Raw genomic sequence first — 52,763 nt, 5'->3', positions numbered from 1 at the left:
TTGGGAACTAAGTTAACTCTTAGCACTGCTTATTATCCTCAAACCGATGGACAGTTAGAATGAACCATTCAGATTTTGGAGGACATGCTTAGAGCTTGTGTCCTTGATTTTAAGGGGCCTTGGGAAAGGCACTTACCATTGATTGAGTTTGCTTACAACAATAGTTATCAAACTAGTATTGGGATGGCACTATTTGAGGCCTTGAATGGCTGACCTTGTAGATCACCGGTTTGTTGGGCCAAAGTAGGTGATGCACTGTTATTGGGTCCGGAAATTATTAGAAAGACAATCGAGAAAGTTGTTCTCATTCGGAAGAGGTTAGCTATGGCCCAAAGCCGACAAAAGAGTTATGTCGATAAGAGGAGATGACCTTTATCTTTTGAAGTTGGTGACCATGTGTTTCTAAAAATCTCACCGAAGTGGGGTTTGATGAGATTTGGTATGAGCGGTAAATTATCTCCAAGGTTCATTGGGCCTTTTGAGATCTTAGAGCGAATTGGGAAAGTAGCATACCGGTTAGCTTTACCGTCACAACTTTCGGGAGTTCACAACGTATTTCATGTATCTATGCTTAGGAAGTATGAACCCGACCCTTCTCATGTTCTTGATTGCGTTGACTTGGAAATAGATGAGGATGCCTCTTACGAAGAAAGACCGGTTTAAATATTAGATACCCGGGAGCAAGTGTTACGGGAAAAAACTATACCGTTGGTAAAGGTGTTGTGGAGACACCATGGGGTTGAAGAAGCGACGTGGGAACGGGAGGCGGAAGTCCGTTCCAAATATCCGAACTTGTTTGAAAATGCCTAAGTTTCTTTTCTTTGTAATATTCCCTAGTGTTGAGGGAAACGTATTTAAAGTTGTTAACCACACGTTGATATGTGCATTGTTGTTTTAAACATAAGGTTGTTGAGAGTTGTTATTACTTTTTAGGAAATTTCATGTTTATGCATATTTGGAAGGTTATTGTTAATGATATAATCATGGTGGAAATGGTGGAATTTGGTTGAAAGTTAGTATTGTGATTTGAAAATGAAATAGCATGGCTTTGATCGCTAGAAACCCCTTTGTTTGGGTAGTTTGATTTGAAATTTCGGGGACGAAATTCTTTAAGGGGGGAAGGTTGTAGCGATCCCGGTTTCAATCCTTCTTTCATGTTTTGCCACTTCGACTGGATAGGTTGGGGATCGAGTTGTCCAGTCATCTCGCGGGGGTCCAGGGGGCAACGCCCCTTGGCGGGTCTGAGGGCTGCGCCCTGGCAGGGTCGAGGGGCAGCGCTCCCGAAGCAAAAATACAAAATGCATTCGAAGTTGCTTGAGCCACACATGCGGAAAACATAGGAGGGCTTGTTTGGCTATTGCAATAAATGCAAGTGTGGGAGTGCAAGCGCGGGAGAAGCGCCGCACGTGCGGTGGTAGGTGTAACGACCCCAAAGTGCGTATAGAAAGTTATCCTTATTTAATTAGGGGTTAATGTGTTTGCTATTGGAATTAAAGAACTATCCGTTGAGTTATGTCTTTGAAACTGGAATTGGTGACCTTACCAAACAATCTGAAATTTTTCCCTCCGCTCGAGCGAAGTAGTTGGCTCTCGAGCGTACTTTTGGGGTCTCCAGTAATTTTGCAGGCAAACTGAAATTCTGGGAGAGGTGATTTTCCGCTCGAGCGTATAAGTGGGCGCTCGAGCGGGTCGCCTGGTTAAGTCTGATTCTGAAACACGTGGACTCATTTTTGATGTTCTTCTTAGTGTGTTTGGAATGTTCTTACCTTATTTTGGGTTATTGATTGAGATGTTAATATGATGGTAAAGTAAGATTGGATCAAAAACTTTAATTTGAATAATTCGTTTACGACCAATCGTCACTCTTTTGACCTTTTCTTTTTCCACACTTGGAATTTGGATGTGAGGTTAGAACCATTGGAAAGTTTATTTTCGGGGCTTCAATTTGGACACAAGAACGACCTAAAACGGAGTCCGGATGGGAGAGTTACACCTGTTTGAAGTTTTGGAATCTGTGCTGAGAGCAGGTCCGCTCGAGCAGGAATAGGGACGCTCGAGCGGGTTTTTCGGGGCAGTAGCTTTAAAAACGGGATTTTAGATCATTTCTTATATCTTTCTTCCTCCCTCTTCCTTCCTCTTTGCCTAAGTCCGAAACCCTAACTCTCAAACCTTTGATTTCATCTATTTTTACCAACAATCCACCATGGATCGTGCATCAAGGGTGAAGAAGAAGTGAAGATCAACTTTTCCAACCGATTAGATTTTGGGATTTCGAGAGGATGCATTCAACCTAGCTTCTTTGCTTTCAATTTCAAGGTAGGGGGTTCTCTTAGCCTTGAATGTTTATGATTCAAAGTGATTTTGTTGGTACTTTGGGATTTTATTGACATTTTGGAATCTTGAGTTGATTATGGGATAGGGACACTTATGGCTTTATGTTTATGCACAATTGGGGCTTCCACTCTACTTCACAAAGGATGTTGAATGTTTTTAGCATATTGGCATATAGTAATTGTTGATTCGGCGATTTCACTAAGAAAAGAGGAAAACCCCCAATTTTCTTGGAAACCTAGGTTGATTAATGATGATAACTAATGAATTGGCCCAAATTGAAAGTAGAGTAATGAAATTGAGATATTGAATTAAATGTGTTCAAGTTTAATTGGAATTTGGAAATATTTGGAAATTATGTTTAAAATTTGTGAATGAACTTTGTTATAAATGTTGGAATTCATGCTATCATGGAAAGGAAAAATTAGGGGAATAATTTAGTAAGGATATGGATGACATGAACTCGGTTTTGGAATGTTAAAATGAAATTCAAGGGTTTATTTTGTATTATGTTGAATTGCAAATGGTGTTAATGAACTAAATGATGTTGTACTATGATGAATTATGTTTGAATTACGTGACTTGTGTAGGATTAGCTACATGGACGGACCATGCACCTGAACACTATGAATAGTAGTACGCTTTACCACCGCTAATGCTTGCCATTAGTATTTTGTTAATTCCGTTACTTAGGTATGTAAATGATTCAAGGAAGATAAATGTTATATGTATGTAAATGATTCAAGGAAGATAAATGTTATATGTATATAAATGATTCAAGGAAGATAAATGTTATATGTATGTAAATGATTCAAGGAAGATAAATGTTATATGTATATAAATGATTCAAGGAAGATAAATGTTATATGTTTGTGTAAATGATTCAAGGAAGGTACATAAGTAAGAGAAAGAATGAAATAACCCTCCTATGATTCTGGAATTCTGTAAGACTCTGAAATAAGTTTGCTATGATAATGTTTGGGCTAAATGCCAACAAGTTTAATGCCAATACATGTAAGAGCTAAAGGCCAACAAGTCTAAATAATCAAGAAATGCTCTAGTTATGATATGTTACGTTCGAATTAATGAATTCATGATATCGTTAGCACATGGCCTTTACCCGGGGGTAATAATACTGTGGTTTAAATAATTAAGTTACAAGTTTAAGTATATTACAAGTATAAGCATGTTACAAGTTCACATATGTTATAAATTTAAGTATGTTACAAGTTTGAGTGCGATACAAGCTTAAGTATGTTACAAGCTACGTTACAAGTTTACGTATGTACAAGTTCAAGTTGTTTCGAGTATTTATTTACAAGGGCTTTATGCCATTTTCAAGGGCTTCATGCCATTTACAAGGGCTTCATGCCATTTTCAAGGGCTTCATGCCACTTTCAAGGGCTTCATGCCATTTTCAAGGGCTTAAATGCCAACATGTTTCAAGGGCTTAAATGCCAATATGTTTCAAGGGCTTTAATGCCAATATGTTTCAAGGGCTTTATGCCATTCTTATAAGGGCTTTATGCCATTCTGATAAGGGTTTTATGTCATTCTGATAAGGGCTTCGTGCCATGTATACAAGGGCTATATGCCATTATGTTTAAAAGCTTAATGTTAATGTGTTCAAGGGCTTAAAACCATTATGACTCACGATTGGGGCCTAAGGCCATTTGAAATAAAAATAGGAACAGATTAACTACATGATCTTCGCATTTATTTATGCATTGTTATGTATTATGTTTAAATTGTGCATTTATGTATCATACTATTCACTGAGCTTGGCTCACCCTATGTTATGTCTGTTTCTGTAGGTAACCAACCAAGTGGTCAGTCCTAAGCCATGACGCTTGTTCTCTTTGGTCAACCTTTCCATGTCCAAGCCTAAGAGAAGCTGCTCTTATTTTCATGAAGTTTTGACGAACTTTGGTTTTGCACTCTAGTTGTTGGCGTAAAGTTGACATGTGTGCAACACTTCGTTCTCTAATGTTTTTGGTATATGCCCAATTACAGGGCTGGGCCTGTATATATGTATGTATATAACCGATGTTCAGGTGTATGTTTTAGATTTTATTTGTCTCTTAAAAGTTTATGATCCTAGCATGATAATGGTAGCTCAATGGAGTTTGTTTCTATTGTCAAATTTTGATATTTAATGCTTCCGTTCAGGCCCCATATGATATATATATAACAGGTTAAGTGTCCGTTACTGAAGTGGTCATGCCCAAACTTCTAGGGGCGAGTTCAGGGCGTGACAAGTGGTATCAGAGCACGAGTTGCTATCTCACACATGGATCCATTGAGCTTTAGGATGTTTAGAAAAGACTTAGGCATCATGCATGACATCCTTAGTGCATATGAAAGGAATTGATAGCAACGATAATGGTATATGTAATGACGCTAACCGCAATGGTTATTATTCATGTCTGTTATACATTTCCTGTATGTATTGTGATTGATTGCTATGCAGAACATGGTAAGACCTGCAGATGGGATTAAATCAATAAAGTTATGCAGCGGAAGCGTGGTAAGAATTCACGTTGAACGGTAAGACAAGTTATATGCCTAGGACTAAGTGAAATGTGTGTTATTAATTGTGACTGTAGAATTGATAGATATCTGCGAAGCATCTGTTTAAATGACTTACATGATTTAGTGCGTACATAAGATAAAATGTGTGATGTGTACTTTCTGTAACATAGCCACATCCTCCTTATTATAACAATGTTTAAACCTGCAAGTTCGAGAGGTTATTGTGAGTTGATAGTTGCTAAAATAAGTTTCGCATGATACTTTGTAATGTGTTGAAAAGGACTGGCTGTGATAAAAAGTTATACATATAGTGATTCTCTTTGGAATTGTGCACGGAAGTATTTGATGGTCGAATAATAAGTTATACATATGGTGATTCTGTTTTGTTCATGCGTAATCTGTGATCTGTAATCAGGATTTCTTATAAGGAATGGTCGAATAATATAAAGAACCCCACCTATATGATGAGTCTGCCCATATGATACCGGTAAAAAAAAAAAAAAAAAAAAAAAAACTGATAAGTTACAACAAAAATTGGAAGTTTGTTTATGTATTTTAATGCAAATTGTTAAACTAATCCCTATTCTGTATTTAAAAAGGGGTTACGTAAAGTTTATGACTAACTAGTCAATTTGAACTTATGACGACATAACCAAGTGTCTAATATGTTACGAGAAGTTACGAAACTATATGTTCTTTGTTTTGATATTATAAGGATGATTTGTGATCACATGTTTTTAAATAGTAAGTATTTTCCGAAGTGATCAAAATGTTATGAGCTTCCGACATGTTTATGACATGATAAGCTTTCTGGATAATTTTCCAAAATGACTAGATACGCTACGAAGCTCCGAATGTTCAAGATATGACAAGATTTCTGAAAGAAATATTTTGCTATGCATGAATGAGTTCTTCATTTGATAATTTATTGTTGCATATTTGATGAAAGCTCTATGTTGAGCTTCAAGCTATTCTGCCCTATCTGTTATAAGTTGAATCGAAGATTGTTCTGTCAAAGTTTAAATGAGTTTAATGCTATTGAGAATTATTCCATCATCTGATATCTTTGAAAGGCCTGATAAGTTTCCGAGTAATATCTCTGAACAACGTATTGTATGTACGTATGAAGGGTTTGAAGAACTTTATGTATTACATATTTTTGGAAAATGTTTTTGTCCATGTTAGAAACATTTTAATACCTATGGGACAAGAATATAAGAATTTCATGGCAAATGTATTATGTGCTTGATGTCATGATGTTGACTTTGAGATCTTCTAAGCCAGCATGGATTTTAAATGAGTACTACTTTACTGTAATGTGGGAAGTATGACCATTAAGGTTTGATCTGTATTTGATGTTACGAATCCTCTACTCTGAACATGTAATTTCTTGATATGAGATTTAAGTTGGCATTTGGAGTCTGTTAGAGATTTAATTTGAACTGATAAGTTTAATTCAGATAATGAACAAAGAGCCATGAAGTCGTTGATTTAGAACTTAATTGCTACGATGGGTCTAATTATTGTGTGAAGTATATACCTTTGAAACGCGATTATGTCGTGAATGTTTCCTTAACCTTTAAGGAATTATGATAATGGGGGTTATTTGTGAGTTTGAATTATGTTTGATAGTTTATGAGCTGCATGCAAATGAATACTTGAAATGAATTCATTTCTGAATACCCTTAAGTTGTTATATTATGTGAAAGATATGATTTGTGGAGTAATAAATTAAAATGTACAAGGTTATGAATAATGAGACGATTCTTTGATGTTAGTAAGTATTATTATCAATTGGGTTACCAAGTAGTTAGTAGAGATGAATTACTTGTGATTTTGGGAGCAAATTCCATCGGAGTTGACAGTATAGAATTGTGAATGGCCAAATGATTGAGAAATGTTATATGTCCAGGACGGAACTAAACTTATAACAAGGTGAATCAAGTTTGGAGGACCAAACTTCTTAAGGTGGGGAGAATGTAACGACCCCAAAGTGCGTATAGAAAGTTATCCTTATTTAATTAGGGGTTAATGTGTTTGCTATTGGAATTAAAGAACTATCCGTTGAGTTATGTCTTTGAAACTGGAATTGGTGACCTTACCAAACAATCTGAAAATTTTCCCTCCGCTCGAGCGAAGTAGTTGGCGCTCGAGCGTACTTTTGGGGTCTCCAGTAATTTTGCAGGCAGACTGAAATTCTGGGAGAGGTGATTTTCCGCTTGAGCGTATAAGTGGGCGCTCGAGCGGGTCGCCTGGTTAAGTTTGATTCTGAAACACGTGGAATCATTTTTGATGTTCTTCTTAGTGTGTTTGGAATGTTCTTACCTTATTTTGGGTTATTGATTGAGATGTTAATATGATGGTAAAGTAAGATTGGATCAAAAACTTTAATTTGAATAATTCGTTTACGACCAACCGTCACTCTTTTGGCCTTTTCTTTTTCCACACTTGGAATTTGGATGTGAGGTTAGAACCATTGGAAAGTTTATTTTCGGGGCTTCAATTTGGACACAAGAACGACCTAAAACGAAGTCTGGATGGGAGAGTTACATCTGTTTGAAGTTTTGGAATCTGTGCTGAGAGCAGGTCCGCTCGAGCAGGAATAGGGACGCTCGAGCGGGTTTTTCGGGGCAGCAGCTTTAAAAACGGGATTTTAGACCATTTCTTATATCTTTCTTCCTCCCTCTTCCTTTCTCTTTGCCTAAGTCTGAAACCCTAACTCTCAAACCTTTGATTTCATCTATTTTTACCAACAATCCACCATGGATCGTGCATCAAGGGTGAAGAAGAAGTGAAGATCAACTTTTCCAACCGATTAGATTTTGGGATTTCGAGAGGATGCATTCAACCTAGCTTCTTTGCTTTCAATTTCGAGGTAGGGGGTTCTCTTAGCCTTGAATGTTTATGATTCAAAGTGATTTTGTTGGTACTTTGGGATTTTATTGACATTTTGGAATCTTGAGTTGATTATGGGATAGGGACACTTATGGCTTTATGTTTATGCACAATTGGGGCTTCCACTCTACTTCACAAAGGATGTTGAATGTTTTTAGCATATTGGCATATAGTAATTGTTGATTCGGCGATTTCACTAAGAAAAGAGGAAAACCCCCAATTTTCTTGGAAACCTAGGTTGATTAATGATGATAACTAATGAATTGGCCCAAATTGAAAGTAGAGTAATGAAATTGAGATATTGAATTAAATGTGTTCAAGTTTAATTGGAATTTGGAAATATTTGGAAATTATGTTTAAAATTTGCGAATGAACTTTGTTATAAATGTTGGAATTCATGCTATCATGGAAAGGAAAAATTAGGGGAATAATTTAGTAAGGATATGGATGACATGAACTCGGTTTTGGAATGTTAAAATGAAATTCAAGGGTTTATTTTGTATTATGTTGAATTGCAAATGGTGTTAATGAACTAAATGATGTTGTACTATGATGAATTATGTTTGAATTACGTGACTTGTGTAGGATTAGCTACAAGGATGGACCATGCACCTGAACACTGTGAGTAGTAGTACGCTTTACCACCGCTAATGCTTGCCATTAGTATTTTGTTAATTTCGTTACTTAGGTATGTAAATGATTCAAGGAAGATAAATGTTATATGTATGTAAATGATTCAAGGAAGATAAATGTTATATATATATAAATGATTCAAGGAAGATAAATGTTATATGTATGTAAATGATTCAAGGAAGATAAATGTTATATATATATATATATAAATGATTCAAGGAAGATAAATGTTATATGTATGTAAATGATTCAAGGAAGATAAATGTTATATGTATATAAATGATTCAAGGAGGATAAATGTTATATGTTTATGTAAATGATTCAAGGAAGGTACATAAGTAAGAGAAAGAATGAAACAACCCTCCTATGATTCTGGAATTCTGTAAGACTCTGAAATAAGTTTGCTATGATAATGTTTGGGCTAAATGCCAACAAGTTTAATGCCAATACATGTAAGAGCTAAAGGCCAACAAGTTTAAATAATCAAGAAATGCTCTTGTTATGATATGTTATGTTTGAATTAATGAATTCATGATATCGTTAGCACATGGCCCTTACCCGGGGGTAATAATACTGTGGTTTAAATAATTAAGTTACAAGTTTAAGTATATTACAAGTATAAGCATGTTACAAGTTCACGTATGTTATAAATTTAAGTATGTTACAAGTTTGAGTACGATACAAGCTTAAGTATGTTACAAGCTATGTTACAAGTTTACGTATGTACAAGTTCAAGTATGTTTCGAGTATTTATTTACAAGGGCTTTATGCCATTTACAAGGGCTTCATGCCATTTTCAAGGGCTTCATGCCACTTTCAAGGGCTTCATGCCATTTTCAAAGGCTTTAATGCCAACATGTTTCAAGGGTTTAAATGCCAATATGTTTCAAGGGCTTTAATGCCAATATGTTTCAAGGCCTTAAATGCCAATATGTTTCAAGGGCTTTATGCCATTCTTATAAGGGCTTTATGCCATTCTGATAAGGGCTTTATGTCATTCTGATAAGGGCTTCGTGCCATGTATACAAGGGCTATATGCCATTATGTTTAAAAGCTTAATGTTAATGTGTTAAAGGGCTTAAAACCATTATGACTCACGATTGGGGCCTAAGGCCATTTGAAATGAAAACAGGAACAGATTAACTACATGATCTTCGCATTTATTTATGCATTGTTATGTATTATGTTTAAATTGTGCATTTATGTATCATACTATTCACTGAGCTTGGCTCACCCTATGTTATGTCTGTTTCTGTAGGTAACCAACCAAGTGGTCAGTCCTAAGCCATGACGCTTGTCCTTTTTGGTCAACCTTCCCATGTCCAAGCCTAAGAGAAGCTGCTCTTATTTTCATGAAGTTTTGACGAACTTTGGTTTTGCACTCTAGTTGTTGGCGTAAAGTTGACATGTGTGCAACACTTCGTTCTCTAATGTTTTTGTTATATGCCCAATTACAGGGCTGGGCCTGTATATATGTATGTATATAACCGATGTTCAGGTGTATGTTTTAGATTTTATTTGTCTCTTAAAAGTTTATGATCCTAGCATGATAATGGTAGCTCAATGGAGTTTGTTTCTATTGTCAAATTTTGATATTTAATGCTTCCGTTCAAGCCCCATATGATATATATATAACAGGTTAAGTGTCCGTTACTGAAGTGGTCATGCCCAAACTTCTAGGGACGAGTTCAGGGCGTGACAGCAGGTGAGTCTGAAATTTTAGTCTTTTCTTCTCTTTAGGCTGAGTGTATCTCACTCTTGTTTGGTCTCTCTCTCTCTCTAAAAACCATTTCCTCTCCCTTCTCTCTACATTTCCCTACGCCAAATTGGATCAAAACCTTGATTTCTTAAGATCCATTAGAGTTCTATCATAGTTTCTTCATCAAAGTTGGTTAACTACTCGAGGGCTTCATTGTGTGTGGTGAAGATCGAGTTTCGACACCGTTGATTTTGGGGGTTTCATCTTATTTCTTCTTCAAAACTTGAGGTAGGGATTTTCTTAAAGTTATATATATGTTTTTGTAAGATCTATATGATTTTCGAAATCATTTTTCGATAGCTCTGAAAATTGATTGTTGATTCAAGAAGTTGAGCGATTTTGAAAGTGGGTTTGACACTTGTTCTTTTAAAATGATTTGATGGGTTTTGACCTTCGTTGATTGAAGAAAAGATGATTTTTGGAAAGTTTTCTTTCAAAAGATTTGAGTTGTATAGTTTTAGTGAGAAAACCTAGAATTTGGGGATTTTTTTTAAGAGACTGAAAATCCATAAATGATATTGTTATATTTATTTTGTGTGTCAAAATAAATGGATGTTTGGAAATTTTCTTATTTATATTTATATAAATGATGAATTTCAGGGAATATGAGAATTATTGTTCATTTTGAAAATTATTGTTCAAAACGTTGAAATAGTCTTGAAATGACTAATTGTTGAGGATACTTAAGAATGAGGAATTATGTTATTCCTTGGATGATGAATTGGAATAAAAGTATTTATATTCATCTTGTGTTATTGTCATATCAATTCATTTGATTATATTAAATTTTGAAAGTTGATTTGAAAACTTGCATTGAGAAAAGAATGTTGAAAAACAAGTTTTCATGGAATGGTTTTGGGGTAAATATGTTGGTAAGTCTTGATAGGTGGTGTAGATGATATTAAATAAGTTGGCTTGAGAGTCCGGGGTGAAAAACCAAAAACCCGCGCGGATAGGTGTCGAGCCTTCCGGTTAATGCCGGTAAAAATGACAAATTGGTAGTACTTGTATAGTCTATTTGCAGACATCGACCTAGGGATTACCAGAGTCGTATTTATCGCTCTTGAAATAAATTGTTAAGTTTTGAAGAATTGAAATTGCATGACATCATTGAACCTGAGAGTTTTCAAAGATGAAAATGTGATTTTCTTTCAAAAGAGCACATCATGGCATGTGCATTTCATCTCTTGAGACTTGTATAAAATGTGTATACTTTGTTAAGGATTTCCTACTGGGCTTTATGCCCACCCTACGGGATTTTTGTGCAGGAAAAGATGTGGTGATGCCACCTAACTAAAGGTGAGGAAATGTGTGTTGAGAGTACGAGACTCTCATTTTGTTGTGACTCTGTATGTAAGCAAAGAGCCATATGTGTGTGGGTTTGAATAACCGTTTTGTGTAACCAAACTCAAGCCTTGGAAACTTGTAAACCCTTGGGGGTATTTATTTATTTATTTACTTGTTGTCAGATTAATGTATTGTTGCATGAAGAACTATTGATCATGTAATGTAAGTTTGGAGATTTATATTCGGTTTTCCTTGAAAGAGCCATGATTGTTGTATTATCATTTGGGTTAGAAATTTGGAGCGTTACATCTACAGTTTTCCAAAAAAATTCTAGAGGTTGTTTACTCATATTTTCAATTATTTTTTAGATTATTTCTTCTAATCCTTTTTGAAGTTCATCTCCTGATAATCCTTTTTCTATCAATTGCTTATTTATAGTAGGGTCAAATTCATTTTACTCCCTTGCGATTTGAGGCTAAAGCATTTTATCCCCAGTGGTTCAAATATAGCTATCAAGTCCCCATGTAATTTTGGATTGAAGTACAACCGTTAATGATATATGTGAAATAACTATAATAAATCCTATATTTTTGTTGTTATTTACTTTCTCTCTCTTCTCTCATACACATAATTTATAATATCTACTATTAATTCAATTAAATTGCAATTAGTTATAAATTCCAAATTATTTATTTTAATTCTTATCTTTTTATTCTAATTTTAATTTAATTATATTTTGATCACAATTAATCCTAAATATTTACTTATTTACTTTAATTCTTACTTTTGAATCTAATTTTAATTTAATTATAATTTAGATCACAATTAATTATAAATTATTAATTATTTTTAGATTATTTCTATAGTTTTCTAAAAAATTCTAGAGATTGTTTACTCATATTTTCAATTATTTTTTAGATTATTTCTTCTAATCTTTTTGGAAGTTCATCACCCGATAATCCTCTTTCTATCAATTGCTTATTTATAGTAGGGCAAAATTCATTTTACTCCCTTGTCACTTAAGGTTAAAGCATTTTATCCCCCAATAGTTCAAATATAGCCATCAAGTCCCCATGTTGTTTTGGACCACAGTACAACCGTTAACATTGTTAACTATAGATGTCAAAATGACGGTAATAAATCCTATATATATTTTTTTTGTTATTTTCTTTCTCTCTCTTCTCTCATACACATAATTTATAATATCTAATATTAATTAAATCACAATTAGTTATAAATTCTTAATTATTTATTTTAATTCTTATCTTTTTATTCTAATTTTAATTTAATTTTATTTTGATCACAATTAATCTAAATATTTAATTATTTACTTTAATTCTTACTTTTTAATCTAATTTTAATTTAGATCACAATTAATTATAAATTGTTAATTATTTATTGTAATTACTAACATGTTAATATACTTTTAATTTAATTATATTTTAGATCAATTCTTAATTATTACTTATTTTATATTTTTATTTAATATCTTAATTATATTTTATATTTTAAATCAATCCTTAATTATATTTTAATTTATTTTATTTTAATTAACTTATTAATATAAATTTAGGTTTTGAAAAATTGGGGTAAAATTGTCTTTCTATTGTATTCATTTCACTTTATTTTTTCAAAAAATCAAAGGAAATTCTATTTTTATACACTTAATTATCACAGTCACATCTTCTCCCAGTACATACACTTATTAATTTAATTATTAATTAATTTTCTCAATCCACACACTAAAAGTTACAATTATATCTTTTACTCATAATTATTGTATACACACCACTCAACCCTTATTTCCACACACTTGTTAAGTGACCCTGCTTCCAGATTTATAGACTCATTGTAGACTCATGTAATGACCATTCAAGATCACAGTGTGAAGTGAAGTGAAATGAGGACAAAGTCCTCCATTGAAAACCCTATTGAACCTCTATTAAAAACACTAAACCCTCCAAAATATTGTTGAAGATGAGGTATCTTTCTATTTTGTTATTGCATTTATCATTTCTAAATCTTTGTGCACTTCATAGCCATAAAACCGCCATTTTTTTTTGTTTTTTCTTAATTTTTTTTAATATGTTTTTCGGTTTGGAGATTTCCGCTTTGGTTTTCTGAAATTATACATTTAATTCGAAACTTAACTTCCGAATAAAAGTGATTAGTTCAACAAATTTGTTCCGAAAAAATATTTAAAAAAAAATCAACAGTTGATGTCCGAATATAATAAAATAATTCGGCAGTCAATATTCAAATGTAATGAAATAATTCGGCACTAGTTGTCCGACTGAAAACCGTGAAAGGAAAAATAGAAAGTTCTGCACGAAAAAACTAAGGTTGCATTTGGTTTAGTTTTGGAATTGTGATTATCTTTTTAGAGTTGTGATTTGAGTGTGAAATTGTGAGTTGAATTTTAAAAGAGAAAATTTGTTTAGTTATGAGTTTTTAAAGGTGTTTTTGAATTTTGAATTTTGAAAAGAGCGGATTGGGTCTACCCGATTGTTTGCCCGAACATCCTCGCGGACGTTCGGCTGGTTGACCGGAATAGTGAATTTTTATTTATTTATTTATTATTATTTTTTTTGCAACCTTTTATTTGAAAAAAAAAATTATATTTGTTTTAGATATTTTTTAAATATAGAAATTATTTTTTTTAGATTTTTTATAAAAATATTTAACAATCCATTTACTAACCATCTGCACACCATATCATCAAAAGAGTTATGAATTGAGTTTTGTGTTGCGTGTTTAGTTATAAGTTTTGAAATTAATTTTTGAATTGAGTTTTGTATAATTTTGAGTTGTGTGTTTGGTTATGAGTTTTGAAAAGTGTGCCTTTGGAATCATAATTCCAAAGGTAAACCAAACGGAGCCTAACATTTTCATCACTAATAGAGTATAAATCTAAAGATTAAAGCAATATGAGAGTTGTTATGAGAGTATTGCTTTGGAAGCAATAGATGAGTATAGAGTGTCTAGCAAGTAAAGTAACAACAATGGAAAAATTAGGATTTGTTTTTTTTACTCAAAATGTGTACATTGAGATTTTTTTTTTTTTTTTTTCAAGTTGTGTACAGAGAATATTTTCATATAATATTATGGGTGCTAGTGGATGTCTATTATGGTTATTTTAGTTTAGGATATAATTGTCATTAAAATAATATTTCATTAAGTGTGTGCACCGAACTAACACTACAAGAAAATACACTTTTGGCGACTAAAAAATTAGTCGCCAAAAGTACATATTTTAGTCGCCGAAAGTATTTCCCGACTAAATAATTTGGTCGTTGGATTTGTCGGCCATACATAGTCGCCGAAGGCATTAGTGACTAAAATTCATTTCGTCGCCATAAGTAGTACAAAATACCGACTACCATGTTAGTAGGCAAAAAAGAAGGTATTGGCGACGAAAACAGTCTTAGTCGCGGATAACAGACATTGCCGACTAAACCGTTAGCCGCCCAAACCGTTCATTAAATATTTTAACTCAACTATTAGATACTAATGTTTTTGTCGCTAAAAAATACAATATCTACGGCGGCAATGTTTTAGTCGCTAATAGTGCAACTTCAACGACTAATGTTTAGTCGCCCATGATTTTTGTTATGTTTTGGCGACTAAAGATTTAGTCGCCAAAATTGGTTGGGGTTTTAGCTACTAAAATAGGTTGTCGCCATAGATGTTTTCGAGTTGTTTTGGCTACCAAAAATTTTGTCGCCAAAAGTCCTTTCAGCTTCAGCCACTACACATTTAGTCGCCATAACTATTTTCCAGTTTTTTTGGCTACTAAATTATTAGTCGCCATAACTATTTTTATTCGTTTTGGCTACTAAAAATTTAGTCGCCAAAAGATTTTTCTTTTTAACTACAAATTGATTTCTCACCAAAAGCGTCATTTTATATTTTTGTTTTGTTTGTTTAATTTTACTAAATTTCGTCCGAACCTGTATGTATCCACTGCAACCTGTAATACGTATACAACCTGTATGTATCATCTGCATGGTTCACTTAGAACCATAAAACAAAAATGAACACCTGCTATAAATATTCCAATTACAAATAATAATGTAAACTTATGTACGAACGAACTATATATATTCCAATTACAAATAATAACATCATACATTCCAAATACGTTACCAAAATTATGTCCTCTATACACAACATTTTTACTATACTATGCATTGTAATGACCATTTGACAAGGTACAAATTACTATGGTAATATGTACCACGACAAAAGGTAATACAAGCTCCAAAAATATTATGTACCCCACCATAAATTATATGTACGATGCATCCAAATTCCACGGTTCATTAATACAAGCTCCAAAAATACTTTCTACCCCGTCAAAAATTATATGTTCGATGCATCCACAGTCCACAGCAAAAAGTATAGGATGACAAAAAACTTCCCAACTTTCCCAGCCTGTGTATCTTCCGATAAAAAATTAGAAGATCCACATGTCAATGCCAAAAGCCATCTACACAACAAAAATTACACCCATTAGTTCCATTGTCACATACATGAGAAAACCTACAATAAAACCATCATATTATAATATTATTAACCCGTAATATCATTATTTAATAATAAAATATCAAGTAAGATGGGTAAATTTCACAATACAAATGTAACTATTAGATTTAATGCATCCAGTAACTACCACAGTTACGTAGTGAGGTTCACTCATCCAATTAAAAACCTTATCATAAAATAATAATATCATAGGTTAATAATAATGTGATTTCATCGTTATATTAAAATTTTCCAACATAAAGGGTTTGTTCATTGAACAATAGTACAAACTCTCTCTTTCTCTCTCTCTCTAGTATTCTCATAAAGGTGTCTCAGAGTTCTTGTTTACTCAACCTCTTCAAAAACCATTTTAGTCACCCAGATTTTCTGTCATAACCCAAAAAAATAAAGTTACAATGATTAAAAAAGCCATTTTAGTCACCTGAAATTTTAGAGCTTAGTTATATGGTAAGTGTCCATAGTACTACATGGGCAGGTTAACCATTATCATAGGTAGATGGCTTTTGGCCCTCGAAGCCCTCTTTTCGGCTCAGTTTATGGCGTTTTTCACGCTAACTCCCAACGTACACGTGGTAATTGCATCCCGTCTGTCCCCACAGGTCCTATTTGACATGAGGAAGCTACCCGTGCCATCCCCGTAGTGCTTTGGGGGCTACTATCAAATTTCGGCCCTCGAAGCCCTTTTTTCGGCTCAGTTTATGGCGTTTTTCACGCTAACTCCCAACGTACACGTGCTAATTACGTCCCGTCTGTCCCTACAGGTCCTATTTGACATGAGGAAGCTACCTGTGCCATCCCCGTAGTGCTTTGGGGGATGCTCTCAAATTTCGGCCCTCGAAGCCCTTTTTTCGGCTCAGTTTATGGCGTTTTTCACGCTAACTCCCAACGTACACGTGCTAATTACGTCTCGTCTGTCCCCACAGGTCCTATTTGACATGAGGAAGCTACCCGTGCCATCCCCGTAGTGCTTTGGGGGCTGCTCTCAAATTTCGGCCCTCGAAGCCCTTTTTTCGGCTCAGTTTATGGCGTTTTTCACGCTAACTCCCAACGTACACGTGCTAATTACATTCCGTCTGTCCCCACAGGTCCTATTTGACATGAGGAAGCTACCCGTGCCATCCCCGTAGTGCTTTGGGGGCTGCTCTCAAATTGCGGCCCTCGAAGCCCTTTTTTCGGCTCAGTTTATGGCGTTTTTCACGCTAACTCCCAACGTACACGTGCTAATTACGTCCCGTCTGTCCCCACAGGTCCTATGTGACATGAGGAAGCTACCCGTGCCATCCCCGTAGTGCTTTGGGGGATGCTCTCAAATTTCGGCCCTCGAAGCCCTTTTTTCGGCTCAGTTTATGGCATTTTTCACGCTAACTCCCAACGTACACGTGCTAATTACATTCCGTCTGTCTCCACAGGTCCTATTTGACATGAGGAAGCTACCCGTGCCATCCCCGTAGTGCTTTGGGGGCTGCTCTCAAATTGCGGCCCTCGAAGCCCTTTTTTTGGCTCAGTTTATGGCGTTTTTCACACTAACTCCCAACGTACACGTGCGAATTATGTCCCGTCTGTCCCCACAGGTCCTATTTGACATGAGGAAGCTACCCGTGCCATCCCCGAAGTGCTTTGGGGGCTGCTCTCAAATTTCGGCCCTCGAAGCCCTTTTTTCGGCTCAGTTTATGGCGTTTTTCACGCTAACTCCCAACGTACACGTGCTAATTACATCCCGTCTGTCCCCACAGGTCCTATTTGACATGAGGAAGCTACCCGTGCCATCGCCGTAGTGCTTTGGGGGCTGCTCTCAAATTTCGGCCCTCGAAGCCCTTTTTTCGGCTCAGTTTATGGCGTTTTTCACGCTAACTCCCAACGTACACGTGCTAATTACGTCCTGTCTATCCCCACAAGTCCTATTTGACATGAGGAAGCTACCCGTGCCATCCCCGAAGTGCTTTGGGGGCTGCTCTCAAATTTCAGCCCTCGAAGCCCTTTTTTCGGTTCAGTTTATGGCGTTTTTCACGCTAACTCCCAACGTACACGTGCTAATTACATCCCGTCTGTCCTCACAAGTCCTATTTGACATGAGGAAGCTACCCGTGCCATCCCCGTAGTGCTTTGGGGGCTGCTCTCAAATTGCGGCCCTCGAAGCCCTTTTTTCGGCTCAGTTTATGGCGTTTTTCACGCTAACTCCCAACGTACACGTGATAATTACGTCCCGTCTGTCCCCACAGGTCCTATTTGACATGAGGAATCTACCCGTGCCATCCCCGTAGTGCTTTGGGGGCTGCTCTCAAATTTCGGCCCTCGAAGCCCTTTTTTCGGCTAAGTTTATGGCGTTTTTCACTCCAACTCCCAACGTACACGTGCTAATTACGTCCCGTCTGTCCCCACAGGCCCCACTGCCATCCCTGCAGTGCGTTTGGTGTACATAAAGGTGCACTATGGAGAAGAATTATTTGCAACAAATATATATTGGATGTGACTAGGTGGCATTGTGTCCATTGCAAACCAGAGTAATATCCTAAGAAAACTGCTTTTCAAAAATCCAAACAAATTTTAATTTTGTTTTACACATTATTCAGTTCAAATTAGTGTTGGTTTTATTTTTACAAATTTATTATTAAGAATCACATATTCATTCTTCACAGTTAGCGTTTTGAAATCAAAGCTCCTTTGCAGTAGTTATATTGCACTCGTTATATTGTATTAAATCAAAATTCATTCTAATTTCTCTTTAGCCTTAAATCTCAAATCACATTCAATTGGACTTGGTTACCTTATAGAAATCAGAGTACGGTCCTTTCTGTAATGTATCAAAACACCAGGTCGGCTGCTGCAATGTCTACTCACATTATGCCTCATAACCTATTCGAAGCACATCACAAAGAAAATATTTTCATACCAACTTTAGAAAACAATTCTATGTCAATATGATCCATATTTTTTGTAGTACAACTTGCAGTGCCAAGAAAATTATGTTTACCGAATAGTAGGATGACCATCTGAACCTGGCAAGAGGGTTGTGAGCCGTGACACCACGTCGTTTAGATGATTGAGTTGTACTTGTTGTGCCTCCCGTGCTTTTTTTTCTTCATCAACTTGTTTGATTAGCTGCTCTCTTTCCCTCGTAATTTCCTCCCGATCTCTTTCGCGCGCCTCTTTCTCCTTCAATAGCTCCTCCCGATCTCTTTGCCGCTCCTCTTTCTCCTTCAATAGCTCCTCCCGATCTCTCCTCCCGATCTCTTTGCCGCTCCTCTTTCTCCTTCAATAGCTCCTCCCGATCTCTTTGCTGCTCCTCTTTCTCCTTCAGCAACTCCTCGTGATCACTTTGACGCTGCTCACGAAGAACCTCCAGTTCCGCTCTCATTAACTCCATATGTTTATCACGTGCTCGTGCCGCACTAGAAGCTGTGGAAGAGGGTTGTGGGCCTACCCCACATCCACGCAAGTAATTTTTTTTTCCCCGAGCACTTGCCTTGATATTTCTTCGTGGGTCAATGGCAACCCCGCAACGGTGGCTGTCACTTGTAGATTCACCATATCATCTTGTAATGCCAACAAAACAATAAAGTCAAGATGGGAGAAGGAATTTAAAAAAACTTTATTAATTGATATGCATCACACTTGGTTTCAACATTCAATACTCACATGTAGCTCACCACATTTGGGGTCAATCCTATCTCCCGTCTTCTTAGACTTGTGTGCTTTCTTATAAAATTCGGGGAAATCTATATCCCCATCCTCATTTGCCTGTTATGTTCGGGAAAAATCCAATGACGAATTAGTACATGGTAATATTCACAATCAAGAAGAATTAATCATCCATTACATGTCTAAATTAACTTCTCATCATTAGCGACATTGCTATAGGAAATGATCGCGATCCACTTGTATGATTATAGGGGAGCATACCCCTATTTGCTTTACCAACCGTAGACCGTTTCTACAAAAATATTAAAAAAAAGAAGAAAAGAACATGCTTTACTAAGTTTCAGTGAAGAAGTTCTACATCTATTAGTCAAGAAGTTTTACATATTAACACATCAATTAATTTCAATAATGGGCTTTCTAATTTATTTGTTACCAGGTGAGATTCGTCTTTCCAAGCAACATCAATCAAATATTTCCAGTCCTCCAAGCTTACTCCACTAGGCGGACGACTATAGGGGTCATCAACACCCTTTTCTCAAGTTCGAGGAACTTTTGCTTTAGATTGTACCTCCAATCCTTGTATAGCAAATATGCATTCCTATCGAGGATCTGTTGAGCTTGTTCATCATTATCAAAATCATCGCCGATAACAAACTTGTCCTACAAACATAGATACAGAATTAGTTGAACAATTAATTTAACCAATTACAAATTATATAATAAAGACATTATGGCAAGATGAATCTCATACTAGCACCGCTTGGATGACCGCATCTTTGGTACTTTGATCAATTTTTATCCATGACTTCACGCTCTGAGGAGGGCACAACCGTCTAATTTGAAGGCCCAACTCATTCGTCGCTGGGGTTGCATTCCCTCCTGTGATTGCGTTCAACACCCGATTGACGTAGACATGTAATTTCTCCCCCTTTTTCCTAGCAATTTTTTTCTGCACGCCTTTGCCTAATGTAGGTCCTCGAACACGAGTTGACCTCGTTTGCCCTAGTACAAAAGGGGAACGTAGTCATCATTATCAAACATTGCTAATGGAGTACAAAAAGGAAATGCTGCATGTAAAGTCCTGTCACTTTTTTTGCTGCCTACTGTTGCTGCCAGCTACTGTTTGCCTGCATAAAATCGGACGTAAATTATGACTACTGTTGCTGCCAGCTACTGTTTGGCTGCATACAATCTTGGAAAATTATGCGACAACTTGGATAAAGTCTTGGTAAATTATGCATAAAGTCTTCGTAAATTGTTATGCCTACTGTTGCTACCAACTTGGAAGGTTGTGTACCTAATATTTTATTTCTTGTGTAAGTGTCCTTGTTATGTGTATATTAATGTTTAGTTTTTTTTTCCTTTGTTTTTATTTGCCTTTATGGGGTTTTCATTGCCTTACTTGATGACTTATGCACCCCCCCCCCCCAAAAAAAAAAACCAAAATTTTTTTAAACAACTAAATAGTATGCTCTTACCCACTCCACCTGGCTGCGTCTCCTCCACCACAGTTTGTGTATCATCTGGTGGTTGCGTCTCATCAAACAACATCATCGGGGTGCCACTCTCCTGTGGACATGCTTCAGATGTTGATAGTACATTGTCACTTGTTGCTCTCTTCCGTCGGCCTGTCTTGACTCCCGGAACCATTGTACCTACATTACGTAACAAACGTACATGAGTAATAAACATCGCATAAATTAGTAGTGTAATTGCTGCAATAATGACACAACACTGTCTACTCAATAATAAAATGCTCGTTAAGCAATGGTAAACTAAGAGAACATGATGGTGATACACATTACTAAATTTGCGAATCATGACTCCCTGCTGGCATTACAAAAATTATCAGCACAACAATTTCTCCTTTGTTTAAGATGTATTTTATACCTTCAAATCATTGATATGGTCTCAAAAGTAGTGTTTACCCTTAAACATGTGATACCCATATGACGTGGTATTTTTAAAATATGAAATACTATATATATGATTTATTATTAATAGTTTCCTATTTACATAAAGTTCTAATATAATATAGCCAATAATGAACATTCCCATATCAATTAATCTAGCAATGTCCTTCCTACCCAAACCCATTTATTAAATTAAAATTAATTTTTTTTTTATTCTGAAATTTTTAAAAATAGATTTGTAATTATTTTTATTAGGTTCCCATAGCTATACATGTAACTTTTTTTTTTGTATATTTGCTTATTGTTTAAAAATAATTTTATTAACTAATCAATTACATAAGTTAATAAATATATATTTTTTACTATCTTATAATTTCATATCAGTGGAAATCTCAAGGAACAAAATAATATCAACTCAATCGGAGAGAAAGGATATTATGTCAAGTTACCCGAGGAAGCTGCCCGGCAAGAACACCGAAAAAGCCTGTTGTCCTTACCACCGTAAACAGAAAAGATGCCTGCATGATGGAATGAAATCAAATTCATGGAGAATATAATATTTACGAATTATGATGGTTTACATCTTGCAAAAATAAGAAAAGAAAATCAAATGGAAGGCACAGGTGTCATCACATTCTACTCTTCATTCCCCAAAAATACAGAATGAAATTTATGCAATGGAATGTATGCTCTTTTATTGTTACAGGTTAAACAAAACATTTAGTGTAGGGCAACTTACAACATTTCTAACACTTGGGATTGCAAGGTTCTCCTTGTTTTTAATTCCAAGAGTAGCACCTTCCCAAAACTTCACACTTGTTATGGACACTGACCATACGACGTGATACATATGGTTGAGAACTCCATTTGTTTGCCCAACCAACTTCACAGCATCACTACCTGAAGCTTCCAATAAACAGGAACAATTTGCTGTTCAGCCATAATGTTTCAGAGCTTTTGACTATTATTTTCTGATAAGAAAAATTTATAGTAACACAAAAGTGAGCCACCTAGAGGGGAAGAACATTATACACTCAACAGTGTTTACCCTATAGGATATACATCAAATGGCATGCACAAATCATGAATTCATGGCAACTTAGTAACGGCAGTGCCAGATTTGCTACACAGCCCCTAGTAACAGTTGAGTAAAATTAATCATGAATTCATGGCAACTTACTTCTTTTACTTTTGTAAAGAGACTAAACTCACATTTTTGCCAGTTCTTCTTCAACAATGAAACCAGAAAATTAACACTCAATTGCACAGTTGGAAAACAGCAACTCCCATGCAGAGAACCTTCTTCAGTTGGAATTTGACTGTCGCTTTAGTCTCATTAACTTTAGACTTGACAGGTTCTTGATGTGTGACAAGGGTAGGAAACTTCCCTGCATTGGAAGAAATGGAACTCGTCAGATACGAGGAATGGTAACTAACAAACTGAGACATAATAAGGAAGAACGAAAAAAAAAAAAAATTCCAGTTTATATATCAGCAGCCCAAGTAAAGAAACAAATCTTCTTTATAAATTATGTAACTTCATTCTAAAGAAACACATAAATACAACATTCCATAAATCACATCCCAAAACATGCAACTATACAATCACAATACACCCCAAAATCAGGTCATACACCTTTCATTGAGCCTGAATCTGCTCCAGCAGCATTCATAGAGTGTTGTCTTCCTAGTTTTTTTAATGGTTTGTGATCATGTCAAATACGAACAAAAGCAAGAACAAACATGAGCAACATACTCCCCTTACAAATGATCTCATCCAGCATATTGGTTTAAAGTGGGTAATGGGCAGAACACTTTTCTTTGTCTTCATAATTGGCATCCTCTTGGTCCTTTGAAGGAAAGATTTGCAGATAGAGTTATTTATGATGTAGGCTCTCTAGCTTAGGCTAAGGTTGCTTCCATTATAGATGATGGGAGATGGAGATGGCCTGTGTGCCAGACCTGGGAATTAGATGACATTAAGGCTAATGTTCAGGGTAACCCAACTAATATGGAGGATAAAGCTATTTGGCTGGCATTCTCTGATGGGTGCTTCTCTATTCAATCTGCTTCGAATTTGTGGAGAACCCAGCACCCTAAGGTGCAGTGGGAGCCCTTCTTTGGCTCAAGTAATCACTTTCCCAGCCACCATAGCAAATCCTCAAACATGGAGAGTTCAACTAAAATCAAAGCAAAAGTGGGTATGCTCCCACGCTACCAATAAGGGTTCGATTCCCCTCCTGTTTACCTGGTTCAGACTTGGCGGTGGCCTACACCTAGCACAAATTCTCAGTCATTAGCCTTGAAATTTATATTAAGTTGTGACTGCAGCCCCGCGCAATTTTGGGACACATAAATCTAATTATCATCCTGGAGAGAAGCATCTGCTGCTAGAGATACTAGAGCAGAGACTACTACTCAAAATAAACAGAGGGCTGCAGTAGGACCTTCCACAACTTAAAGCATAGGTCAAATGCATATTTGAACATAGAACAAAATCCTATCTAAATGTAACCATAACCTACCATAAAAATCTTGCCAGACAAAGCTGGCAGACACAATAATGCAGCTGAATAGGGGATCCATAAAGACCACAGAAATACCATCGCAGTTAATACAACTTGACACACAGATCGTGATAAGGCAAGAGTAAGTAACTCGACAAACGGCTGCAACATGAAGACGACGACATGACTGACTTTCAGACACCCATACTGAGCAATTGCTGGACTGGACGACAACTCTGGACCTTCCCAACTGAGAGTGATAGCTGCAGCCGTGAGAGTTTATGTGCATGTGATGTTCTGAACTGTATTAGAGCACCACACATAATTATGCAGCACCATTCACAGACCACTGGTTCTTGACATGAAGGCTGCATTTTCAGCTTTATGTACAGTTCTGGTTTCCTGAGCTATCCTTTGAAGGCTTGTTGACTAGAGCACCACACAGAATTTTACATAATAGTAATAACAATAATTATTATTATACTAATATCTAAGGGAAAACCACTCTCTCACTATTTGCATATGATGTCAGTAGATCCTCACACTTAAACCATTTCATTAGAAAATTCATAGATGGGAACAAATGTGATGTTTGCAAAAACACATTTAGTACTTGGTGGGCAACTTAAAAGAAATGGAAGTTTGTAACCCTGCAAACGCAATTATCACAGATTAAACAAGCATGAAGCAATTAGTCTTAAGAACACATGATTCAATATAACTTGTGATTTACCATTGAGATAGTATATGGTTCATAATTTCCATTATGGCTAGTATGTAGTAACAATATAAAGAACTTACATTCTATATAAGGGACCTAGCACCTAAGCATATCAGTGAAGCATGAAGCAGCCAAAGTGGACAAAAACAGTGGCGAACTGTCAAACTCAGCAAACAGAAACAGAGCAGATGTGCAAATCAGCACAGATTGTGGGAAAAGCAGCCAAACAGCACAGGTGTCCGACTGTAAAAACTGAACTGAGTATGAATTTGATTCTCATCTTGCTCTAACAGTTCATACAAAGTGTAGAGGAAATAAAAATTAGAAGGTTCAAATTACATGAAATTCAAGAGTAGGCATGAAATTCAAATTACAATTTCTTCAATATTCTTAATTGCCCTCATGACATCAACAAAACAAGCCAAACAAAGAAACAAACGGAGTTAAAATTCTAGGTCCGTATCTACATCAAAATCACTTTCCATCTCATGTTCTTCGTCATCACCCGAGATTGTTAGGTCATCGTCGTCATCGCAGATGAAATCATTGTCCATAACACCCTCCGGTCGTACACGTTTATTGGACTGAGAAACTTCCATTGAAATAATTTGCGGTTCAATGTCATCCCGACGTAAAACAACAACATCATCAATAGGCTCAGTTGGTACAACAGTACTATTTTCATCATCTTGCAACACTTCATCAAATTCTGGCACATCCAACTCTGGCACATCCCAAATTCGTCGATGTTGAAACTTTTCTACGACTCGCCAATTCGGCCCTAACTTCGTATCAGGAACGTAGAAAACTTGTTGAACTTGGCCTGGGAATACAAAGGAGTCATCTTTATACCATCGACTTCTTACATCAACAGTTGTCACATGTGGTTCGACACGCAAAGTTCGAGTACTACCGGTGTTATACCATTCACATTGGAACAAAACAACCCGGTGTCCAAACAAATATGTTAGTTCCCACACTTTACAAAGGTAGCCGTAGAACTTGATCAATTGGCCTTGGTGGTCGCCTTCCACTACCAACCCACTATTTTGACATTTATGACGGTTATCACGGTCGATAGTATGGAATCGGACGCCATTACAAATGCATCCCGAATATGTATTGACTAAGGCATTAGGTCCATTGGCTAATGCCCACATCTCATCGGTTGCTTCGGGTGAGTTTTCATTTCGCAACTAGTTCATCTACAGAAGAAAGTATGTCATGTCAATTCAAAGTTAGAATAATTCAACGTTAGCTCCACACTTTACAGTAACACAGTACATAATCTTACGCGAGCTTTGAACCATTTAGGAAATTCTTTGCATTGTCGCGTTGCAATGTTGCATGAACTTCCATATTTTTGTTGCAACACGAGCTTGTGTTCCCTAGTTAATACGAAGTACGTCATAAGTAATTGGAATAATGAAGACTTTAAAAAATAAAAACCATGTAGGAAATGTATGTTGCATATATGATGAAGAAGCATACTCTAGATATTCATCTACTTCCAAACTATTGTGTAGGACAAACCAATGAGCCAATTCGCGGTCAGCTACGGACACATCAACTGCCCTGGGGAGTTGACCAAAAGGATGAAGATTTTGAGTGAAGATCGCCAACCCCGGGCCATTGGCACCCCCATCATAGTTCCTTTCTTCCCGGTTAAACACTGTTTCAACTCCATGCAAATACATTGAACAAAACATCGTACACTCTTTGGATATGTAGGCCTCCGCAATGGATCCTTCTGGACGAGCTTTATTGCCCACAAATCCTTTAAGAAGTCCAAGCATCCTACACGTAAACATCGGCGTGATCGTCAGTATGTTCATATTGAACTATAATTACAAGAAAAAATTCCTGACTCGTTGTTATACCTCTCAATAGGATACATCCATCGATATTGGACAGGCCCTCCAAGCCTAGCCTCGTAAGGCAAATGAATTGCCAAGTGGACCATCACATCAAAAAAAGCTGGAGGAAAAATCTTTTCAAGCTTACAAAGTATAAGTACGATTTGTTCTTGCAATTTCTCCAAATCAGTCACCCTCAATGTCTTCGAGCACAACTGTTTAAAAAAAGTTCCAAACTCAAACAATGTGGTCCCAATCTCGATAGGAAGGTATCCTTGCATCCCAGTGGGAAGAAGTCGTTGTAGAAGGACATGACAGTCATGACTCTTGAGGCCAACTAACTTACAACCATTCGCGGTGACACAATTGGATACATTTGCCGCATAGCCATCAGGAAACTTAATTGATTTCAAGAAATTAGAAAACCCTATTCGTTCTGCCGGGGACAATGTGTACGATGCCTGAGGCTTTAGGAAAGAGCCATTCGCATGCCTTATCAAGTGTAAGTCCTTTCGTATTCGCATGTCCTCTAGATCCAAACGTGCTTTGTCGGTGTCCTTGTTCTTGCTATCAATGCTCAATAGTGTCCCAAGCAGATTGTCACATATATTCTTCTCTATGTGCATGACATCAAGGTTATGTCGAAGCTTAAGTGTTTTCCAATAGGGTAGGTCAAAAAGAATGCTTCTTTTTGTCCAGTTCGGAGTTGGATTTTCAGTCCATTGTCTTTTTTGGTTGGTTGGATGCTTTCCATATGGCCTGTACGTGCCCAAATTAACTTGCTCCAGTATTTGTTCTCCCGATAACTCGACAAGTTTGGACCGATTCTCAATGTCACCGTTGAATAGCTTACTTCTACGCCAATTATGGTTCTCAGGTAAGTACCGCTGAGCACCCATAAACCCTATCTTATTGCGCAAACGCTGAGATGATGCATCCACGTTACAATTAGGGCAGGCCAAGTAACCTTTTGTACTCCAACCAGACAACGAACCATATGCAGGGAAATCATTGATGGTCCACATGACTGCTGCATGCATTGTAAATATTTGGCCGGTAGAGGCATCATATGTTTCCACACCATGCTCCCACAGGTTAGTTAACTCTTCTACTAATGGTTGCAAGTAAACATCGATGTCCCTTCCAGGTGCGGATCGTCCGGGAATAAGCAATGACATCATGAGAAATGGATCTTTCATACACTTCCATGGGGGTAGATTGTAAGGCATTAAGACTACGGGCGACATGCTGTACGAGGTACTCATATGTCCGAATGGATTGAAACCATCCGTCGCAAGCCCTAGCCGTACATTCCGAGGATCCGCAGAGAACGTAGGATGCAACCTATCAAAGTCCTTCCATGCCTCACCATCAGCTGGATGTCGCAATACTCCATCATCCACACGCTTATCTTTGTGCCATCTCATATCTGCAGCTGTTTTTTTCGACATGTAAAATCTCTTCAACCTCGGTGTCAAAGGAAAGTACCTCAGTATTTTCTGTGGAATTTTTTTACCCGTCTTGTCGTTCAACTTGTATCTAGACTCCGTACGTGTAGAGCAATTCTCCAATGTGGCGTTGTCCTTCCAAAATAAAGTACAATCATTCTTGCATGCATGAATGGGCTCATATCCCAAACCCAACTCACGTAAGAACTTTTTCGCTTCATAAAGGGTCCATGGAACATTTTCATGACACTTTGGGAGAATGTCTTTGAAAACTTGCATAACCATATCGAAAGATTTGTTGCTCCATTTATTGTACACCTTCACGTGAAGCATCTTAATTACAAAGGACAAGATGGAAAACTTTTCACACTCTGGATATACTTGACGTTGAGCATCATCGAACAACTTCATGAACTTAAACAAATTGTGCCTCTCCGAACTAGTACGTTCTCCGTCGATGTGATCATCCATGAGACCACTCATGTAAATCTCTTGTAACATGGTTGGAAGTTCATCCACATTTTCGTGATTGGTTGTCATTCCAGCTCGGTCGGTTTGAGTATCATCGTTTCGCATAGTAGGATGACCACGAAATAGGGGGACACGTTCCCCGTGGTGGACCCAAGTGCGATAAGAACATGCGATTCCTCTTCGAAGCAAGTGCAACCGTACAACATGTCGAGGTAATTTCGTGCCGTTCAAGCAATCAACACAAGGACAACGGATTTCATTCTGCGGCCCTAAATTCTTTGTAGCGAACTCCAAAAATGACTGAACACCTTGTACATACTCTTTGCTTTTTAGCCTATCTGTTATCATCATCCAACTCTTGTCCATTCTTGGAACAGTACACATCAAGCGAAAATGAACCTGGGAATCGACAGGGAATTGGAAAAATACTCTGTAATGGAAGAGAGCTTAAGTAAGTTTAGGGGCTCGATTAGCATTGCTTTTTGAAGTGAAGAAAATAGTAATAACAGATCGGTCTCATGGATGATCATAAGAAATCATTAATCTTTTTCAAATTTTCTGCTCACTTTAGCTTTTTCAAATCTGTGGCTCCTTTTCTCTAGAAGCTTGTAAAATGTAACCTTTTATCCCTTTCAGACAAACCAAATGTACACAACTTTAATCTGAACCATCAAGATTTTTCTTTAAAGAAACAATAATGCACTAATGTCAAGTACATTTGAGGTGTATCTTGCTAATAGAAGGCTTGAACCCTTGATACATTTAGATAGGAACACCAACAATGGCCACTGTCACTCTCTTCTCATTATAAAATGGGTTTATTTATTATGGCATAACTCATATTCTCAATTTAGATTGCCACAAAAAAATTACAAAAAGAGAAAAAACAACATATTTCATCAATCTCAGAAACACTTTGTCTTTAACTTTGAAAACTCTTTCTCACATTTTTTCAAAACATTTTCACTTTGATTTTGATATTAAACAATATCTCAATAACTAGAGTTTAGCATTTTTCACTCTAATTTTGACATTAAACAATATCACAAGAGCACTCAAGAACTAGAGATGGCCCAAGCCTATTAAGGGCCTAGACAAATGAAATGTAGTTAGAATATGGTTTGGTGCCTTACATTGGCCATTGCCATTCTATTATTGTTCCCATTCTATAGTAAGATAGTGCAACTTCTTGTGCAACTTAGATTGTGAAGTTAGGTGCTTCCAGAATCAACGGTATGGTTGAAAGGGTACAGATATCTCGGGAGATTGGAGAGATTATTTTTCATCTGTTTTCAACAAATTATGAGTGAAAGGACGACCATGTTCTGTAATCGTCATATTGACCAGATTATCGTCTGTTGTTTCTATGGAGTTCCAAAGGTTTGCAGTGCAAAAATGTGAGAGAAATTAGGATATTGAGTAATCACACTTTGTAATCCTAATTTCTTATGTGATGGCCACATATTTCTGAACTAAAGTTGACTTTTAAAGAAATTATTTTCAACTATAGAAATGCACGACAGTGTAAACCTCAAGTTTTTTGTAGTGTGTTTCTTGATTGGTCATCAACACGCCGTGATGGGGTATGTGTTCATAATGTATATGTTTCTCCGTTGCGGTCATCAAAGGTAGTTCTATATTTTTTGAACTATCTTTGTCTTACTCTTCTTGAAATGTGTAGAGAGAAGTACTGAAATATCTGAGTTTTAAGTCAGACAATAATCTAAGGGTCATGAAGAGTATAGACTACAAAAACAAACGAATGTGGATGTGTCTAATTGTTTTAAAAGGAGAATGCAGATAGTTTATAATTTTAAACTTGCAATTCTTTAAGGTCCAAGAAATATATATTGAATTGAGGTGTTTCAAACAACAACTACCTAACCCAATGTAGATGCGGAGCTGAAGTATATCACTTGTCTTTCGTCTCTTGAATAAAGTGGTCAGGGGCTTATTCTGAAGTGTTTTGGTGGATAGGAATTGGGATAGATGATCTCATACTATGATCATCAGGCTTATTCTCAACTGATTTGGTGGTTACGATTCGAGTTAGAGGAGAGCAAGGTTGAATTTGGTTTGGTTTTGAAGTAAACTAACATCGAATTATTAGCTATGGTTTTATGAAATTTGGAAGCAAACTGAATCTTGAAAATATTGAAAGTTTTCAACCAAACTATGAAAATGGGATTCATTTCAATTTGGAACTACGATTTCTATAAATATATTTACATAAATGGAACTAAATTTCAAATAAAAATCATAACTATAAAATCATGGACCTAACTGTCAAGAATTAGGATTGAATCGAACCGATTTGTGATTTTTAAAAAAAAACAATTTCTTTTACTTAATTCGAATTTGAGTCACACCATCGGAACGTTTGAAACATTTTCGATACAAAAAACAGAGGCACATTTATAATGATAAGAGTAAATCAGGAAAAGCATCCAAAATCAACAAGTGTGTTCAAAAAACAGAGGCACATTTTGAACATTTTCGATACAAAAAACAGAGGCACATTTATAACGATAAGAGTAAATCAGGAAAAGCATCCAAAATCAACAAGTGTGTTCAAAAAACAAAGGCACATTTCGAACATTTGGGAACCGATTTGGAACATTTCTCCAAAACAGAGGCACATTTAAACGATACAAAAATAATCCAAATCCAAAATCCAAATGGACAATCCGCAATGTCAACCACACCCATTCACGAAGTCAGGAAAAGCCTAAAAATTTGTGTACGAAATAAATGGAAAATGAAACGACAAAAACATGTCAAACCCTAAAATTAATCGACAACCAGATAGAACCAGATCGACTGAGAGGGAGAGAGACGACAGAAACATACCTACGATGGTGATGATCGCCGACTTGCAGTGGTGCTGGTGCCGAGCGCCGGTGGCCTGCGATGGTGATGATCGCAGGTGGTGAGCGACGGGTTTGGTAGGGACGGGTTTGGTATGTTGATGTCGGTGTGTGAGAGGGAGACAAAAGAGAACAAAAGACTGTGTGTGCAATATATATGTACTGGGTGCGAAAATTATTTATTTTCCCTCTAAAAAAAAATTCGAACATTTGGCGACTACACAACAATTTGTCGCCAAAATTGATGTTTGGCGACAAAAAATTCGTCGGCAATACTGAATATACAACGACTAACCCATATTTGGTCGTCATAAAGTAATCACAAAAATACCATTTTTTTGGCAACAAAAATTTTTAGTCGCCAAATTAAACCATATGGCAACAAAATGAAATATTGGTAGCCTAAGCGGGTAACAACAGCGACTAAATGGAAATTTGGTCGCCAATGATACTATATGGCGACGAAAACACTTTAGTCGCTAAAAGGTTTCACTCAATGCCGACCGAAGCCGATATTTAGTCGATGAATGCGGTGTTTTTGGCGACTAAAATTGGTTTGGTCGCCAATTGTAGTCGCCAAACATGCATTTCCTTGTAGTGTAATTAGGTGTGTAGAAATAGAATTTCAGCCTACTCTAAAAAATGGTATGTGTGATACATTTTCCGTTAATTTGAATGAAAAACTAGTAGTAAAGTTTTAGTCCAAAACTATTTGAGGGTTTTTTGATCACGAGGGGGTAAAATGAAATCAATCCTTTATAATAATAGATAGATCATCCAAGAAACCATTTTTAGGCTTTGTTGCTCTTCAATCAATTTTTTGATAAATATTTATTTGTAATAGAGATATTTGTTATTTTGTATCTTATTAAATCTTAATTTGTACTTTCTTATACAATAGATTCTTTTATTATAGTTTTATCTTTGTTTTTGGTTCTTTCTAGATTAGTTGTACAACTAGATCCGATAAGAAAATCACTTTTTGATTTTTGTCTAGTTTATATTAGATGCACCAATTTTAAATTAAATTTTGAGTTTTTTTTATTTGAAAATTTGCCAATAATTCATTTTTTAGGCCATGATAATTGTTTCCATTAACTTTTCTAGCTTGAAATTTTTTAGTATAAATATTCGTTTTTTCAAATAACTCCACTTCAGGTACAAATTTATTAATATTGTATTTGGTTAGAGGATTTGGAAAGGAAAAGGAAAAATGTAAAAGGTATGTGAAATTAGATGAAATGTGTGTATATTTTATTTACATTTCACCTTCATTTTCTATTTTCCTTTCCAAATCATTTCCTAAATTCCCTAACCAAACACAGCATAGGAGAATTAATTGTATTAACCGCTTTATACATGACCTATAGTTTATAGCAATAATTTTGCTTTCGGCATCAAGGTGTAGATCATTTTGACTTGTTCTATGACTTCGGCATCCCGGAGTGTTTTTCAATGATAAAATGGTGACATTTCTAATACAACGATGCTCTTAGAACTCCAATGGACTTTGTATATTATTTTTTCAAAACAAACTTGAGTTTTTAAAATAATTTTCGGCTTTACCTAAAATAATATTTTCAAAATGTTTTCAAAATTATAAATGAGGTGGCTATTGATGCATATTGTTTATATCAAGTCTCCGCTAAAATGGATTGAAATTCGCAACTCTTCCAAAATCCTAAAAAATGGAGGCCTTTCTTGAAGTTTTGAGCATACACAGTGTGCCTTGAGAGCCTCAAGACCTGAGGAAAATACCTAGGTCATTTATTTTGTAAATTTCTCTCATATTCTTTGATTTAATTATCAAACCACCGGTTAGTTTCCGTAATGTCGCCGGCCAGTCCAACTTTTTTCTCTCTCATAGGATCAAATCATCCTCAGAGGTCTAAAACAAAATCCTCGTCACACATTATTAATGTGTAAAGAAATTTATTTCCATACAATATTATCGCATTATTAATGTGTAAAGAAATTTATTTCCATACAATATTATCACATTATTCTTGTAAAATTTTTTATATAAATTTTATATATTAATAGAGTTTTCTATTAACTATTTGAGGAATATGAACTTACTTTTTAAAGAAATGTCATTCATTGATGCTGTGTTTGGTTGGGAGATTTGAGGAGGAAATAGAAAAGGTAGGTGAAATGTGAATAAAACAGGCTTATATTTCACATAGTTTCACACACCTTTTCTCTTTCATTTTCTAAATTTCTCCCAAAATTTTCCAACCAAACACAGCATAAGGGGACAAATTTTTTTTTTTTGTAACAACGTGGCAAAGACGCATCGGACTGCACCTAGTAATCAATCAGTCCAACCTAGCTAATATACATTATATTAGCTATATATAATATGTACCCACTAATAATATGTATATTAGAAGGTTGAGATCTTTGAAACATCTTAATATTAAGATAAATTATAATTATGTTCCTTGAGATTGGATTAAAATATGAATTATTTTTGTGATTTTAAAAATTACATTCTACCTCCCGAGACTTCTAATTTCATAATAAATCGTCCATTTTATTAATAAATTATCAAATCAATTAACAGTTTTTAATAATATTAGAAATATGATTCAATTAATAATTTAGGTAATTTTATTATTTTATAAGAGAACAATTATGAATTTCATTTTCGTAGTTAATTCTGCTAAATAAAAAATTCTACCAAGAGAATATTTGTAATTTTTCAAATCACAGAAAATAATTTGTATTTCAAACAAATCTCAAAAGACGTATTTATAATTTATCCTAATATTAATTATGATTTGTAGACCCCGTGAAAATGGGGATATAGTAATAAAGAAAATGAAATTAAATGAAAAGATAGTAGAAAAAACAGAAAGGAAGCGTGCAATTGAATCAAGTAAATTAATCTCAAACCTTCCTCAAAGTCGCCGTCTCTCATGCACATGCGCAATGCTCCAGCTATGGCGATTGCGTCTCCAACTGTTATCAAACCTTCTTATCTATTATTATTATTATTATTATTATTATTATTATTATTATTATTATTGTTTGGATTTTGTCAACTTAGAGTTATTGAAATAATTTTATATTCTTTTAAAAAGTAAGTATTATAAATAATCACTACAATCCATAAGGTCTTGATTGATTAACACTATTAATGATGGAAAGATTAATAATAGTATGAATTAGTGTTTGATTAGTTATTCAATTAAATTAGTGAGATAACCATTTATTATGTATTTATTTTATTTTTTTTCTTCGTAGTTAAAATTATGATCCAACCTCTCTCATTATTAAAAATTCATTAATTTTTCATATTAAATGCCTGCCGTATATGTAATCCCATTAATAAAATTTACAATTAAACACGGGATTGTGAGTCCGTGGACTAGCAATCCCAATATTATACTATAAGTCTACTAATTCATGGATAATTTTTTAATTTTGATTAGTAGGTGACCAATTTTTTATGGATCAATTTTTTATCTTAGAAAATAAAAAAATTGATTGCAAAAAATACTAGGTAGAGACCAATCTCAATCATCATGAAACTCCAAAATAATCTTTTAACTTCATAATTTTAATAATGTTGCTAAAACTGCATTTTTAAAGACAACAAAATTTCATGCCAAAAAGTTTAGACAAAAATTTTAGTTTCAAATGGATAATAATTGATTATTAAAAATATCTAATTTCGTCCCTAAAAAAATAATAATGACATTTTAATAATTAAAATATTTTGTTCTTTAAAAATGATTTCATTCCTAAAGTTTTGTCTATAAATTCTTAATTTGGTTTTATGAATGTACAACTATTTAAGGCCCCGTTTGTTTTGAGTTATAGGGAGGGAATTGGGATTCATAGTGAGGTAGAACTCACTAATATCATGTTTGTTTTGAGAGATGGAGAGGGGATTCGTAATCTCCTCCGGACTACGAATCCCCTTGTGGAGGAGATTATGATAGGCCTGTAAGACTTGGTATTAGAAAAATAGTCCGGTGGACTAGAAATTTTTTATTTTTATTTATTTTTTATTTTATTTTTTACATGTCGGGCATTTTTTTTTTAACATTAATGTTTAATTTTTTGTATTTTTTGTTAAGTAAAAATCATTATTTTATTTATTTTATTTTTTTGAAATTATTTTATTTTATTTTTATTTTTTAAAAATTTTTTACATGTTGGGCATTTTTTTTAAAACATTAATGTTTAATGTTTTTGTATTTTTTTATTTTTTTTATTATTTTATATAAAAATAATTTAACAATCTCCACACTAACAACTATCATCAAAACAAACACAATTTTACTTAATTCCCGCACTATCAATCCTCTCACTATTAATCCCCTCACTATCAATCCCCTCCATTCTACATCTGAAAACAAATAGGGCCTAAGAGAATAACTATTTCCCTAAAAGTACTTGTTAATATAAATTTAGGCCTCGTTTGGCAAGTGACTGTTTTAGTTTAAAAGCCAAAAAGTTATTAAAAAAATCAAAAAGTCAATAACTTATATCAAAAAGTCAAAGATTCTATTTTCTCTCTACTTTTTACACATCTTTTTGTAAAAAGTCAAAAAGTCATCCCAAACAGTAATTTTTTTTTATCTCATATTTTAGCTAAAAAATCAAAAAATTATTAAAATAGCATGTTACCAAACGAGACCTTAATTTGTATTATAGAAGACTCAATAACTGCACAAGAATATTTGCTAGAGTATATTTTTAATAATTTATTATTGGGTCTAATAAACGTATGTCATTAAAATTTAAGAACAACAATTCCATATCTCTTAATTTATCACCCCTAAATCATCTTTAATAATGTGATATTAAGGTTAGATCCTATATGATGAAATATTTGACAAATTAAAATTTAACACTTATCAAATATATCATTAGAAGTAATTTTTAAAAGTAATAAATTAAATGTCTCAAGCATTTATCATTTAAGAATGTTCAAAAATATTGTACATTATTACATGTAATTTTAGGCAAAATGTAGTCTTTTTAAAATTTATTAACACTTGCTCTACGGACACACATATTAACAATATCTAGTCTTTTTTACCATGTGTTGCCCTTTTCTCCTACTAATGACTAACAAACTAACCCCCTATTGATGTGTAGTGTCAAAAAAAAAAAAAAAAAAAAAAAAAAAAAAAAAAAAATTGTTCCGAAGACATACGTTAACATCTTTCCGATGTTCCCAATATATATATATATATATATACATTAACAAAATTTTGTATCTTCTTACTTAACAAAATTAGTAAACTAATATTGACCATTAAATGAGTAATTAAATGAGAGGTTGCTCAACCGATTGAATTTATTTTGTAGCACTAATTAAAATTTGTAATACTAAATATCCCATTGCTTAATTTTTTTTAAAAAATAATGAAGAGTACTTAAGTAATATTGAAAACTAATTTATTTATCATGTTGCATTAATTTAAAATTTTATTTATTTAATTTTTATCATGAGGATGCTCGAAGTTTTTTTTATCAAATAGCGCCACATATACCAACTAATCATTAAGCCTAAGCCTTTATTTTTTTTATTTTTTATTTTATTTTTAACTGGAAAAAAATGGTGCTCTTTGGTGACATTATTACAACCCTAGGCTCCGGTATATATGGCCAGATTTACCTCAATTCAAAGGAAGAGATCAATCACCTTGGTAAGAGGGAATGCATTAACCCCTAGCACAGGAGATAGAGTCACGAGTGGAGTACATGATAGTTAATTTTAACCAAATAAATGGATGGTTAGTTGCGCCCCCAGAATTTGAGCCATGCTGACCTATGTAGGCCAACACCTTTCCACGCCACCACCACCCTCAATGGCCATTATGCCTAAGCGTGGACGGTAATTTTAAGGGAGAGTAATGAAATACTTAACTATTGCTCATTCCTTACTATTCGAGCTTATAGCTTTCCATATGAGTTGTATTAAAACTTTATCTGTCAATATTTATAAGGGTTGAGTTTTCCTCCAGTCCAAGATTTGGACTGGATGTCTAGGCGTATAGGGTTCATCACGGACCTTATTTCGATAATCTCAATCGTTAATTTGTAGAGCTTTTCCTGTATATTGTCTACACATAAAATCAGGTCGATTGGCTAATCATTACCTATTCAACTTATCATATTTGTCACACATTATTTTTATATAAATGATATATATATGTTATAAAATGAACAGTTCGGTGTCACCCTTGGCAACTGGGGAGACTAGAAGAAATTTACAAGCGCTTAGTTTTTGAAGGATTTGTGCTTGTAGTTAGCAATTCCATCGAAACAGTGCCCGTGGAGATTTATTTCGGGTTTGGTCAACACCCTCCAATTTAGATTTGGATTGAAGGCCATCTAGACTGAAGAAGGGTGGCACGATCGGGCCCATTCCAAGCCCTACTTTAATTATCAAGACCGTTTATTTGTAGGATACGTCGAGTAAAATATAACTAGAAAAAAATTAAATTAAGCAAATATCGTTAACTTTTTCATCAATTAATATTTGTATTCAATTTTATACTTAATATCACACAAACCATTTTTTTTTAAAACTACAAATATAATTCGATAAAAGTATTGTCGATGTCTGATCAACTTGTTATTTTTTAACTATAATTTACTTGATGTACTCTAAAAAATAAATAATTTAAATTATCAAATTGAAATTCAAAATGAGCAAACAGTAACTACTGTTATCCAATCTGGACCCTATTTATAACATGATTATAAACAATCATATTAAATACAATTTTATAGAACATTAATTGATGCTAAATAAGTGTGTACATACTATTTGTCATGGTAACAAGACGGGAAATTTTATGGTAAACCCCTTTTAATATGTGTATCATATATGTATTTTTAATTATGATTGTTATGGTTATTGATTATGATTTATTATTATATTAGTTGTAACTTATTGTAATGTTAATTATGACATTATTTTAGTTATGCGTTTGGTTATAACTCTCTCTCTCTCTTTTTTCTCTTTTTTTTTTTTTTTTTTTTTTTTTTTTTTTTTTTTTGGGGATAGATTACAAATACACACCTCGAGATTTGTTTAAAATACGATTTGCCCCTGTAGTTCTGAAAATTACATATCGTCTCTTGAAATTTCTAATTTCATAACAAATAACCCATTTTATTAATAAAATATCAAGTCAATTAACAGTTTTTAATGATGTCAAAAATTTATTTCAATTAATAATTCAGATAATTTTATCATTGTATAGACGAGCAGTTAGAAATTTCATTTTTTAACAATTTTTAATGATGTCAAAAATTTATTTCAATTAATAATTCAGGTAATTTTATCATTTAGCAATTAGAAATTTCATTTTTCAATTAATTTTGTTAAATTAAAATTTTCAACAAAGGAATATTCGTAATTTTTCAAATCACATGAGGCAATTCATATTTTAAACAAAAATCAAAAGGTGTATTTATAATTTACCATTTTTATTTATTTATTTTTTATTTTAAGTTATGACTTCTATAGGATTAAGTTGTGACATTTGTGGTACTCAAACACACAAATGTTATAACTTACATATGGTATACACATTTTTTAAGGATGTGTTGTAACGCCCCCAAAATATTAACATCCGATAACCTAGATTTATCTCATATACAAGGTCTAATTCTCATTATCCTCCAATCAGTAATTTACATAACATTGACCTTCTAGATGATCCATCCACCAATAATCATGCTATACCTCAATTTCCTTTCATTCATGATGTTCAAGTTGAGGTTTTACAAAAGTGATCTTATATATTCATTTTTCCTACAATATGAATCTATAGTACTCTGTAACAAAAAAGAACCTATAGTACGTAATATAAAAGTGATTAAAGTAATTCAAATATAAGATAACATCCTAATAGTTACAAGTTCCAAGGTTTTGCCCGTTACAACAAAAATGGTTTTTAAAAAAACATACATGTTAGCCCTTGGTTTGCCACCAAAAAAAAAAAAAAAGAAGTTAGAGCCTTGTGCTCCAAAAGATCATCCACACCATCATCTCGGCAGAGTCATGCCGTCATCACCTGAAAAATGGTTTCCACTAAGGGATGAGCTCAAGGCCCAGCAGAAATAATCTAAATAAAGTATACAAAACTTAACAATATCATGAGGTGCAATGCATATGCTATGCTATGCCAACATATAGGTAACTTTGTGTGTGTGTGTGTGTGTGTGTGTGTGGTTGTTTTCGAAATTCGCATGCCATGTACTTCTTTTCAATAATTGAAATCAAAATCAATAATCATTTGATAAATCGTAGGCGGTAAATATAACATTGAAAATCCCTAAGTAAGGTATCTGCAAGTAGGCCCTCAGGGCACTACCAAACCCACTTTACCGACTTCTACTTGGAAGGAACGTGGTTACCTACCCCGCGCATGTTTTCAATCTTTCAGTATGGACACTCAAGCCAACTTATTTGTCAAACTATACCCCCTATCGGATTTCACTAAGTATTTACCTTATACTCATCATATTTTCAATAGCAATTTTGCAAACATTTCTTCAATTCCAAAGTAAGAGTTCAAACATGATTATATGGAATGTTTAATGTAATGCATGAATTTAGCAAGTATTCCAATCTACCTAATGCATATGTAATTTCTACAATAATCAATACAACCATCCACTGGTTGCCAAAAGCAATTATCTCTATTCAATATATACCAAATTAGGCAATATTTGTCACGCCCCACTTTTTATTACTCAAAAATATTACCATATCCATTAACATAAATCCATTTCCATTAAGAACATGCGGAACTATACAAACATTACATCCATAAATAAATGAAAGTCATCTCAATAGTACATATATGGAATGCAACAGGAATTACATTTAAACAAAATGCCCATAGGCAAACATCTTTATATTAAAAGTAAGGGTTTAATCCTTTTATAACAATGGCGTTCTGCCAATAAGTATAGGTCTCGTGGCCAACAATTAAAGAAGATCACCGATCTTGAATCATCTCTCAACTTGTACTTGAAAAATGATAATCAATGTGAGAAGAATATAAAGTCTAGTAGAGATCTCAACATGATCTTAAACAATAACAACATACAGATATTTATGATTATAAATGCACCATGACGTACAATATAAATAATGTGACAGTTTAATATTCAAAATATACTTATATAAGTACATTTTCTCAAAAAACATCCATTTGAACACCACAAAAGGTGTAAAACTATTTGTTTTTCTTTCCAATTATCCAGTTTAGTTTCAAAAAAATTTATTTACAACACAATCTTATTTTTTTAAAACTCCACGTTAATATAAAAGAATTTTGTCACCACATTTGTTTTAAAAGTACGTTTACATATACAAGTCATAATCTAATCCCATAACTCAACCTACTACACATACTTATGCAACAATATATCTACTATCTTCCCTGACCATAGGCCTAAAGGTAATGAACATCCATAACAAGATATCGAGAAAACATATATTTCTAAATATAAATAACTAAACGTAATATATATTTTCATTTTCACTGGCCTACAACACGAATAATAAAATGATACAACTCACATAACACTTAACGCTTTACTAGCCTTACTCGGCGAGAAACGATCCCAATGTCACACTTTACCAGGCACAAATTGGAAGAAAGAGGCACCTGTCTCAAGGCGCTACGCTTTACCGGCCTCCTAGAGAGAAACGAACCTCAATTTCACACTTTACTGAGTGCAAACCGGAAGGAAGAGAAACTTATCTCAAGCACCACGCTTTATCGGCCTCCCGAAGAGAAACATTTTACTGAGCGCGAACCTAAAGGAAAAGAAACTTATGTTAAGGCGCCACACTTTATCAACTTAACCAGAGAAAAACGAACCTCCAACCAAATCCCAACATGCCACAAATTGTATTATCTACCAATCCACTATTTAAGTTTTGATTTATAATTTTACTCATAAATCATATTATGCACACTCTTATTTATAAATGTGAAATTTTCATCAATTAACCTTTTAAAAAAGTGGCCTAAAAAAAAAATAAAAATAAAAAAAGTTAATTAATGTATTCGTGCTAATTATGATGCATAGTGTTAAACTTGAGCCGTCCCATAAGATTTGACAATCCCAAGGTCTTGTAGCTGTTTTTCCAAGCCTTGCTTCGGAAACAATCAAATCTCATATAATTATAGGATTTCTTATTGTCTCGGGATCGTTTACTGCTTTAAATAGTGCAATTAATATTCGTGGAGAAAACGATTCCAGCGCGTCTGCAGAGCAAGTGAAGTGTTTGAATTGGACACCACACCATAGACCAAACCAACTACTCTTCCATTGCTGCATGCAGGATGTCAAAAATGCTCCGATACATAGGGTTTTTAAATCCCCTCGATTCTAATAGGATGGATTTAGGAATAGTTGAATGCGATAGGATCATAATTGAATTTTTTTAAAAAAAATTCAATTGGGTTCGGCTCAAGAATAGAAGAGAATATTTTTTGCTTCAATCTTATCTGATCTGCAAATATAGTAATAAATAAATAATAATATTATATATATATATATATATAATATGTGTAATATATTATTAAATTTCTATAAAATATATTAAGTTTTTATTATGTTATATATATAATATAATTTTAATATATGTACAAAATGTAATATACTTCTTTAATTATAAATAGTATGTTTCTAGTTTTAATTGTTAAATTTTAATATTATTATTAGATTTTTTATTGTGTTGTGGATTGGATAGGGTTGGGAGTGGGAGTTATATTTGCGAGTTTGGGTGGGAGTGGGGGAGAGTTTCATTCGGGTCGGGTCGAGCCAGGGCAAGCGACGAAAATGAGGGAGGTGGTGGGGTACACTACAGGAAAACATAGCAAAAAACACGGAGTTTTAGCGACGCCGCGCCCCCCGTCGCAAAAAACAGTTTTTTGCGACGGTAACTGCACCTGTCGCAAATAATAGCCTTTAGCGACGGTACTGACCCGTCGGTAATGAAACCAAGCGGAGGGGTCGGAAATGCGGAAGTATTAGCGACGGTAAATAAAACCGTCGCAAAAAACCTTTTTTTTGAGACGGCATATATCATTTGCGATGGAAATTTGCCGTCGCAAAAAAGGATTAATTCAAACGGCGCCGTTTTGCCTTATATTTGCGACGGTCTACATCATACCATCGCAAAAAGTCCAAAAAAAAAAAAACCTTCTTCTTCCTGTTGGCTGCCGCTCGATCCTCCTCCCCAAATCCCTAACTTCACCCCCAAATTCCCCAAACGGCCTACGAGGAAGACAGCGGTGGTGCGGCGGCGACGGCTCCGGCGACAAGAGTGGTGCTCCGGCGACGACTCTTTCTCCCTCTGCGTATGCTCTCTCTCTCTCTCTCTCTCTCTCTCTCTCTCTCTCTCTCTCTCTCTCTCTCTCTCTCGGTCTGTGTATATATATATAAATCTGTCTATATATATATATGCAATGTATATAAATCTATATATATATATATATATAAATCTGAAATCTGTCTATATATATAAATCTCTCTATATATATATATATAAATCTCTCTATATATATATATAAATCTGTCTATATATATGTATATAAATCTGTTTATTAATAACATACTTTAATTAAGAACATACTTTAATTAATAAATCTGTCTATATATATGTATATAAATCTGAAATCTGTCTATATATAACAGATTTGTCTCATGGTTATTAATAAATCTGTCTATATATATATATATATAAATCTGTTTATTTTTTAATTATTATCAACATTTATCAATTATTATCAATTAGTGTTTTTAATTTTTTTATGGTTGTTTTCATTTATATCTCTTCAACTATTATCATTTTTTTTTCTATTTCATCCATAAATTATCAATTTTACCATTCAATCCTTCAAGTTTTTTATTTTTTTATTTTTTCCAAATCATATGCTCTAATTAGAAATAGTTTGTCAAAATCAGTAACAGTAGCAACCTAACATAATGTGAAAAATTTTAATCTTATAATTTAGACAACCACATCATCCGGCCAAACAACTATTTTCTTATTCATATTATATTAGAGCATCTCTATCAAAATAGTTATTTTTATTTTTTTAATTAAAACAGTGATTAAATCACTAAATTTCAACTCCATTGAACTAATAACTATCAAGTTAGCTATTTTAGTTTTCGTAGTTTTGGCTCAGTAAATGCAGTTAGTAGTTTCAGCTAGTCAAACATTAAAAATATATTATTTTTGGTATTTTTTAGTTACTTGTGTTGAGTTTACGAACTTAAGAACGAAATAAATTAAACTAATACTTTAATTGTTTAAATCGTCTCAAATTATATTGGTGTTTAAGAAGATTCAATTACAAATAACCATGAGACAAACTCAATTATAAAGTTTTAATAATAATATAAACTCAATTATAAAGTCATGAAGTTTTATCTTTAACTAATGGGGGTGTTTTTAACCACGGAAAGTCAGTGGAGGTCTGAAAAAACTTTACTAACGAAATAAAATTTTGACAATGGGGGTTTGATAACATACACATGTAATGGTTCGATTACAAATTTAAATTGCAAATGTTTAAATAAGTCATAAAAATATTTAAGAGAAAATAAAAAAAATACAAAAAAAAAAAAAAACAGGATTTTAACCCTTATAATAAAATAAATCTTAAATTTTTAATTTAATTAATTTAAACCTTAAATAGGAATTTTAGACATTTCGTTAATTTGCCAAATAGGATGTCGAGTGAATATTTATGTGTAGGTATTATATTTAGAGTTACTTTGGTGAGATATTCTTGTGGATGTGTACAGATGATGGATAAGAGTTGGATTGATTTGCCAAATAGGATGTCGAGTGAATACATTAATGGGATTGATGAATTCCTTGTGTTTGCCTACACCAATAGGGTTGAAGGTTCGATGATCAGTTGTCCGTGTAGGAAGTGTGAGAATCTATAGCGACCCCGGTCTTTTCCCATTTAATTATTGTATCCGGGCTGTTCCGTAGATTCTGTCATTGTATAATGGTTGTTGTTGTTATTCCTTATTTTCTCTTTTGGAATTATAGGATGTGTTGGGCAGGTTTGTTTCAGGTTGGTTGGGTTTAGAAACCAAGTGTTGCTGTCCAGGTTTTTGGTTCTTCGCTCGAGCGAGGAGTTGTTCGCTCGAGCGAGAGGTAGTGTTTGTTTTGGACCTGTAGCTGTGCATTCTTGGCTCGAGCGAGCTTTTCTTCGCTCGAGCGAGTTAGTTCATCCTTCGCTCGAGCTATAGTTCCTTCGCTCGAGCGTGTGTCTGGGTTCAGACCTGAGGGTTTGAGTTCTTCGCTCGACCGAGCTTTCTTTCGCTCGAGCGAGCATTTGAGTTGTTGGCTCGAGCAAGGCTTCCTTGGCTCGAGCGTAGTTTCTCTGTGTCTGGTCGCTCGAGCGACCAAGTCTTCGCTCGAGCGAGCCTGTCCAGTTTATATACACAGCAGCGGGATTTGATCAGTCTTTTTCTTATTCTTTTGATTCAAAACCCCAGGTTCGACTTCTCTCTCTCCCTACTCACCTTCTTTCTTAGATTTGATCCACTTAGGGTGTGTTTCTACCCTAGATCCTTCATTAAAAAGATAGAGTGAGGCAAGGGCTACCATTTAATCTGAGCATTTGACGATTTGGAGCACTTTGGTATTTTGGGCACTCATCTCTTTCTTCACCTTTTTGGGTTGTTTTCTTTGAGGTAGGGATTTCCTACTCCATTTTATAAGTTTTGTTCTGAGTTTTGGTATATTGATATGTTGGGGTTACTTTGATAATTTTGGGAAAAACCCTAGTTGTATTAATTAATTAATTTGTATAATTAATTTAAGGGATTTGGGGAAATTGGTTTAATTCATGAAATTGAGGAATTTATTGATTAAATGGTGTAGTTGGATAATTTATATCACTCACCTATTGAATTGTTGGTATATTTGTTTCCAAGTCTAGAAATAACTGTGTTGGACTGTCGGTGGAGGATAGTCGTGATTGTTGTAGACATTGCATGTGGATTAGGAATAACTGAAACTAATCACATTGGTTAAGTCATTAATTTTGATTCTTGCATTGATACAGAAAATACGTGTATTGATTGAGCATTGCATTTGCATACATTGTTTTGTGTGGGAGGAGATAGGGGATGTACTCCACGGTTTAGGGGAAGATAGGGGATGGACCTCTAAACCGGATTTTGTTTGGGAGGAGATAGGGGATGGACTCCATTAGCATCACTTTTATGTGTGCTTATTTATATAGAAGTGTTTTATTGATACAGCACTAAAATGTGTATCAATCTGGAAGTATGAAGTGTTTGATTTGAGCTTGAGTCTCATTTGTTAGTTGATATTGGAAGGATGTGAATATGATATATGTGATTCACAGTTGTAAGTTTGGCCAGGTTCTGGGCCATGTTGATAAAATTGGAAAGTAAAATGTATCTTAGACAATAGTGTCATGAGACTGTAAAATAAAGTAATTGATTATCTTGGTTAACCATCTGTTGAATGCTATTGCTTTATTCATTGCTTATATGTGGTTTAGTATATTTCTACTGGGCTGTGGCTCACCCTTTATGGGAACATCATTTTCAGGTTCAGGTGATAAACTACCTCCAAGGAATTAGCTTGGGAGGGTTTGGCTTCTGGATTGAAGAAGACTATTTTTCTGTTATTTGCTTTTATTTGTTAGCACATGTAAAAACTCAAGCCTAGGGCTTTTCTTGTATTGAGTTAGAACTCGAATGTTTGTAACCAAGTGTTGGCTTGGAAAGATGTAAGCCTGTAGGGCATTTTATTTGATTATTTAGTAATACTCTGATGAATGAATTAATAAAATGTCTTCTTTAAATAATGCATGTAAATGATGTATAATAGATTAATTTTGAGGGCGTGACAACTTGGTATCAGAGCGTACTGGGTTTGAATACTTTGGGTACGTGGAAGTGATTAGTATCACATTGGGTTCGTCTCGTTTGATAGAGACTTAGTGTAATGTTATATGCTTATGTGATAACATGTTTATGTGATTATGTGGGTATGGAATGTAGTTTCTAGGATGTTGATTGGACCCTTGAGTTTCTTGTAGTCTTGTTGGAAAGGCACTTGATCACTGCTGCTTCCAACCGGAACTATAGTAACGCATTGGGACTATCATTATCCGGGAATGAAATTCGTAGGTGCTTATGTGATTATGTGCTTACGTGGAATGAATTATTGTTGTCCATTGAATTAGGACACGAGTGTTTAGCTTCGGCACATTTATTAATGTGCTAATGTCTTTGTTTCCTTTATTAGGATGTCAGGACGAGGACGAGGACGCGGTAGGCGTGGTAGGCCGGGTAGACAGGAGTTGCCTGTGCCAGAAGAGATTCCGGCAGTTCAGGAGGGAATTGGCCAAGTCAATGTGGCCGAGCCAGTAGGCCAGCAGGCTATGGGCGCTCTCGCCCGAGAGATAGCAGCGGCATTTAGGGAGTCAGTAGGCATTCTTAGAGCTGAGAATCAAGCTCAGGCTGGTATTGCGGATGCAGGACCTTCCTTTCTGAAGAGGGAGTTCTTCCGGTCCAATCCGGATGAATTTGTGGGTGATCCTAAAGAGCCACTTAAGGCAGATGAATGGCTCGAACAGACAACGAAGACGTTTGAGATGCTTGGCATCGAAGACGAGGGGTTGAAAGTGACCTTGGCATCTTTCCAGTTGAAGGGGGATGCGGGTCAGTGGTGGAAATTTACTAAGGGGCGTATAGGAGGTACATGGGAGGCTTTTGTGAATGCATTCCAGGAGAAGTTTTTATCTCCGGCAGTCAGGGAGAAGCTGCGAGACCAGTTTTGTCAGCTTAAGCAGGCGAGTTCTTCAGTGGCCGAATTTGAGGCTGCATTTACTAGTTTGTCCAGGTTTGCACCTGAGTTGGTGGCGTCTGAGGAACGCCGTTGTATTGAGTTTGAGAAGAAGTTGAGGCGTGGCCTCAAGCTGAGAGTTGGGGGAACTATGATTCGAGATTATGGGCGTATGGTTGATGCTGCAGCCCATATGGAGATCATGATGCAGGAGGAGGAGGAAGGGCAGAAGGGCTCCAAGAGGAGTCAGGATGGTCAGAATGATGGTAGGAGACAGAAGGGTTTTAATCCCCAGCAGTCTCAGGGTAGCTTTTCTCGATCGACTTTTCCTGTACCGAGTGTTAGTTCGGGGAAAGGCAGCCAGGGAGACATTACCTGTTTCAAGTGTGGCCAGCTGGGCCACAAGTCTCCAGTTTGTCCTCAGAGGGGAGGAGTTCAGAGAGCAGCATCTTCTTCGGCTCGATCTCAGAGCCAGAGTCAGGGTAGAGGTCAGCCACTCTCGTGTTATCAGTGTGGTCAGCCAGGGCATATGAAGAGGTATTGCCCGCAGTTGGGTGGCACATCTGGTGCATCTGGTTTGAGGCCGATTCAGGGTCAGCAGCCAGCTCAGTCGGGTCAGGCCTCAAAGGCCAATCAGGGGGCTTCATCGTCTCAGTCGGTGCAGCAATCTTATGCTCCTAGGGTTGAGCAGGTTGATCAGAGGTCGTCTGGGCGCGTGTATGCTGTTACCGCACAGGATCTTGTGCCAGCACCATCAGTTGTGAGAGGTACCTTCTTGTTTTGCAACTCGGTTGCTAATGTTTTGATTGATACGGGTGCATCTCATTCCTTTGTGTCTGCTGCATTTGCATCTGTTTTGGAGTTGGAATTAGCACAGTTAGCATCTCCTATATGTGTAGTATCACCTCTTGGGGGTGAATTGATTTTGAAACAAGGCGTTAGGGGTTGTGATATAGAGGTTGATTATCATAGACTCCCATTTTCCTTTGTAGTTATGCCTATGAGGGGTTTCGATGTTATTTTGGGTATGGACTGGTTATCATCATACCGGGCAGTGATTGATTGCTACCGCCAGAGGGTCACTTGTTGTACCGTGAGCGGAGAGTATTTCCATTTTCTGGGGGACCGGGTTGGTGATGTGTTGCCACCGGGGTATGTTCGGCGAGGAAGGAGTGAGCTTAGTGGGCTACTAGCTAACCTTTTGATTAGTGAGGATAATGAGACTCAGATTGTGTTGCCAAGGGTGGTTTGTGAGTACTCGGATGTCTTTCCCGAGGATCTTGTTGGTTTGCCACCGCATCGGGAGATGAGTTCTCTATTGACCTAGTGCCCGGCACGGCGCCGATTTCCATGGCACCTTATCGTTTTGCCCCAGCCGAGTTAGTTGAGTTGAAGATCCAACTCCAGGAGTTGTTAGTTAAGGGCTTTATACGTCCTAGTGTTTCACCGTGGGGAGCACCGGCCCTCTTTGTTAAAAAGAAAGGTGGTGCTTTGAGACTTTGTATAGATTATCGGAAATTGAATCGGGCTACGGTTAAGAATAAGTACCCTATGCCTCGTATCGATGATTTGTTTGACCAGTTGAAGGGTTCCCGTTGTTTCTCTAAAATAGACTTGAGATCGGGTTACCACCAGTTGAGGGTCAGGGAAGAGGATATTCCGAAGACGGCATTCCGTACGCGGTATGGCCATTATGAGTTTTTGGTGATGCCATTCGGGCTCACCAATGCACCGGCAGTTTTTATGGATTTGATGAACCGGATCTTCCGGGAATTCTTGGATCGGTTTGTAGTCGTTTTTGTGGACGACATCCTTATCTATTCGCCTTCTGAGGAGGAGCACGAGGCACACTTGAGGGTGGTGCTTGAGTTACTTAGAGCCCATAGGCTGTATGCCAAGTTTGGGAAGTGTGAGTTCTGCCTGAAAGAAGTCAAATTCTTAGGCCATGTGGTATCCGGTGAAGGAGTGTCTGTTGATACATCCAAGGTAGAGGCAGTGCAGGATTGGGCACAGCCTAAGAGTGTATTTGAGATCCGCAGTTTTCTGGGGTTAGCTGGGTATTACCGTCGGTTTGTGAAAGATTTCTCCAGGTTAGCATCACCGTTGACTAAACTGACTCGGAAGGGAGTCAAATTTGTATGGAGTGAGACTTGTGAAAAGTCGTTTCAGGAGTTGAAAGTTAGACTGACTACCGCTCCAGTATTGATTATTCCAGAGAGAGGGTTGGGTTATGCAGTCTATTGTGACGCCTCACGAGAGGGTCTGGGTTGTGTGTTAATGCAAGAAGGGAAAGTAGTTGCCTATGGCTCTCGTCAGTTGAAAATTCACGAGCAGAATTACCCTACACATGATCTAGAGTTAGCAGCTGTGATATTTGCCTTGAAGATTTGGAGGCATTATCTTTATGGTGAGAAATTCGAGGTGTTCTCGGATCATAAGAGTTTGAAGTATTTATTTACACAGAAAGACTTAAACTTGAGGCAGAGGAGGTGGATGGAGTTCATAGAGGATTATGACTTTGAGTTGCATTATCATCCGGGAAAGGCCAATGTGGTGGCCGATGCCCTTAGCAGGAAACCTGTTGGTGACATAGCTAGCATAGCCATCCGAGAGTGGGAGATGTTGGGTGCACTTGGGGAGTTTGATTTACTTATGGGCGAATCCGTTGAGGCTGCGGCCTTGTTTTCTGTTGTTGCACAACCTACACTTGTGACTCGAGTGTTAGAGGCTCAGAGAGGTGACTTTGAGGTAGAATCTCTCCGTGAGAAGATTTCCAGTGGAAAGGTTGAGAAAGGTTTGACGGTGTATTCCGACCTGAGTGTGAGATACCGAGACCGTCCGTTTGTGCCGGAGTCTTGCCGAGAGCAGGTACTCCGAGAGTTTCATCATTCACGCCTTGCGGTGCATCCGGGAGGCACTAAGATGTATCGGGATTTGGGTCGTCAGTTCTGGTGGCGGGGTATGAAGAGAGATGTGGCAGCTTTCGTATCTAAGTGTCTTACTTGTCAGCAAGTGAAGGCCGAACATCAGAGGCCAGCGGGTTTGTTGCAACCCTTGCCTATTGCCGAGTGGAAGTGGGAGCATGTCACTATGGACTTCGTTGTAGGTCTTCCGAGGACTCAGCGGGGTAGTGATGCTATTTGGGTGGTTGTAGACCGGTTGACTAAGTCGGCGCACTTTATTTCTATGCGCATGAGAGATTCGGTAGATCATCTTGCCGACTTGTATATTCGGGACATAGTGAGATTGCACGGGGTCCCAGTGACGATCGTCTCAGATAGAGATCCTCGTTTTACTGCTAGGTTGTGGCAGAGTTTGCAGAGTGCCTTAGGCACTAAGTTGACCTTTAGCACGGCTTATCATCCTCAGACTGACGGACAGTCCGAGCGTACTATTCAGATACTTGAGGATATGCTTCGGGGTTGTGTTCTAGACTTTAGTGGGTCGTGGGAGAGGCACTTGCCGTTGGTGGAGTTTGCCTACAACAACAGTTTCCAGTCTAGTATCGGTATGGCACCATTTGAGGCCTTGTATGGCCGACCGTGTAGATCTCCTGTGTGTTGGGCCGAGGTGGGTGATGCACCTCTGTTGGGTCCAGAGTTGGTGAGGGAAACTACGGAGAAAGTTGAGCTTATCCGTAAGAGGCTTGTTACAGCACAGAGTCGTCAGAAATCGTATGCCGACCGTAGGAGGAGACCTTTGGTGTTTGAGGTGGGTGATCATGTCTTTCTGAAGATATCACCTAGACGGGGTTTGATGAGGTTTGGGAAGAGTGGGAAGTTGTCCCCTCGATTCATTGGTCCGTTTGAGATCCTTGAGAGGATTGGCGAGGCTGCTTATCGTTTAGCTTTGCCGCCGCAGTTGTCTGGAGTACATGACGTGTTTCATGTGAGTATGCTTCGGAAGTATGAGCCGGATCCATCACATGTGTTGGATTGGACCGATTTAGTGGTTGATGTGGATATTTCGTATGAGGAGAGACCGGTTCGGGTATTGGATAGGCGGGATCAAGTCTTGCGAGGCAAGACCATCCCTTTGGTCAAAGTTTTGTGGAAACACCACGGAGTGGAGGAAGCCACTTGGGAACGTGAATTGGAAGTCCGCGAAAAATATCCGGACATGTTTGTTGATTTGTAATCTTATAACTAGATTCTGTTATATTGTTGAACTTAAGAGCTTTACATATGTCTTAAGTAGTAAAACATTGAGTATGTTTTGGTAATTGGTTGTATCTTGAAACTTGTTTCATTATAGAAGATTAGTGTAACATTGTATATGTTGGTTACATTGTTGGATGTGTTATATATATCATGCAATTGAATATGATATGGAAATTGTTAACATTGAAGGGAATAATGCATAATAGTGGTGCAGGTTGAAATATATGTTGTTTTATATATATTATGGGATACCTCTTGATAAAAGATGAAGTGACCAGTAATGGGTCAAGTTGTTTATTATTGTTATATACTATCTTTGGGTATTTAAAAAAAAAAAAAACCTGTTTTCAAGTTTGTGCCTAATTTCGGGGACGAAATTCTTTGAAGGGGGGGAGGTTATAGCGACCCCGGTCTTTTCCCATTTAATTATTGTATCCGGGCTGTTCCGTAGATTCTGTCATTGTATAATGGTTGTTGTTGTTATTCCTTATTTTCTCTTTTGGAATTATAGGATGTGTTGGGCAGGTTTGTTTCAGGTTGGTTGGGTTTAGAAACCAAGTGTTGCTGTCCAGGTTTTTGGTTCTTCGCTCGAGCGAGGAGTTGTTCGCTCGAGCGAGAGGTAGTGTTTGTTTTGGACCTGTAGCTGTGCATTCTTGGCTCGAGCGAGCTTTTCTTCGCTCGAGCGAGTTAGTTCATCCTTCGCTCGAGCTATAGTTCCTTCGCTCGAGCGTGTGTCTGGGTTCAGACCTGAGGGTTTGAGTTCTTCGCTCGACCGAGCTTTTTTTCGCTCGAGCGAGCATTTGAGTTGTTGGCTCGAGCAAGGCTTCCTTGGCTCGAGCGTAGTTTCTCTGTGTCTGGTCGCTCGAGCGACCAAGTCTTCGCTCGAGCGAGCCTGTCCAGTTTATATACACAGCAGCGGGATTTGATCAGTCTTTTTCTTATTCTTTTGATTCAAAACCCCAGGTTCGACTTCTCTCTCTCCCTACTCACCTTCTTTCTTAGATTTGATCCACTTAGGGTGTGTTTCTACCCTAGATCCTTCATTAAAAAGATAGAGTGAGGCAAGGGCTACCATTTAATCTGAGCATTTGACGATTTGGAGCACTTTGGTATTTTGGGCACTCATCTCTTTCTTCACCTTTTTGGGTTGTTTTCTTTGAGGTAGGGATTTCCTACTCCATTTTATAAGTTTTGTTCTGAGTTTTGGTATATTGATATGTTGGGGTTACTTTGATAATTTTGGGAAAAACCCTAGTTGTATTAATTAATTAATTTGTATAATTAATTTAAGGGATTTGGGGAAATTGGTTTAATTCATGAAATTGAGGAATTTATTGATTAAATGG

At 36.0% G+C, this 52,763-nt stretch overlaps 1 protein-coding gene and 1 long non-coding RNA gene across 2 annotated transcripts; both read right to left on the bottom strand.

The window, feature by feature from the left end:
* Positions 1 to 15,495: 15,495 nt before the first annotated feature.
* Positions 15,496 to 19,195, bottom strand: LOC145790109 (uncharacterized). The gene is made up of 3 exons (XR_014328748.1): positions 18,954 to 19,195; positions 18,747 to 18,835; positions 15,496 to 15,926 (listed from the first exon to the last, which is right to left on the bottom strand). It is a non-coding gene; the product is annotated as an uncharacterized LOC145790109 (long non-coding RNA).
* Positions 19,196 to 25,958: 6,763 nt separating this feature from the next.
* On the bottom strand, positions 25,959 to 28,903 carry LOC145791408 (uncharacterized). Its single transcript, XM_082871764.1, has 5 exons — positions 28,349 to 28,903; positions 26,643 to 28,201; positions 26,254 to 26,559; positions 26,057 to 26,150; positions 25,959 to 25,967 (listed from the first exon to the last, which is right to left on the bottom strand). Exons 1-5 carry the CDS (start codon positions 28,901 to 28,903, stop codon positions 25,959 to 25,961), a joined length of 2,523 nt encoding a protein of 840 aa, XP_082727890.1.
* Between the last annotated feature and the right edge of the window lie 23,860 nt (positions 28,904 to 52,763).

This window comes from Camellia sinensis, chromosome 5 (assembly GCF_055761805.1).
Source record: "Camellia sinensis isolate YWXY chromosome 5, ASM5576180v1, whole genome shotgun sequence".
Lineage (NCBI taxonomy): Eukaryota > Viridiplantae > Streptophyta > Magnoliopsida > Ericales > Theaceae > Camellia > Camellia sinensis.
Note: the sequence above shows the minus strand (reverse complement) of the source record. Positions and strands in the feature narration are given on the sequence as shown.

Coding starts and splice junctions, on each gene's coding strand:
- LOC145791408 (XM_082871764.1), bottom strand. CDS start 28,903: ATGGACAAGAGTTGGATGATGATAACAGATAGGCTAAAAAGCAAAGAG. Junction 28,202..28,348: donor GCAACAAATCTTTCGATATG/GTTATGCAAGTT, acceptor TTATTTTGGAAG/GACAACGCCACATTGGAGAA. Junction 26,151..26,253: donor GAAGTAGATGAATATCTAGA/GTATGCTTCTTC, acceptor CGTATTAACTAG/GGAACACAAGCTCGTGTTGC.